Source organism: Natrix helvetica (assembly GCF_964273705.1).
Source record: "Natrix helvetica genome assembly, chromosome: 2".
Classification (NCBI taxonomy): Eukaryota; Metazoa; Chordata; class Lepidosauria; order Squamata; family Natricidae; genus Natrix; species Natrix helvetica.
In genome coordinates this window covers 19,197,808-19,269,896 of record NC_138552.1, presented here as the reverse complement: position 1 = coordinate 19,269,896, position 72,089 = coordinate 19,197,808, and the positions used below count along the sequence as shown (strand labels likewise).

The 72,089-nt window shown below is 43.4% G+C and overlaps 2 protein-coding genes across 3 annotated transcripts in view; both read left to right on the top strand.

Annotated features, from left to right (window-relative positions):
• Nucleotides 1-10,813, top strand: part of AMACR (alpha-methylacyl-CoA racemase) — a 19,749-nt gene extending 8,936 nt beyond the window's left edge. The window contains exons 3-5 of the mRNA XM_081940304.1: nt 3,759-3,919; nt 6,534-6,720; nt 10,151-10,813. Of these exons, the coding sequence (XP_081796430.1) occupies nt 3,759-3,919; nt 6,534-6,720; nt 10,151-10,560 (758 nt within the window). The 3' untranslated portion in view covers nt 10,561-10,813. The remainder of the gene's footprint in view (nt 1-3,758; nt 3,920-6,533; nt 6,721-10,150) is intronic.
• Nucleotides 10,814-20,188: 9,375 nt separating this feature from the next.
• SLC45A2 (solute carrier family 45 member 2) lies at nt 20,189-60,078 on the top strand. Of its 2 annotated transcripts, none has more exons than XM_081945623.1 (7): nt 20,189-20,669; nt 30,919-31,095; nt 38,436-38,749; nt 45,712-45,855; nt 49,804-49,927; nt 55,960-56,165; nt 59,844-60,078. In XM_081945623.1, exons 1-7 carry the CDS (start codon nt 20,288-20,290, stop codon nt 60,072-60,074), a joined length of 1,578 nt encoding a protein of 525 aa, XP_081801749.1. In that variant the 5' UTR covers nt 20,189-20,287; the 3' UTR covers nt 60,075-60,078. The 2 variants fall into 2 exon arrangements, with proteins under 2 accessions (XP_081801749.1, XP_081801750.1); XM_081945624.1 differs by lacking the exon at nt 59,844-60,078 and adding an exon at nt 56,433-56,475.
• The last annotated feature ends 12,011 nt before the right edge of the window (nt 60,079-72,089 follow it).

The following is a 72,089-nucleotide window of genomic DNA, read 5'->3' as shown; positions in this document are numbered from 1 at the left end:
AGAGCTAAATCTAATAGACATCTGGAGAAAAATGGAACCAAATAAAAAACAATTTACCTTTTACTCAAATCCACACCAATCTTGGTCACGGATCGACATGGCATGGATGAATAAGGAAATCGGGGCAGAAGTATATAAAATTGAAATACTACCAAACACCTGGGCAGACCATAACCCCATTAAAATAATCTGGAAATGGGAAAAAAAAACTAGACGAAGATGGACATTAAACCTGCAAATATTAAAAGAAAAAGAATTTATCCAAAAGTGTAAGAGTGAGTTGGGACTATTTCTCAAAGAAAACACAAAAGAACAGACATCAATACAAAACCTATGGGATACCATGAAAGCCTACATACGAGGAATCATTATAGCTTATTCAGCAAAAAGAAATAAAGAAAAATGGGCACAACAGAAAGCATTAGAGAAGGAAATTGAGAACCTAGAAAAAGAACTCCAAAACAAATCACAAAGTGACAAAATTAGAAAAGATTGGATGCTAGCGAAACACAAATTAAACATACTAGTCCAGGAAGAAATAGTAAAACACTTAAAACTAACGAAACAAATTTTTTTTGAACAAGCAAATAAACCAGGAAGGTGGTTATCTTATAGATTGAGAAAAGAAAGAGAAAAAAGACTAATATATCAACTCCAAGAGGAAACGGGTGAATTACAACACACAATGGAAGGGGAAAAAAAGATTGTACATAAATATTTCGAGAAGTTATACAAGGGGGAACAAGTAGATGACAAACAAATACAAGAATATTTGAACAAAGAAGAACCCCCAGTAATACCGGAAGAGATGAAAGAAATGCTAACGAAACAAATAACAAATATTGAACTGAAACAGGCAATTCAAAAACAGAAAAATAATAAAACACCAGGTCCAGATGGATTCCCAGCAGAATGGTACAAAACGATAAACGATCTGAATGAATCAATAGAACCCCTAATGTTGGAGATGTACAACGAAACATTGACGAAAGCAAAAATACCAAACACATGGAGGGAAGCATACATTACGTTAATATATAAAGAAGGTACAGACCACAACCAAATTCAAAATTACAGGCCAATCTCGTTGCTGAATGTGGACTACAAAATATTTGCAACAATAATAGCGGAGAGACTAAAAAGATTACTAAATGATTACATACACCCAGATCAAAATGGATTTCTCCCAACAAGACAAATTAGAAATAATACCAGAATAATTGCTAATATCTTGGAGTACTATGAGGTGCATACAGAGAAACAAGTGGCACTTGTATTCCTGGATGCACAGAAGGCATTCGATAATTTAAATTGGCAATACATGAAACAACAAATTAAAAATATGAATCTAGGAAATAAATTTGAAAAATTAATAGAAACAATATACTCCACCCAAAAGGCAAGCATACTATTGAATGGGGAGAATACAGAGTCTTTTGAAATAACGAAAGGAGTGAGACAAGGCTGCCCACTATCACCTCTGCTTTTTATTCTGACGCTAGAAAGCCTTCTGATACGAATTAGAAAAAACCAGGAAATAAGAGGAACCAAAACTAAAAAGGAAGAATACAAAATACAGGCCTTTGCAGATGACTTAGTATTTATCATAGAAGATCCATTAGAAACAGGGAACAGGTTAATGCAAGAACTAGAAAAATATGGAGATGTGGCAGGACTAAAAATTAATAGAGAAAAGACTAAAATAATAACCAAAAATCTGAAGGAAAAACAGAACAAAGAATTAGAAAAAACAATAGGACTCCAGGTAGTAAAGAAAGTCAAATATTTAGGAATATGGCTAACTGCACAGTGCTCAACCATAAAAGAAAATAATTACACAAAATTAGTGCAACAAATAAAAAAAGACCTAGAATTATGGGGGAAACTACAACTATCACTATTAGGGAAAATAGCAACTATAAAAATGAACATACTACCAAGAGTCCTATATCTATTTCAAACGATCCCCATAAAACTAGAGAAAACTTTTTTTACTGAATTGAATAAAATAATACTAAAATTTATCTGGCAAGGGAAAAAAGCTAGGATAAAACTGAAAGCATTACAGGACGATAGAAGCAGAGGTGGTATGGGACTACCTGACTGGGAACTCTACTACAATGCAGCAGCACTAATTTGGATTAAAGATTGGATAAATCTAAAAAACAAAAGAATATTAGCAATAGAAGGCCACGACCTACAAACAGGATGGCACTTTTTCTTATGGGAAGAGAGTAAAAAGAAGCAAAAATATTTCCATAGACATTACATTAGAGAAGCATTAATTCAAGTCTGGAATAAAATTAAAGCAAAACACTATATGAAAATACCGGCATGGCTTTCCACCATGGAAGCCATGATACACCCCAATACGCTAGATTTATCAAAAATGGTTAGATATAGTGAAATATTAGATAACCAGGGGAATTTGAAAACGAACCAAGAACTAAAAGAGAATAATATCAATATAGATTGGTGGCCATACCTCAAATTACAATCAAGATATAAAAAAGATATAAAAGAATATGGAATATATACAAAATTGCAACAAATAGACAAAATCTTAACTGGCCCAGAAAACAAATTTATAACGAAAATGTATAAATATTTGTTAGAAATAAACTTAGAAGAAGAAATAGTTAAAGGATGTATGATAGCATGGGCCAAAAAATTTGGTTATAACATAGATCTAGCGGATTGGGAAAAAAATTGGAATATAAATTATAAATTAACGAGATCAGCGACACTGAAAGATAATATATATAAAATGTTTTATCGTTGGCACCTACCACCAACAAGATTAGCAAAAATGTACCCAACACTGAAATCGATATGCTGGAAATGTAAAAAAGAAGAAGGGACCTACTACCACATGTGGTGGACATGCCCGGAATCGCAAAAATACTGGAAAAGAATCTGGAAGTGGGCACAAGAAATTACGGGGGAACAAGTAAAGTATAAACCCGAAACCCTTTTATTAGGAATAATTAAAGGGAACTATACAAAAAAAATTAAATATTTACTAACACATATATTAACTATAGCTAGAATTGCCTTCGCCCAATGCTGGAAGCAAAACAATAAACCGCCAGACGAATTAGTGATAAAAAAAACTTTGGAGTGTGCAGAGATGGACAAACTAACTCAAAAATTACAGGACAAAGAAGAATCGGAATACTACGAAATTTGGAATAAGTGGTATGAATGGTTGGATAATAAGAAAAACATTTAAGCCGAAAACAATATACATAAATAAACATAGAACTGTATATAAAAATAGGTAAATATGTTAAATATCATAAAAATGTATAGATAAAATGACATAAGGATTGTAATATATGGTAAAGAGAGGAAAACATACATAGATACGACGATGTAACATTGTATAAACTGTTGATATAAAGAGTGTAATATGTGATAAAAAGACAAAAACAATAAAAATTATTCATAAAAAAAAAGAAATTAAAATTGCTGATATTTATGGTGATTGGTTTGTCTCTGAAAAGGGAAAGAGTGGAATACTGAAAGAGGAATTAAATGTAGGGGAAATCTACCCCAGATGGCAAGATATAGAAGGAGAGAAAACAAAATAATTTATCAGTGTACTGTTCTGTGTGAACATGTCTAAATTTAAAAGACAGTAGGTTGGATTTCAGTGGATTTCATAATTGGAAATATCATTTACATTTCAAAAGGGTAGAGAAAAAGACACTAAACTGCCTGGGCACTTTTAAAAAATGAATATTTCTTGTACATAGGCGTGTTGTCTAAACTTGGCCGAAAAAATGAAAATCCTTATGCTCCACTCAATCTTCTGGCTGATTTTGCTGGTGGAGGAGTCATGTGTGCAACGGGTATCATCATGGCCTTGTATGAACGTACGAAATCTGGAAAAGGGCAGGTCATTGATGCTAGCATGGTAAGTTTTTATTTATTTATTTATACAAGAAGAACAAAGGAAACTGTCTTAGGAAACTGACCTCCTCAGTCCTAAAGACTTTTCCTGGTCCTAATTCCATTTGAGCCTTGTTTTGTGTGAGATTTATTTATTTGTTTATATCCTACCTTTATTATTTTTACAAATCCAGGCGGCCAACATATTCCGCCATCTTGAATTCCTGGTGAGCCCTTTTGTTGTGGCCTGCCAGTGGCCAGCAGAGCTGACGGCAGACAGTGAGGAGGTTGGGGAGGAACGTGGGCCAATCTTGGAGTCTGGGGAAGGCTCTGATGAGGGCTCTGTGTCGGAGGCAGAGAGGGGGCCAGAGCCGTATGCCAGTTATCAGCTGCCTTCAGAGTCAGACATCAGTGAGGCAGACGAAGAGCTGGAGCCTGTTCCCAGTGTGCACATGTGCAGAGTTGCCAGACGAAGGGGACAGCTAAAGAACAGGGGCCGACTTGGGAGGAAGGCCACAGACGGACAATGAATGGCCCCTCCCAGAGAAAATAAAAGAGGGGCGAAAGGGGAGTGGAGTTTGCAGGAGACAATTGGTTTGCTTAATTGCTTTGTGACTCTCCGAAATTCCTTGCCAAGTTTTGCAGATATCGGCCTGGCAGCTCTCCAAGCCAGATAAGGTCTGTGACTGTAAATCCTCCCTTGAAAGACTTTGCTGGATGTGAATGAGCAGAATTCACAGCAAATTAATAAAAGGGTTCTTTGTTGGGACAAGAAGTTTGCTTCCTGCTCTTGGGAAGCCTCGGTCAGAACACCTTGCAAGCTGTAGTTAATGAAAATGGAAGCATGGCTTCCCTTTGCAAAGGGGGAAATTAACCCTAGGTGTCTGCTTTGTATTTAAATAATAGTGAGCTTATTCACTTTTTCTTGAAAAAATGCTGTATTAACATGTATTAATATAGGCACAATATCTGTACAGGTAGTCCTCGGCTTACATCAGTTTGTTTAGTGACCGTTCAAAGTTACAACGGTACTGAAAAAAGTGACATGACTGTCTTTCACACTTACGACCCTTGCAACATTCCCATGGTCATGTGATCAACATTGGCAAATGGTACATATTTATGACAGTTGTGGTGTCTTGGGATCATGTGATCAACTTTTGCGACCTTCTGCCAAGCAAAGTCAATGGGGAAGCCAGATTCACTTGACAATCGGGTTACTAACTTAACAACTGCAGTGATTCACTTAACGACCGTGGCAAGAAAAGTTGTCAAATGGGACAAAATTCACTAAACAACCTAATTTTGGGGCTCAACTGTGGTCAAGGACTGCCTGTACTGAGAATCTACACTTCAGTTACCGAATTTTCTAACTGTTCTAGAAATGTTTTGATGAAACTTTATAGTGTTCCTTTAAGAAAAGAGTTTGTATACAGTCTGTCCTTAGCTTTTGTTAAGCCACAGGCAATTACTTTCAGAAGACAGGCAATAAAAAGAATATCTCAAGGGCCACGGAAGGATACAAAGAGAGCTAAAGAATAGAAAAGGCAGCAATTGGAAAAAGAACCCCCAATGGAGATAAATGTGGAAAAAAAGCAAATGCCAAAGTTATAAACTTTGCTGTTAGGAAAGGATTAGGAAAACAGGATGATTCAAGATGGCAGCTATGACATCGTCTTGAGGTTTTTGAGCTTCTCCATGATGATGAGGGCATTTACTTCATTCTCAAGAAAGAACGTCTGGTGTCAAACTCAATTTCATTGAGGGCGGCATCAGGATTGTGTATGGGAGGCCAGGATATGCATGGCCAGCTCGACGTGATCGTGGGCACCTGTGGTGGCCCAAGCGCTCTGCCAGCAAAAACGGGCTCCCAAACTCCATGTTTGGTTGCGACAGCCTCCTGCAACCCTCTGCCAGCGAAAACGGCCCTCCCAAACACTGTTTTTGCTGGCAGAGGCACCTTGGGCCGGTCCTTCAATGTTTCCAGGCCGGCCCTTCAGGACAGATCTAAGCACCCCACACGTCAGATACAGCACCAGGCCTTGAGATTGACCCTCCTGATCTAGTAGAAGACTACTATATATTCCTACTGTGTTTACCAGAAAATAAGACAGGGTCTTCTTTTGTTTTGACCCGCGAAATAAACTCGTGGCCTTATTTTCGGGGAGGTCTTATTATTTTTGAGATGCAGGAGGCAGTGAGCGTGGTCACTTCATGGCAGCTGCTATGTTGCAACATTTTGGGGGGAGGGCTTATTTTAGCGCATGCGCTCAAAAGCCAGATTGAGCTTATTATCCAGAGAGGTTTTATTTTCAGGGAAACAGGATAGTAGCATTATCTCAGTGCCATAGAGCCGAGGTGGCGCAGTGGTTAGAGTGCAGCACTCCAGACTACTTCAGCTACTGCTAGTTGCAGTTCGGCAGTTCAAATCTCACCAGGCTTAAGATTGATTCAGCCTTCCATCCTTCCGTGGTAGGTAAAATGAGGGCCCAGATTGTTGGGGACAATAGGCTGACTCTGTAAACCTCTTAGAGAGGGCTGTAAAAAGCATTATGAAGCGGTATATAAGTCTAAGTGCTGTTGCTATGGCTATCTTTGTATGGGATGTTACACAATGGCTTCTGTGTTGTCTCTTTAAGGTAGAAGGTGTAGCATATCTAAGTTCCTTTTTGTGGAAATCTCAAAACTTGGGCCTCTGGAACAGAGGACGTGGAGAGAACCTGCTGGATAGTGGAGCCCCTTTTTATGAAATATACAAGACCTCGGATGGGAAATTTATGGCAGTCGGTGCACTGGAACCACAATTTTATGCGCAGTTCATCCAAGGTAAGTTAATCATTTAATCGGTTTAAGAACCACAAAAGACTTTGGACTGATACCATTTGTCTCTAAAATATGTTAATAATGTTTGCACAGTTATTAGCAACTCTGCATAGTAGAGTGTAGAGCAAATGTCTCATTTTATCAATACAGAAACTTTTGGAAATCAGTGAGCTTATTGTTACTATGCACTTGCTTCTGATGGGAATTTTAGAAGTTGTTTTATTTGTTGAACTGAGTTACTGTCAGTTTCTCCAATGACTTTGATATTTTTCTGTGTATCCTTTTAACGAACACACTTTATCTTTCCGACTGCATTGTTAAAAAATAAATTTTGTGCCACCCTTGGCTGTAAAAAAAGAAATCTAGAAAACAGGATAACAGTATTACAAGTAGTGCAGGGATGGGTTCCTGCCAGTTCTAACCTCTTCTATAGAAGAGGTTCCACAAATCTACCGTGCCGTTTAGAACCGGTTCCAGCTCTCTCCCCCCGCCCATCTGACCATCATCAAGATGAAGAGCGAGAGGAGGAATTCTGGGAGTTGAAGTCCACAAATCTTAAAGCTATCAAGTTTGAACACTCCTGGGGTTTTCTTCTAAAGGGTTAGGGGTGCAAGGATCTTGTAACTTGACAGCTTTAAGACTTGCGTGCTTCAAATGCCAGAGTTTCTGAGCCAACATTTTGGTTGCTAAGCAAGAGCATTGTTAAGTGAGTTTCACCACATTTTACAAGTTGGCCACGCCCACCCAGTCACATGGCTGGCAAGCCACTCCCACAAAGCAGGCCACACCTACAGAAGAGGTTCTAAAAAAATTTGAAACCCAACACTGAAGTAGTGCAACATGAAATGCCATAGAAATCATTTACTTGCAAATGGAAATTCTTTTAGAAAAGTGTAAACATACTAAGTATGCTCAGAACCTTATTACATGCACTTGAGTTGCGGGTTTTTGGGGTATGGTAACTTTTATGCCAATTGATCATTCCGTATCTGTATGGAAAGTAGCAAGTTTTAAAAGCATTGCTCCCCTGAGAAATTGCCTTGCTAAGTAAAGAGCAATTTGCAAATGAATGAACATCTATATGCATTTATTTACTTTTCTTTAAGAAGCTAGGCTTCAGAACAACAAAAGCTGACATTTTCTTTTTTGTTTTTCCTTCAAATCCTAACATGCTGAGTCCCTTTTTTTGTTCAAAAAAAGAACAAAGCTATGTAGTGCATATTACTGATTTGTTTTCTGGGAATCCGGAAGAAATTAAGCAAGCTACAGAGAGATATGTACAATGACAAAAATTCCAGGTGCCAGAGGCAGATTAATACAAGAGGAGCTCTCATTTTGTCTCTTCTTTCACTTCTACAGTCAGGGGGTGGGGGTGGTTGTCTATTGTTCAGGAGAGCCCCAGAGAATCCATTCTGGGATCTTGTAGCTTCTGTGAAAGCATTTAAAAAAGGAAGGTATTTGATTTAAATTTGACTAGTGGTGACTTCCTGAGGGACACGGGGGCTCAGTGGCTAAGAAGCTGAGCTTGCCGATCAGAAAGGTTGGCAGTTCAGTGGTTTGAATCCCTAGCACTGCGTGACGGAGTGAGCTTCGGTTACTTGTCCCAGCTTCTGCCAACCTAATCGTTCGAAAGCACGTAAAAAATGCAAATAGAAAAATAGGAACCACTTTTGGTGGGAAAGTAACAGTGTTCCGTGTTCCTTCGGTGTTTAATCATGCCGGCCACATGACCACGGAGACGTCTTCGGACAGTGCTGGCTCTTCAGCTTTGATACGGAGAGGAGCACTGCCCCCTAGAGTCGGGAACGACTAGCACATATGTGCGAGAGGAACCTTTACTTTTTTATTTCCCAGCTATCAGTGGGAAATGTCTTTTATTGTAAAGGTAGTCCTTGACTTAAAACAGTTCATTTAATGACCGTTCAAAGCTACAACAGCACTGGAAAAAGTGACTTACGACCACGTTTCACACTGACGAACCATTGCAACATCTCCATGGTCACCTGATCAGAATTCAGATGCTTGACTAGTGACTCATATTTATAACAGTTGTAGTGTCCCGGGGTCACTTGATTCCCCCTTTGCGACTTCTGACAAGCAAAGTCAATGGGGAAGCCAGATTCACTTAACAACTGTGGCAAGAAAGGTTGTAATATGGGGCAAAACTCACTTAACATCTGTCTCACTTAGCAACAGAAATTTTGGGCCCAATTGTGGTTATAAGTAGCGGACTACCTGTATTGCAATCCCTGCTTTGCAATAAAAAAGAGCTGTGGCCTGCAATTGTATGGTTACAGAAAGGGTATCTCCACATTTTTCCAGAGATGCATAGCAAATTTGTGTTTGACTCAAGTTAATTAACATGTGTGATTGAAATAACCTGGAATTTTGTCTCTGGGGATTCTCAGTCATCCAGGTCAGCGGTGGGATTCACTTACCTTCCCTACTGTTCACAAATGTGAGCTCACGCACCCTGTCTGCATATATGCAGTGCTCGTGCATTACGTCGGGGCAGGTGGGCGGAGCCTCCTGCAGCCGCTGCTGCCAGTTTATCTGAACCGGAGAGATCTGGCTGAATACCATCTCTGACCCAGGTCATGGTTGTCCCAAAGGTGCTTTTTCATGAGACAGCTGGACTTTCTGGTTTTTCTTTGAAGTCATTTTGCTTCTCATCCAAGAGGCTTCTTCAGCTCTGAAGAAGCTTTTCAGAGAGCTGAAGAAGCTTCTTGGATGAGAAGCGCAACATTTTCAAAGAAAAACCAGAAAGTCCAGTTGCCTTTTGAAAAAGCACCTTGGGGACAACCTGGATTTTTTTTTGTTAAACCAACAGTCTTGTATCCGATTAATAACATCTGCACCATGTAGATTTTGCACATTAGCAGGCATCAAACTTCATGGGAAAACATGTATTTCCCCCATATTCCTAAGGTAAAGGTAAGGTAAAGGTTCTCATCGCACATATGTGATAGTCATTCCTGACTCTAGGGGGTAGTGCTCATCTCTGTTTCTAAGCCAAAGAGCCAGCGCTGCCTGAAGATGTCTCTGTGGTCATGTGGCCAGCATGACTAAACGCCGAAGGTGCACGGAACACTGTTACCTTCCCACCAAAAGTGGTTCCTATTTATCTACTTACATTTTTACATGCTTTCAAACTGCTAGTTTGGCAGAAACTGGGACAAGTAACAGGAGCTCACTGTGTTACGTGGTGCTAGGGATTTGAACCGCCGAACTGCTGACCTTTCTGATCGACAAGCTCAGCGCCTTAGCCACTGCGCCACCGCGTCCCCATATTCCTAATCTAACTTTTAAATTGGCTTCCCTTATATATCTTTTTTTGTTGTTGCTCCTAATGTGTATGATTTGTTCAGTACAGCTTGCTGGCAAACACTCATTTCATTAAATTGGACTCTCTGTTTATTTTTAAAATCTCCAGGTCTGGGACTGGATCTTCAGAAACTTCCCAGTCAGATGAGTTTTTCCGACTGGCCTGAAATGAAGAGGATATTTACAGATGTATTCAAACAGAAATCCCAATCTGAGTGGTGTGAGATCTTTGACGGTGTCGATGCCTGTGTGACCCCAGTGTTGACTTTTGACGAAGCTGCCTCTCATCCCCATAACGAAGAGCGGGGATCTTTTCTTAAAAATGATCAGGAGGAGATCAGTCCAAGACCATCTCCCTTTTTATCCAGAACTCCAGCTACACCTTCCTTCAAGAGAGATCCTCTGATAGGAGAACATACCGAGGAAGTTCTCCTGGAGTATGGTTTTTCCAAAAAAGAGATTTCACAGCTCCATTCCCTCCAAGTAATTGAATTAAAGAACCTTAAAGCAAGCTTGTAATATGAAACCCTGCAAATCAAGAGTTTGTCTTGGGCAAATCGCTGTGGTGTTTTGTTTTGTTTTTACTGCAGCAGGATATGTCCAATTTCATCAAAAACTTCGGAATTTGAGTTCCTAGTTTGCTATGCATTATAAACAAGCCTTTTAAAATGAATTTCTACAAACAATTTGGGGTTTTGTTCTGTAATTACTGAAAGTTGGTGCTAATAAAATGCCTGTCGCGGTGGCAAAAACTCAGCATGAGCAATAGAATAGAATTAACAGAGTTGGAAGGGACCTTGGAGGTCTTCTAGTCCAACAACCCCCTGCTTAGGCAGGAAACCCTACACCCCTTCAGACAAATTGTTATCCAACATCTTCTTAAAACCTTCCAGTGTTGGAGCATTCACAACTTCTGGAGGCACGTTGCTCCACTGATTAATTGTTCTCACTGTCAGGAAATTTCTCCTCAGTTCTAAGTTGCTTCTCTCCTTGATTAGTTTCCACCCATTGCTTCTTGTCCTGCCCTCAGGTGCTTTGAGAATAGCCTGACTCCCTCTTCTTTGTGGCAGCCCCTGAGATATTGGAACACTGCTATCATGTCTCCCCTGATCCTTCTTTTCATGAAACTAGACAGTTCCTGCAACCGTTCTTCATGTGTTTTAGTCTTCAGTCCCCTAATCATCTTTGTTGCTCTTCTCTGCACTCTTTCTAGAGTCTCCACATCCTTTTTCCATCGTGGCAACTAAAACTGGATGCAGGATTCCAAGTGCCAATAAGCCAAAGAGATTATGCAGGATCCAACCAACCAGCAAGGATCAGTGGGTTTCTAGCTAGCAAGAGCTAAGAGTGTTGAAAGTTATTGAAACAGATCTTATATTACTATTATATAAGGAAATACTGTCCTTGAGGAAATAGTCCTTGGGAAGTCAGGAAGTTTGTAAAACAAAACCAGCTACAACTCAGGAAGTTTATTTGAAACAGAGATTTGTTCTCAGTTTAATATATTTTAACTCTTCCTGTGGGTTAAACAAGGATAGATTTGGTGCATCTGCAGAACAAACAGGTTTAGTGTCTCATTATGGCTGACCTTATGTCAAATGGAAGAGATAAATCATTCAGGGTCTCAACTTATACAAGTGACTGGAATAAGGCAAATAAATGTGTAAAAACACCACACTTTCGTAGACTAAAGTTTAACATAAACAGTTCAACTTTGCCTCTAGGATCCCCCATTTTTTATTTTGCTCTTAAGAGAAATGCAATGTATACTGTGAGGCAATATTGTGATAATAAGGTAGCCATCCCATTTTTTAATTTGCCCGGAGACAAATGCAAAGTATACTGGGAGGCAATATTGCGATAATATGGTAACTAGAGGTGGTATTCAGCCAGTTCTGACCGGTTCTGGCAAACCCGTAGCGGAAATTTTGAGTAGTTCGGAGAACTGGCAAATACCATCCCTAGCTGGCTCCGCCCCCATCTATTCACTGCCTCCTGAGTCCCAGCTGATTGGCTGGGTCTTCTTCTGTTGCCCTGCACGAGGCTGGAAAGCAGGTTAGTGGGGTGTGGTGGAAATGGGGATTTTGCAATATCCTTCCCTTGCCACGCCCACCCAGACACTCCCAACAAAGCCACACCACGTCCACAGAACTGGTAGTAAAAAAATGTGAATCCCACCACTGATGGTAATCATCTACCTGCTCTGTCCAGGCAAAAGACGTTGGCATTTCATCAGGTGGAGCTTTGCTTAAGACAAACTTATACCAGCCAGCATCAGGGGCAAGAAAGAGTTGAGAATGAAAATTGAGGCTTTCTTGGCCCACCTGTCAATAACCAGTCATTGAATCAGAGAGCTCTTATGCATAAGGGTGGCCTTTGGATGGCTTGTTCAGTGTCGGTTTTGCTCTTACAAGGACTCCGATTTACAAAGACCCTCTCCCACCAAAAAAGCTATTTACGGCACGGTTTCAAAGTTCCTGATAATGTAAATTCCAGTTACCCAATGAAACATTTGTGATTTATAACTTCATACAACATTAAGCTACAGTTGATAACGAACGGACGAACAGCAGCAGACAGAGCATGCTGCTGCAAAAACGTACACTGCACATTACAAAAATGTAAATGTATATTCTTAATTTATTAAGCTATAGTAAAGGTGCACACAAAAATAGAGAAAGTTTTAAAACCATTTGACAGCCTGGCAGGAAAAGGGCAAAGGCACAGTATGTAAAAAAAGGAATAAAAAACCGTATTTATTTAAACGTTTCTTATTTTTATTCAGAGAGAAGGTAGGTTAGCTGAGGTCAAGAAATACATTTACATTACTTTCATTTTTTTTAAAAGCAAACCCACCCCTTTTGGAGTTTTATCCAGCAATCTGATTTCTCAGAAAAGGAATAAAAAAGATTTAAAAAGAAATTGTGAGTAAACAGGAAAGTTATAACACTGCAAAGTGATGCACTTTATTGTTTTATTGTTCTAGTAAAGGGTTGCAGCTGATAAGTCTCCAATACGTTTTAAAGCAGAGACCCAGCTCTAGAGAAGGCTATAAAACTGAAAAAGATGGAAGAGAAGAAAAGGATCATCAGCAGCAAGATGGATGGACTCAGTAACCAATTAACAAGAGTTGGAAGGGACCTTGTAGGTCATCTAGTCCATCTAGCACAGGACTACATCATATCGTTTATTTGTTCATACTAGTTATAGTTGTTTGTTTTTTAAAGCTGGACTGCTTACTAGGTATCTACTGCCTGCCAGATGACAGCCTCCCACTAACCTTGGTTGATCACTACAAGATAAACGGGATTGAGATTATAGATTACGGATTAACAAAGTTGGAAGGGACCTTGTAGGTCATCCAGTCCAACCCCCCACCTCACCCAAGCAGGAGACCCTACACCATTTCTGACAAATGGCAGTCCAGTCTCTTCTTGAAAGCCTCCAGTGATGAAGCTCCCAGAACCTCCGAAGGCAAAACTGTTCCATTGGTTGATTGTTCTCACTGTCAGAAAATTTCTCCTTATTTCTAGGTTGAATCTCTCCTTGGTCAGTTTCCATCCATTATTCCTTCTCTGGCCTTCAGGTGCTTTGGAAAACAGGTTGACCCCCTCCTCTCTGTGGCAGCCCTTCAAATATTGGAACACTGCTATCATGTCTCCCCTGGTCCTTTTCTTCACTAGTCTAGCCATGGCCAGTGGTGATGGACCAAGTTAGAGACAGATTACGATGGAGAAAAACTCTCTGTGTGGTTACTAAAAGTAACTTGATGGCACACAATCAAGTTTTAAAATCTGGAGAGAATGTTTACGTTTTAAAAGTCCTAGTTTGCTGCTGGGGCACTTCTTGAGGCTAAGTGCCATATCCAAAGAAATGGAATTAAAGAAAGCATGTCGGGCGTAGAGATGGCGTGGTGGGTTAAGAAGACAAAGTGGCAGATTGGTTCCAGACAAAGAGGAGAGCGGAAAGAAACATTCAGAGGGTTATCACAGAGTTATGTGAATGAGAGAGCAAGATTGTGCATTCACATAACGTCCAATTTCACATAATGTATCTGAAATTGATTTTCACGCTGTGTTTTCACTCACTGCTTGCCTGAGTCACTTTTTTATTCTTTTTCAAAAACTATTATTCTGCTTCAGTTATGTGCTGGATACAGTTTAGTACTTTGAAAGGGAAAAGAGTAAGCATCAGCATTCCCATCAGATTGGGGCAGTCCATAAATATTGTTAGAAAATAAAGTGCATGACCCAGTGACGTGAGGTGAGGGTTATGGCTGGTGAGGCTGGTGACGTCATCAGGAAGGCAGGGAATGGGACCACGTGTGCAGGAGGCTGAGGCAGCCTCAGCCTCTAGCACACGTGATCCCATTCCCCACCTTCCTGAGTGAACATTAAGGGGACCGCGGAGTGCACTGATCCGCGTAGCGTTGCTTCCTCCACTGGCGCCAGTTCCTTTCCCCCCCCACTCCTTCAAGGTCTCCCACCAACCCAAAGCCCGATCCCCAGAGGCCTCCCTCGGGCCTTCTGCATCCCCCTAACTCCTCCTGCACGGCTTCTTCAGCGTTGTCACCTCAGCGAAGCCCTGCCTTGGCAGCCAAAAGACCCGCCGGCTCCCGGGAATGGCCCCACATCAAATGAGAGACTCACCTACAGGGGGGCCTTTCCCGAGCTGCCGACTCCGAGAAAAAAATCGGGGTGAGGGAGGGAGATGCACAAAATGGGGGCAGGAGCTTCCCAGGGGTGTGGGAGAGGAGGAAGGCTTGCAGCCGCCGGCGCCCACAAACGCGAGCCCGTGGCGGTGGGTTCTTTTGTGTTTGCTTCCTAAAGACCCGAGAGGCGGCGGGCCAGCTGTGTGGTTGTCAAGCGGCTTCACCAATCGCTGCCCAGGAAAAGCGGCTCTGCGGGGCCCGGCGGCAAGGCTTGAGCGGGGTGACAGCGCAGCCGCCTGCATGGGAAAGCAACGAAAGGGGCAGCGAGGTCGGGTGGTGGCTGCAGGCGGCAAGGCTTGAGTGGGGTGAAAGCGCAGCCCCTTTTGTTGCTTTCCCATTCAGGCAGCTGCGCTTTCACCCCACTCAAGCCTTGCCGCCTGCACCCACCGCCCGTCCTCGCTGCCCCTTTCGTTGCTTTCCCATTCAGGCGGCTGCGCTTCCCATTCCCATTTCCCATGCAGGCGGCAAGGCTTGAGCAGGGTGAAAGCGCAGCTGCCTGAATGGGAAAGCAACAGAGGGGGCAGCGAGTGGCTGCAGGCGGCAAGCCTTGAGCAGGGTGAAAGCGCAGCTGCCTGAATGGGAAAGCAATGAAAGGGGCAGTGAGGGCGGGCGATGGCTGCATAGAGGAGCTCCGAGGAGCTGTGTTTCCCAGGCGTTGGTTGGTGGTACCTGGACCGGAGCCCAAGTCAACATGAAGGGGACCTTTTTCCCCCATTTTTTTTTCTTTTTATGATGAGAGCGGTGAGGCTCTGCCTCCCCTGACCGCACGTCACTGGCATGACCCCAGGAGTAGGTATGTTTAATTTAAGGAGTTGCCAGCAGATACAGTACTATATATCAGGGGGGTCAAACTCACGTCACATCATTGTCACATGCTGTATCACAACTTTTTCCCACCTTCGCTAAACCGGGGGTGGGCGTGGCCAGTGTGTGGGGCATCCAGCCCACAGGCCGTGAGTTTGACGCCCCTGCTATATATGTTCTTTGGATCCAAAGCATTGCAGAGTCTTGTGATGTTGCTCTTTTATAATGTGTCTCATAATATGTGTGTGGGTTTACTCAGTGAAAAATTCTTTTGATTGACAATCGGGAAATGAAAAAGCACTTGCCTTCGGACGTTGTGGGAGCTTTATCACTGGAGGCTTTCAAGAAGAGATTGGACTGCCATTTGTCAGAAATGGTGTAGGGTGTCCTGCTTGAGCGGGGGGGGGGGGGCGGTTTGACTAGATGACCTACACAGTCCCTTCCAACTCTGTTAATCTGTATCTGTAAAAAGGAAAAACAAACACTGTTCAATCCTGCACTGGCCACTGCATTTTCATTGCGGCTGCCACACAGATGATCATATGATATCTGAGATATGAAAACCACATAAGGACCCCTCCTTCCTGGGAATTGATGGTAATATAACCGACTAGCCGATAACCCGGTGTTGCCTAGGTATTTATTTACAGGGGGAAATGTCTGGACCAGTGATGAGTTTCAAAAAATTTTCGAACCTCTTCTGTAGGTGTGGTCTGCTTTGTGGGAGTGGCTTGCTGGCCATTTGACCAGGTGGGAATGGCTTGCCAGCCATGTGACAGTGTGTTGTTGTAACTTTGATCATTGAACAAATGGTTGTAGATGTTCTTTTAATTATGACCTCCTTTTTAGTTTTTTTTAAAAATACGGTTCTTTTAGGTTTTTTATACAGTTCTTGGTATAATGATTACTGTATAGCTTTGTATTAGTAGTTCTGAACTGTAGACATTTTCCCATCACTTATACATTAGATTAATTGCATCGCAATGATTATTTCTTTGTGCTGGTCAACTTTGAAAGCATTTCATAACGACATTAATTTAAAAATAGCCTTTTTGGACAGCTGCAATTTAAGTGTCTCAGTGAAGAAAATAAAATTGATGTTAAAATACAGTTAAAAAACCACCCTTTGGCCTCCATCTCAATCGAAACTCTTCCGTCTATCTAGCAGTACCAGAATGGGCATCAAGAAAGTTAAGATGACACTTGCAACAAAGCTTCACTCCTTGTGTATATACAGTACATTGAAGAATGGAATGGAATGGAACAGAACGGAACAGAATAGAATTCTTTATTGTCAAAGTGTGATTGGACCCACAAGGAATTTGTCTGTGGTGCATAAGCTCTCATTGTACATAAAAGCTTTATCACATATCATTTAAAAGCTTAAGTGATAAAATATGATTATAGTCATCATAAACATACATTCATCATAAATCATAAGATACAACACTTAGTGATAGAATCAACATAAATAGGAAACTAAACAAAACAATATAAATCGTAAAGATACAAGCAAATTATAGTCATAAATAAAAAAAGGAAATAGGTAATAGGAAAGATGAGAAGAATAATATTAATACAGTCTTACTAAATAGTTTGACAGTGTTGTGGGAATTAGTTATTTAGCAGAATGATGGCATGGGGGAAAAAACTCCTTGGGTCTAGTTGTTCTGATTGCAGTGCCCTATGGCATCGTTTTGAGGGTAGAAGTTGAAACAACTTATGTCCAGGATATGAGGGCAGGGGTGGGTTTCAAAATGTTTTACTACCTATTCTGTGGGCATGGCTTGGCAGTCATGTGTCCAGGTGGGAGTGGCCAACTTGTAAAATGTGGTGAAACACACTTAACAACGCTCTTGCTTAGAAACCAAAATGTTGGCTCAGGAACTCTGGCATTGAAGTGTGCAAGTTTTAAAGCTGTCAAGTTACAAGACCCTTGCACCCCTAACCCTTTAGGGGGAAAAAACCCCAGGGGTGTTCAAACTTGACAGCTTTAAGACTTGTGGACTTCAACTCCCAGAATTCCTCCTCTCTTTCTTCATCTTGATGATGTGCGGACGGGCGGGTGGAGGGAGCTGGAACCAGTTCTAAACGGCATTGTAGATTTGTGGAACCTCTTCTATAGAAGAGGTTAGAACTGGCAGGAACCCACCCCTGGTCTGGACAAATTGTAATTTCTAATGTTGGATTTTCCCCCTTACCAGAGGGAGCCCCCTTGTGGAGTGTTGTGAAGTACCATGGCAACTCCACTGCGCTGTACAGTTGAAGCCATTTTATGGCCGTACAGTAGAAGCCATTTTAAGGCACAACAGGCTATATCTTAACAGAACACACACACCAAGGGGTTTTAGAAGTATCTTACCCCTACAGTATTTGATTCCAGAGAGTAAAAGTACAGGGAGAAGGATATTGTGGCTGGCCCGGAAAAATGTCTTTTTCATCCTAGGAAAGAAAAGCATATTTAAATATTTCTGTAGGCTGCCAAATGTCCTTTGTTCTATTGTTCTGTGATGAGCTATTAATTTCACCTTGATGCTCACTATTGTTTAATCTTTGAGAAAATGTTTGACCTTTTTCACAAGCCAGAGATATTAAAAATGCGTCTGGTATCTTGTTTTTCTTCTGATGCAGCTTTCCACGTTGAAGAATAATTATCTGCAAAAACTAAAATCTGTGTGGGAAAAAAACCCCACAAAAACCCACAAAGTAGCCAACCATCAGCCGCCGAGACTGCACCTCAATTGTGGGCAATCCTGTCTCTAATTTGAGAAATTCTTGAGGACATTCTCCCAAGTAATTGTGCAGAGAATTCCAGTCCTAAATCAACAAAGCATCTTGCAGACCTTATTGTACTGATACTTTATAGAGTAATTTGACACTCAGTTGAGAAGCTGAGGTGACACTGAGGTTCTAGAATGTAGATTTGGCCCATGTCCGTGGTAAATAATTGATAGATTGTTTAGATCAGGGGTGTCAAGCTCAAGACGCAGATGCCAGATCCGGCCCACAGGATGCTTAGATCTGGCCTGTGGAACTGCCCTGGAAACACCTAAGGACTGGCCAGGGGTGGGTTCCAGCTGCCGCTACTGCCGGTTCGCTCAGGGAGGTGCTGCGTGCACTTTGCACGCACCTGCTTTGGTGTATATGCATGCATGGGCAACAAAAATTGCTCTGCACATGTGCAGAAGGCAAAAACAAGATGGCACCACCGAGAGAACCAGTCTGGGGGTGTGACAGGCCTGGGTCATTGCCAGTTCCAGGGACCCAGGTCACCAAGTTACTACCGGTTCAGCCGAACCGATCCGAACTGGTAGGAACCCATCTCTGAAACTGGCCCATGGCGCTTCTGCCAGCGAAAACGGAGCTCAGGACTCCTTTTTCACTGGCAGAGCACTCGGGCCACCACAGGTGCCCCTGACACAAGTGATGTCAAGCTGGCCATGCCCACTCTGAGATCAAACACAACCCTGATGCAGCCCTCAGTGAAATTGAGTTTGACACCCCTTGTTTAGATTCATGTCCAATGCTAACTCAGCCTTGGATTTTGGTCTTCTTCATATTCTAAATAAAGTTTCTAGCGTGAGTTCCTGTTGTTTCTACGATTTGTACTGCACTTATTTTCAAGTCTTTGTGATGGTTAAACAGAAACAATTCACCTAGATTTGGATTATCATCAGTTCAAATGGACTTAATATAACTGTAAATCAGGAAATCTACTTACCTCTGCTACCGGTTTGCAAATGTGGACGCATGTGCCACCTCTGTGCATGGGTAGGACCTTCCAAGCATGCGCAGGGCGTAAAAAACAGATGCGATGATGTCTGGGCGAGTGGGTGGAGCCGGCTACCGAGCGCGCCTGGAAGGTAAGTAGAACAGTGGGGCGTGGGGGGAACCCACTGTGCCACGCGATTTAGATTAGCTACAAAGCAGGAAATCCTGCTTTTAGCTAATATAAATTGTGCACCACAGCTGATCATCGGAAATACTGGTTTGCATTTTACTACTGGTTTAAATACTGGTTCGCATTTTACTACTGGTTCGGGCAAACCAGTCTGAACCGGTAGCATTTCACCCATGTTGTAAACTGAACAAAGCTTTCTCTTCCTCTCCATCCAGGCCAAGAACCCCAAACATTCATAGACCATGGCAACACAAGGAAGGAAAACCTGAGCATTAAAACATAGGATCCTTTGCCCACTGGAAGATTAGTAGATCTCATGCTATGGTTTTTCTCCAGGAAGGTGGCTTGGCACTTGTGTTTACTATCTGAAAGAAGAGATTTCTTCTTTTTTCAGCTCACAGCATTGACAGATACATTAACACCCTGACTGCTTGCAGTATAAGATGAAACAACTTGTGAAGCTGTTCTATGCCATAAATATACACATGCCTTCAAAAGAACTTTGAAGCCTGCCCTATGGAGACATGTGATCCACTTGGATATAATCCTCCAGTGATAAAGAGCTGGGCACTTTCCAGCCAGCAGTTCTAACTGTGCTAATCTTCTTTTCAGAGACACAGACGTATTTCCCCTTCCACTCCCCCCTTCGCTGTAACTTGTGATTCCCGAGCTATGGGAAATATGTGTGGCCCCTCTGGCTCTTTTCTTTGCTACGCCCAGACCAAGGATTTACGCCTGACGGAACAGCCTCCTAGTTACCAGCTCAATGAGTCTAACCCAGCAGGATCATAGCCAAGCTTCTGCAGTCCTGCGATTTGGGCATTGCCAGAATGGGACCCCTCAGTAGGAAAGAAGAAATTGTGTTTAAACCCTTAACTGGGAAAGATCCTTTTAAGCCAATGAAGCCCTCCAAGAAGAGAACGGGGCAGTTGATTATGCACAGCACGGTCATGTTTGGCCGCGAGTTCTGCTACGCAGTGGAAGCGGCCTTTGTCACCCCCGTGTTGCTCACTGTGGGCCTCCCCAAAAGCCTTTATAGCTTCGTATGGCTTATCAGCCCCATCCTAGGATTTCTGCTGCAGCCGGTGGTGGGTTCGGTCAGCGACAACTGCACTTCTAGGTGGGGCAAGCGAAGACCTTTCATCTTTATCCTTGGCCTCCTGATGCTCCTGGGGATGGCTTTGTACCTGAATGGAGATGCAGTCATCTCAGGTGAGTACACAACCTGTTGCTGAGTCAGGAAAAGCAAACTGAGTGTTAAAAAGAGAGAGACTGGAGATGGTGAACTTTCTTAAAAGCCGTTGCACATGTTGTTGTGTATCTGCAATAAATCAGTTGGCAGGGTTTAACGGCATAGACTTTAACGGCATAAAACAAGAGAGAAATCTAGTTGAATCTCAGGCTGAAAAGGGTAGATTTAAATGTGGAGTTGGCTGGGCAAGAATATTGTTGTCATTCAGAGCGTATTTTTAATATTTGCATCGATAAATACGACTGGCTCTTTGTTTCAAGAACTTGGAGAACAAAGAAAAGGGGTCACATCTAAAGGGTTAGGATTCATCTCAATCCTATTGTTTAATTGAAGCCTCAAATGTGGATTATACAACTATTCTAATCTATATAAATTGGTTTAATGAATAAAAATCGTTACTTAACGGCTTCTAATGCAGAAGCTTGGAATTAGCAGGGGGGGAAAAGATAACACAACAGCTGGATTGTTTCATTATTTAAGGGTACAGAATGTTAAGAAGTTTGTTAACTCAAATAATATGCAATATCCTGGTAAACTGGACCAGTTTAGGAATTACAATAGAGAAGATAGTTACAATAGAAAGCTTATTGGCTATATTGTTGACCATTAGTTCTCAATCTGATCTATGGGAGTACTGGATATTTAAGCTGAGGAGGAAAAATACAAGTATATATATATATATAATGGCTGAAATCTCTCAAGACGGCTCATTCTGGCATTTGGGCCCAGGATTTTGTGAGGTGGCGGTGATTCGCCATTCAAAATCTTTTCATTTTTTCCTATAGATTTTCCTTTCATTTGGCCCCACTGTAGTCAATGTGGGAGACTCACTGTCATGGACTATGATATATATAGTGGTCCCCCAAAAATGAATTTGATGACAGAATATTGGTCTGGATATAGGACAAGTGCGGGAACCAGCATAATTATTTTACATTATCCTGATAAAGAGCCTCCGCTTCAAACTATGTCATTTTCAGTTTTGAAATGATAATGACAATCTTGTGAAGTTAAGCATATTATTATTGTTATTATACTTTATTCATTAAACATGAAACTCAGCCAACTGAACATTCAAAAATGCATTACAAATACCAGTGACTGGTGCTAATGGTTGATACGGGCTGCTGCCAGCATCCTAGGTATCAACCAAGTACCTTCTTAAAATATACGATGTTCCGAGTAGCCCAGTTTTTTGCAGTTCCGCTGGTGTTATTGCAGGAAGCTGCAATTCGTTGATGTATCTTTTAAAATTCTTGGGCACAGTACTATTATTATTATTATTATTATTATTATTATTATTATTATTATTATTGCATCAACAGAATTGTATCACAGCGGCCAGTTGTTTCGCCGGATTTGGCATTAATTACTAGTCGGGCCCCACCCAGGGGCCTAGGACGTCGTAACGTATTTTCGTAATATGTGTGCGGATCCAAGCAGTGCAGCCTTTTGCATTTGACTGATGGTGATTTTGTCAATTTTTAACTGTTTTAAATGTAATTCCAGTGCTTTTGGAATAGCACCCAGTGTGCCGATTACCACTGGAATTACCACTGCTGGTTTGTGCCATAATCGTTGGATTTTGATTTTCAAGTCCTGGTATTTCGCGATTTTTTCATATTCCTTCTCGGCGACCCTGCTATCACCTGGTATTGCGATGTCTATGATTGTAACCTTATTTTTCTCAACCAGTGTGATGTCTGGTTATTATTATTATTATTATTATTATTATTATTATTATTATTATTATTATTATTATTATTATTATTATTATTATTATTATTATTATTATTATTATTATTATTACGTGGTTAATCTTTGGTGAGATTCACAGCCTTTGGGGCTGGTTGGTAGCCTAACAGCTTGAGTCCTAACCAAGGACCTAGGAACTGTTAAGGTAACGTCGGAGGAAATAAGCTGTTCCAAGTAGGGTGGTTTTTTGTAGAGTCAGAATGTTCAAGTCAGGTAAATTTAAAATTTCCAAATAGCGAGGTAGCCCTTTAGGTATTGCTCTAAGGGCTCCAATTACAATTGGGACAACACATGACTTCTTTTCCCACAGTCGCTCAACCTCAATTTGCAAGTCCAGGTATTTTGTGATTTTTTTCTTGCTATTTATCTTCAATTCGTGCATCACCAGGTATTGCAATGTCAATGAACCATACTTTTTTCTTTTCAATTATTGTTATGTCAGGTGTGTTGTAGGCCAAGTGCCTGTCAGTCTGGATTCTGAAGTCCCACAAGATCTTGCCTTTCTCATTCTCTAAAACCTTCTCAACCTGATGGTCCCAGTAGTTTTTGCTGTACTCGAATCCAAACTTTTGGCACAATTTCCAGTTAATAATCTTAGCAACGCGGTCATGGCATTGTAGATAGTCAGTTTGTGAAATTTGGCTGCACCCGCAGCCTCGTTCATCGCCCACTATTTAATACAGGGCACACTCACAAAACGGTAATGGGATAGAAATGCCAATTGCAAAAGGCTACCTTACTTGAATTCACACATATGCAGGTAGTCCTCGATTTACCACAGTTCATTTAGTGACCATTTGACATTACAACGGCACAGAAAAAAAGTGACTTATGACCATTTTTCACCCTTGTGACCTTGAATCATTTCCATGGACATGTGATCAAAGTTCAGACACTTGGCAAATAATTCATAATGATGACAGTTGCCCTGTCCCAGGATCGTGTGATGCCCTTTTGTGATCTTCTGAAAGGAAAGCCAGACTCACTGAACAGCTGTCTTACTAACTTAACATCTGCAGTGATTCACTTAACAAGTGTGGCAAGAAAAGTCATAAAATGGGACAAAACTCACCTAAAATCAATACATTATGATATTCTTGCTGGGACTGGCTACGTCTAGTCTGATGAAAAGAAGGACTAGGGGAGACATGGTAGCAGTCTTCCAATATCTCAGGGGTTGCCACAAAGAAGAGGGAGTCAAACTATTCTCCAAAGCACCTGAGGGCAGGAGAAGAAGCAATGGGTGGAAACTAATCAAGGAGAGAAGCAACCTAGAACTGAGGAGAAATTTCCTGACAGTGAGAACAATTAATCAGTGGAACAACTTGCCTCCAGAAGCTGTGAATGCTCCAACAGTGGAAGTTTTTAAGAAGAGATTGGATAATCATTTGTCTGAAATGGTGTAGGATTTTCTGCCTAAGCAGAGTGTTAGATACTAGCAACTGTTATAATGGTTTCCACCAAGGTCCTCTGTTCCGGTGGGAACAGAGGTTTAATCTCATTGGTCGAAGGGTCTGACAGCTCCCTATAAAAGGGCTGCTGTCAGACTGAACCTTCGCTGGATTGTACATACTTGTGTGTTACAATAAAGAGCTGTTGTTGCCTTTAGCCTAAGTGTGCCTTTCCATCACCCGATCTAACACAGAGGATTGGACTAGAAGACCTCCAAGATCCCTTCCAACTCTGTTATTCTAAAGAGAACGACTGTGGCAATGGCAAGCATGGGTAGTACCAATAGTAATAGGTGCCTTGGGTGCAATCCCAAAACAACTAGCGCACCACTTGAACACCATTGGCATTGACAAATTTGCCATGAGTCAATTGCAGAAGGCGGCTTTACTTGGAACAGTTTCCATCCTGTGATGATATCTGTACCATGTCAAACATCCAGATTTGCCTATCCCAGGTCCTTGGTAAGGACTTGATAAGTAGACAAAAGTGACAAAACCAGACTGAACATCTGGCCGACTGTGCAATGATATAATAACAATAGTAAAAGTAATAGTAGTAGTAGTAGTAGTAGTAGTAGTAGTAGTAGTATAATAATAATAATAATAATAATAATAATAATAATAATAATAATAATAATAATAATAATAATCCTTAACCTTAGCCACAAACTGCATGAAGGCAAAAATGCAACATGTTACCACCAACAACAAATGTCACCTCTGTAATGAGAAAGACGAAACAGTCGACCAAATCTCGCCAAAACCACGATTGAAATTTACTTTGAGAGCCACATTTTTAAAACCGAAAATACATAGGATGGTACACTGTTTTTAGTTTCAATAAGTTTTTATTGAGAATATTCTGCATGCAAGTATCCACATAGGTCGGGAGGATACAAATAACACAACTAATAAAACAAAAACTTTAGAACGATATTATTTATCGATAACGTTAAATTCCGTAAAATTTGCCTTACAATGTAGAGAAAATTACATCCTGACATTGACTGACAAAGTCACAACCACTAATGTGAACATTGGCCTTGCATTTCCTTGGATAGTTTGAATAAGTCAGGTTTGTATGTTGTTGTTTTTAATTTCATCTCTCTCTCCCACTTTCTTTTTTTCTTTTTCTTTCTCTCTCTCTCTCTGGCTCTTTGTCTCTCTCTCCCTCCCTCCCCCATCTCTGTCACTCTGTGTGTGTGTCTGTCTGTCTGTCTCTCACTCACTCTGTGTGTGTGTGTCTGTCTCTCCCTCTCCCTCTGTCTCTCTCCCCTCCCTTCCTCTCTCTCTCTGTCACTCTGTGTATGTGGGTGTGTCTGTCTCTCACTCATTCACTTAATCACTCACTCTGTGTGTGTCTCTCTCTCTGTCTGTCTATCTTTCTCTCCCTCCCTCCCCCTCTCTGTCTCTCTCTGTCTCTCTCTCTCTGTGTGTGTGTGTGTCAGTCTCTCTCTGATTCACTCCCTCACTCCCTCTCTCTGTTCCTCTCTCTGTCTGTCTGTCTCACTCACTCACACACACACACACACTGTGGTCACCTTGTTGAGTGTTCCAATCACATTTGAAACACTCAACAACTGGCCTGCATTTATGGTATTTTGCAGCATTCTGCAGTCATAGGACCAAAATTGGTTGTCACTTGCCCGGGCTTTTGCAGAAGCTTCCCTCCGAAGCCCGAGAGGAAGGAGAGGAGCGGGCACCCGGCACACAGAAGAGCCGCATTAAAGGGTGTAAAGAGCCGCATGTGGCTCGCGAGCCGCGGGTTGCCCACCACTGCTTTAGGCTAAATTCCATTGCTAGAGCTGCGCTAAAAATTCTTGCAGTATTTGTCAGTGACTGGATTTTGATTTTTGATTTTCCATAAAGCTTTAGATCATATAAAGCAAACGTGAGTTATTTTCACGTAGCATTTTTTGCTGTTTGGTAGTCAAGGTTCATTTTCTTGAGAATCACTGAAAGTGGATCATAGCAATGGCAAATAATACGAGGGATAAGGAGCTGTCCTAGAACAGAGATGGCTAACCTTTTTGTCGTCACGTGTCAAAAGCACCCATAATGCAATGCATGCGCAATACCCACTTCTGTGCCCCACCCTCTTGTGCATGTGCATGCCATACCCCCAGCGTTCCTCCAGCACCCCACACATGCACGCAACCCCCTCTGTGCCCCATCTTGGGCCTAGTAGGCCTCCCTGCAGCCTCCTGGGAGCGAAAATGTGCCGCAGGGGGCACATCCCCACGTGCCCCATTTTGGGCCTAGTAGGCCTCCCTGCAGCTTTCTGGGACCAAAAACAAGCTGCAGGGAGGATACCGCACCCCCCAGTGCGCTCCCTCATCCCCTGTGCATGCGTGTGCAACCCCCCACTGCCATGCATGTGTGTGCAACGCCCCATGCATGTGTGTGTGACCCCCCCGCATGCGTGCACAACCCAAAAATCAACTGGCCAGTGGTAAGCGCATGCGTGGTGGAGCTGAGCTCAGGTGACAGCTCGCATGCCCGCAGAGAGGGCTCTCTTTTCCAGTGCTCTTGTAACTTCTAACCATTGCTAAACAAATTATTGTAAGTTGAGGACTACCTGTAGTCTCCCTGATTAAACTATATCCTGGTTTACTGAAGCAGACTTGAGTGAGTTATCATTCAAAAATTAGTGTAGTGGTTAAGCAGGATTCCCCAACCCCTGGTCCATGGACTGGCACTGAGCCGCAGCATAGCCAGAAACAGTCCTAGAAGATGTCTTTCCTAATGTTAACAAGCTCATATTCTTCATTTCTAACCATTATTTCTGTCTTCCCCTGACATTGGTTACTAAAACCAATTATTTCCAAACATTACTACTATGTGGTAATAATGAATCAAACCCTTCTTTTAATAATTGATATCCAGACCATACATAAATTGGTTTTTCACTGTTCGCAATACTCCAAAACTATTTTATCAATCAGAAATTTTTCTTTTGTTGTTCTGCTTTTCCTTTTATTGTACTGGGACGATGTTATTTTCTTCTAAATAATCCTGGGTATTTGTCCACTGTTACATTTCCAAAATTGGATTCTTTCCTTTCTGTTTGGTTTTCACCTCTGGTCTGATTGAAAGAGTGGAGTTTGGTAAACTTGGGTGATTGTACCTCATACCGTTCAATTTTATTTGTTGCTTTTTGATTTCCAAAGCTTCTTGTTTCTGGTGCTAAGTCAATTTTTTTTTTAAAAAAAGTATGCTTGTCTTGAACTTTACGTTCTTCAGTTTTTGCTCTTTCATTTTCTTTAAATTACTCACTTCTGATTTTAATTTCTTTGTCTTGGCTTCAAGCGTGATGTCCCATTTTTGAGATTGAATATGATTTGCGATTCATTTTTCTAATTTGGATGTCCAATTCTTCTGTAACCCCCAGTGCTGTACTGTAAGCAGGCTGATTAGTCCATTTGATAGATGTTATTTTAATCTTTGCAAGCACATTATTCACATCCTTCATTATAAATGCCGAGTCTTTTTGGGGCACTACTTTCAATGTTGGCAGTCTTTGTCTTTCTAACTGGTAATTCTGCATATGCCATAATTTTACTTTTAATTCCTCTTGACAGGGGATCAGTTTATAGGTTGTTTCAGTGCTAGCCTATACTGGTTCTGTGGTTATTACTTCCTCTAAGTCAGCGGTCCCCAACCTTTGTGACTTGGCTACCCGGTTTGAGGGAGCAGAGAGGAACTGGGCCATGTGGGCTGGCACATGTGCACACAGGAAGTCCTTGCATAAGTGGCAGGCTGGTGAGCACTTAGTGCATATGTGCTGGCCTGCCACTCATGCAAGTTGAGCTGAGCATACATGTGCTGGTTCCCCCAGTCCAGTAGTGGCCTGCGGCCCAGGGGTTGGGCCCAGGCGTTGGGGATCCCTGGATCCAATCTGGGTTGGTCATTGGGACCAAAGGTTTAGTCTTCAGAGTTTTGGGGCACATGCTGGAGCCCATCATCAGGGAACTTCTTTCTAGCAGAGTGTGTGCTTTGTGCTATTCTGTGTGTGGTATTTATATGGTGCCTGTTTTGTGTGGCTTTTTAGTTGTTGATTGAGGTGTTGATGGCTGGCTATTAAGTTGTTGGGTGTCCTTTCCTTGTGCTGCCAAGCCCTAAGTACTTGATAAGTTGGTGGTAAATCAGCACTCCTTTTGACTGATGAGGGGCCCATTTCCCAGGCTTCAATCATTTCCCTGGCTGTTTTTGTACCTGCTTGTTCAACAATCTTAGTAGCTGCAAAATTGAATGTATGTCCTTGTTCATTGCAATGTGAGGCTACCAATGAGTTCTGACTGCTTCCTTGTGTTCATGCAGTCTGGTGGTTAGCTTCTTCCCCATCTGTCCTACATGCTATCATTTCTATAGTTCATATCAACTTCTTCCTTTATATTTCTGATTTTTTTAATCTGAGTTTCTTCTACTATTCTACTATTATATTGAGATCTTCCATTTTCACATTTTTCTAAATAATTAGCAGTTTTGCATCCCTGTATATTTTATTTCTGGTAATGAATCTTCTTTGTCTTGTAATTGTTGTTTAATGATATTTGAGTCTTGCTGAAATACCAGCATAAAAAAAACTTAAGAGTTGTGGCCCGCCAGTGGTCTGCGGAGCTGGCAGCAGATTTGGACAATGAGGAGGTTGGGGAGGAACATGGTCCAGTCCTGGAGTCTGGGGAAGGCTCTGAAGAGGGCTCTGTGTTGGAGGCAGAGAGGGGGCCAGAGCTGTATGCCAGTTATCAGCTGCCTTCAGAGTCAGACATCAGTGAGGCAGACGAACAGCTGGAGCCTGTTCCCAGCGTGCACAGAATTGCCAGATGAAGGGAACAACAAAAGAACAGGAGTCGACTTGGGAGTAAGATAGACAATGAATGGTCCTCCCAGAGGAAATAAAAGAGGAGCGAAAGGAGAGTGGAGTTTGCAGGAGACAATTAGTTTGCTTAATTGGTTTGTTACTCTCCAAGATTCCTTGCCAGGTTTTGCAGATATCGGCCTGTCAGCTCTCCAAGCCAGATAAGGTCTGTGACTGTAAATCCTTGAAAGACTTTGCTGGATGTGAATGAGTAGAATTCACAGTAAATTAATAAAATGGTTTTTTGTCGGGACAAGGAGTTTGCTTCATACTCTTGGGAAACCTAGGTCAGAACACTAAGGAATGTGTGAGTGCAGAGTTCAAACTCTGATTTTCTTTCTGATATTCATTATTACAGAGTCATTTCCCTGTAAGTATTTATTTATTAATAATTGCATTAATTATTTATCTTTATTCCTTTTTTCTTTGTCTCCATCTAGTTTTATCATCTCTGCCATCTTTGTTCCTATTTTGTTTCATGTAGTTTTCTTCCAGTAATGCTTTTGAACAATGTATAAAAGCTGCAGAGATCCTGGGAGTTGGGTGGCATACGAATAAATTATGATTATTAATAATCATGTCTCATCTTTTCTCTAGAAACTATAAGCAGTGTTTATGATGATCGCTCCTAATTTTATCCTTGCCATCATTCTGTGAAAAAAGCTGGACTGAGCAAGTGTTCGGCCCAGAGGTTTCTCGTGAGCAATTGGCATAATCACACAATCTTTGATCCAGATTCAATTCTTTAACCCAGCGTCCCCCAACCTGTTGGGCATCAGGGACCAGTTCTGTGGAGAGAGGGGTTTTTTTGTGGACTGGAGTGGGCATAGTTTCACGTGCTGCTTGTATCCCGCAGATGAGGCTTCACTTGTTTGTGCGGCCCGGTTTCTGGCTATGCTGCGGCTCAGTGCCAGTCCATGGACCAGGGGTTGAGGAATCCTGCTTAACCACTACACTATTTTTTGAATGATAACTCACTCAAGTCTGCTTCAGTAAACCAGTATATAGTTTAATCAGGGAGACTACAGGTAGTCCTCAACTTACAATAATTTGTTTAGCAATGGTTAGAAGTTACAAGAGCACTGGAAAAAAGTGACATGACTGGTCACACAACCATTACAACATTGCTATGGTCACATGATTAAAATTTGGGCACTTGACAACTGACATGTATTTATGTCAGTCGCAGGCGGGGGGCCGTGTGGCACGTCTGGTGGGGCAGATCGTGTGCCTCCCCCATCCCACCCGCGTCTCTGCCAGTGCTGCTGCTATGAGGTGAGGCAAGGCGTGGTGCCAGGATGCAGCTCCTGCATTCTCAGTCCCAGCCTGGTCCTCCAGCGCCATGCACACTCAAGGAAAGACAGATGGTGGGATGGATTGCATGCCTCCCCACCACCACTGCGCAGGCTGAAGCTGCTTCCAGACACCGTCTGGCCTCACGCACGCTCTCGCCACCTCCTATGCTGGCCACGCTCACTTCCCCATCTCAGCTGATGATGCTTTGAACTAGGGCTTATTTTGGGGGGTAAGGCTTATATTGCGAGCAGTATGAAAAATCACGGTAGGTCTTATTTGGGGGGTAGGTCGTATTTTTGGGGGAACACAGTTGTTGCAACATCTGGGGTCAAGTGATTGCCATTTGCAATCTTCCCAGCTGGCTTCTGAAAAGCAAAATCAATGAGGGAAGCCAGATTCACTTGACAGTGTGATTCACTTAACAACTGCAGTGACTTGCTTAACAACTATCGCAAAAAAAGGTTGTAAAATTGGGCATGACTCACTTAATAACCACCTTGTTTAGCAACGGAAATTCTGGTCCCAATTGTGGCTGAAAGTCGAATCCTACCTATAAGGCAGTTAGTGTTCAAATAGAAATTCTAGTAACGGTACACATGATTTAATCTAGTAATAGTACAGCTTATTCAACATTAGCTGTGCCAGTTGAGTTACATACATTTAAATGTGTTTCTGCCAATCAGAGGCGTTTCTCCCGACGCCCTCTGCTGGCCGGGCCCGACAGTACACAACAGTTTCCATGATACAAACGTATTTTCCTCACCTGGCCAATTGAACCTCAGCAAATTGGGGAAGGTTGGCATGAAAAAAAAATAACTATCAACAAAGCCAAATGTTTTTCTCTTACAGTTCTGGTTGTTGATCGAGGCACTTGGAAGACGTGGGCTATAATTATTACCATGCTGGGAGTCGTGCTGTTTGATTTTGCTGCTGATTTTATTGATGGTCCCATCAAGGCGTATTTATTTGATGTCTGCACTCACCAGGACAAGCAAAAGGGGCTCCATTATCATGCCCTCCTGACAGGTAAATCCAAGAGAAAAGTTCTACTTTTCTACTCCTCTGGAAATGCGGAAGTCGGTCAGTGGGTTTTCCTTCCCATCCTTGAGGTCTGGGTTGCGTTGGTCGGCTGATTCAAAGCATCATTGCAATCCTTATTTAGAAAAGTAATCTTGTGATTACTGGGGCTGGTTGAAGGGAAGAAAACCTCTTCCAAAATGAACACTAAACATCGATCTCACATCCCTGGATTAATCTAGGGGTAGTGGATTTGGGGGGTCTTTTAAAAATTATCAGGAGGGTCTTTTCTCTCTTGGCTTACTATAAGAGTTAGAAAAGATTCAACACTGAAGGTTTTTAATTTGCTTTTAAATTCAAAGATATAGTCCGAGGGCAGGGGTGTCAAAATCGATTTCATTGAGGACCCCGTCAGGGTTGTGTTTGACCTTGGGGAGCTGGAGTGGGCGTGGCCAGCTCAACATCACTCGTGTCAGGGGCAACTGTGGCGGCCTGAGCACTCTGCCATTGAAAATGGGCTCCTGAGCTCAGTTCGGGTGTGACGGCCTCCTGCAACCCTCTTCCAGTGAAAATGGAGCTTGGGAGGGTCACGTGTGGCCCTCACGAGATCTGTTTTTGGCTGTAACAGCCTCCTGCAACCTTCTGCCAGTGAAAACGGAGCTCGGGAGGGCCCCCTCCTGAGCTCTGTTTTTGCTGTCAGAGGCACCGTGGACCGATCCTTCACTGTTTCCAGGTCGGCTCCGTGGACCAGATCTAAGCATCTGTGGGCTGGATTCGACCTGCGGGCTTTGAGTTTGAGACCCCTGTCCTAGGGCAATCAACTTCACAGAATCCAATTGGAGTCAAGAAGAAGAGGATTATGCATGTACTTAGTCTCACTAAAAGTGAAGACTCCTATAAATCAGGCTGGGGACCCAATAGTTTTTTCTTGAAAAAAAAAACAAATCTACAATCTATAATCTACAAATCTACAAAAGCTACAACTTTTTCTATACATTTCCCTTTCATTTTCTTACGAGATGGAAAAGAGCATGTCTCTATAGGATCTGAAAAGGTTCCAAATTCATCACCCTTGAATTAAAGAACAAATTAGGCCGTACTGTCGCCCCAGCGTCAAGCCAACAATCAAAAATTATTTCCGTATCACATTATGTGAATTTGACCTTTTGACCTTACAAAATGTGTGTGTGTGTGCATTGCTCGCTCCCACAAAAACACAATGATAGCAAATATTATATTTACGACTTTGGATGAAAGAAGCTTGAGTCATATGATGCTAATGATGGTGTTTTCATTCCCTGAATGGCACTTGAATAACTGTAAGCCTAGTGTAGTACTTGTTCCCTAAAGCTTCCTGACTAGGGAGATATAAGAATATATTTCCATTCTTATTTTAGGCAAAGCTATGGAAATGCACTTTTCAGTCCCAGATAAAATGTTATCATACCTACCTTACCACCATTCCAGGTTCCAAACTAACCCATTGCAGCTCAGCTTAGTTTTGATTGATGTTTCATTTGCAGCAGAAGCTGGATTTTGCTCATCAATGTGTTGCAGAGTTTGGTTTCTTGAAACTACCAGCTGCTCTTATCCCTGATGATGCTACTTTTACTTCCTTGGTACAACAGATGACATTAGTCCTAGGTCAAGACCCAACAGTTAAGATTCCTGCCCATTGGCAATTACCAATCATGGCAGGGAGTCAAACCAGGTTGGGGGCTAAGCTTTTGAAATGTAGTGTTTAGAATGCTGGACTAGGACTGCAGAGATACAGGTTCAAAAATCCACCCTTAGCCATAGTTGCTGTCTATTAGTCTGACTTTATATATCATAAAAGCATGAGAGTCCGTACAGTGATTAAGAATGGAGCATCCTAGTCCTGCCTTAGGGACAAAGCCAGTTCCTTGAATCAGTTCCTTCCTCAACCAGATTGTTATCCCCAATTCAAGTCTTAGCCTGGTGCTGAAGCCAATGATGGACGCCAGCAGGGGTGGGTTCCTGCCAGTTCTAACCTCTTCTATAGAAGAGGTTCTACAAATCTATAGTGCTGTTTAGAACCGGTTCCAGCTCCCTCCCTCCACCCATCCACACATCATCAAGATGAAGAGCGAGAGGAGGAATTCTGGGAGTTGAAGTCTACAAGTCTTAAAGCTGTCAAGTTTGAACACCCCTGGGGTTTTTTTTCCTAAAGGGTTAGGAGTGCAAGGGTCTTGTAATTTGACAGCTTTAAGACTTGTGTGCTTCAAATGCCAGAGTTTCTGAGCCAACATTTTTTGGTTGCTAAGCAAGAGCGTTGTTAAGTGAGTTTCACCACATTTTACAAGTTGGCCACGCCCTCACAGTCACATGGCCAGCAAGCCACTCCCACCCGGTCACATGGCTGGCAAGCCACTCTCACAAAGCAGGCCACACCTACAGAAGAGGTTCTAAAGAATTTTGAAACCCACCACTGGACGCCAGACACGAGGTGCAGGTTTTCTGATTGCTTTCTATTGGAGTACTCTAACGAAAAGGGTTCCTGGTCAAAATGCCAAGAAAATCAAGAACAAAGGATTAAGTAAGCTTTATATATTTTCAGCAAAGGAGAAGGTGGGACAAGGTGAGATAACAAGAAATATCATCTAATAAACATTTTTGTAATAATTCTACAATTTGTTTTATTGGTCTCTAGCTGTCCCTATTCCTAAGCCTTGGCTAATGAATGCCCCAGGAGTTATCTAATACACATTTCATTTGCTGCAGGCCATCCCTAACCTTTTAGCTGAGGTCTGCAAGTTGTCTAACTACCTATAATTGCTACAAGCTTTACACATGCATATTTCCTATTGATAAGCATTCTTTGTTCTTGCTAGACAGACCCCAATTACAGTCTTCCTGATTTAATAATAATAATAATAATAATAATAATAATAATAATAATAATAATAATAATAATAATAATAATTTGAATTTATTAGCCGCTCCCTTTCCAGGCAGGACTCGGGGCAGCGTACAATGGAGCATATAGAACATAAAACATGTGTACAAACACATAAACATACATATATACAAAGACACACATGCACGGAGGAGGTAGCAAATTACAACATTTAGACAGTTAAAAATCACCATTAAAATACCCCCAATTGTAAGAAACCCAATGTACAATTAAAATTTAAAATTTAAAAAGACAGTCAGGAGGAGTAAGAAAAATTACGGTTGAGCCAGGCCAGATAATTGAAAGAGGTGGGTCTTCAGCTGTACACGGAAGGAGCGGAGATCGGAAGTAATCCTGATGTCACGGGGGAGGTCATTCCACAGGGCTGGGCCCATCACAGAGAAGGCTCTGCTCCTGGGTGTCGCCCCCCGACACTGTTTGGCGGACGGCACCCGGAGAAGTCCCTCTCTGTGTGAGCGAATTGGTCGTAGGGATGTGTGGGGCAGGATGCGATCCTGCATGTAACTAGGCCCTGTGCCATGAAGCGCTTTAAAGATCATAATCAAAACCTTGAAACGCACTCGGTAGACCACAGGAAGCCAGTGCAGCTCGCGCAGGAGAGGTGTTACAGGGGAGTATCTAGTCCTCCCCATAATCACCCGCGCGGCTGCGTTCTGGACCAACTGTAGTCTCCGAGTGCATCTCAAGGGAAGCCCCATGTAGAGAGCATTGCAGTAGTCCAGGCGAGACGTCACTAGCGCATGGGTGACTGTGCGTAGGGCATCCCGGTCCAATAAGGGGCACAATTGGCGCATCAGGCGGACCTGATGGAACGCCCCCCTTGCCACGGCTGTTACATGGTCATCCATGGACAGCCGGGCATCTAGGAGGACGCCCAAATTGTGTACCTGTTCCATGGGGGCTAGTTGCACGCCCCCGATGGCCAGAGATGGAAGCACCTGGTTGAACCGGGAGGCCGGAAGCCACAGCCACTCCGTCTTGGAAGGGTTGAGTTTTAGTCGGTTGCCATCCATCCAGACCCGTACGGCCTCCAAACACCGGGACATCATTTCGACGGCCTCATTGGGGTGGTTCGGGGTGGAAATGTATAGCTGAGTATCATCAGCATACAGATGATATCCCACCCCAAAACCACGGATGATCTCGCCCAACGGTTTCATGTATGTGTTGAACAGGAGAGGCGAGAGCACCGATCCCTGTGGCACTCCACATGTGAGTGGCCTCCGGGTCGATCTCTGCTCCCCTGCCAACACACGTTGCGTCCGGTCAGAGAGGTAGGAGCCAAACCACCGTAAAACGGTGCCCCTGACTCCCAGCCCCTCTAGCCGGTGCAACAGGATACCATGGTCGATGGTATCGAACGCCGCCGAGAGATCTAATAGGACCAGGATAGAGGAACAACCCCTATCTCTGGCCCTCCAGAGATCATCAACCAATGCGACCAAGGCCGTCTCCGTGCTGTGCCCGGGTCGGAAGCCGGACTGGCGCGGGTCTAGATAATCATTTTCCTCCAGGTGACGTGGGAACTGCTGTGCCACCACACTCTCTACAACCTTCGCTAGAAAAGGAAGGTTGGAGACTGGACGGTAATTGACTAGGTCCGTTGGGTCCAGGGAAGGCTTCTTGAGCAGGGGCCTCACCACCGCCTCTTTCAAGGCGGCCGGTAGAGACCCCTCACCCAACGAGGCGTTCACTAGGCCCAGGAGCCAGTAGCGCGTAACCTCCCAGGATGCCAGTACAAGCCAGGAGGGACACGGGTCCAATAAACATGTGGTGGGTCGCAGACGTCCCCGCAACCTGTCCAAATCCTCGATGGCAACCGAGTCAAACTCCTCCCAAAGCGGTCCCTCAAGACTCGCCACGGGCGTCTCTGCTGAACCACTGAAAGGGGCCCATCCCATCCGGATTTGAGCGACTTTGTCCTGTAGATATTTCCCAAACTCCTCTGCTCTGCCCTGTAAAGGGGCTTCCCGCGGTCTCTCAAACAAGAGGGAGCGAGTCACCCGAAACAGGGCGGCAGGGCGGTTATCTGCGGACGCAATAAGAGCAGCGCAATGTTGACGTTTGGCCGCTCTTAATGCCACGAGGTACGTCCTCAAATAGGCTCGTGCCTGTGCTCGGTCAAATTCGGAACGGGAGGATCTCCAACGACTCTCTAGGCGTCTCTTGTGGCGTTTCATCACCCTTAGCTCCTCGGTAAACCAAGGGGCCAGGGTGGTTCGTCGCCGCAGGAGAGGCCGCAAAGGCGCCACCCGGTCTAGGGCCCCGGTAGTCGCACTATTCCATGCGTCTACCAGGTCCTCCACTCGGGGGCGGGTCAGGTCCACAGGAGGTGGCCCAAGCTCCGTCTGGAACCTATCTGGTTCCATCAGGCGCTTGGGGCGGAACCATCTAATACCTTCCAGTTCCGCCTCCTCCTTTACTTTCAAGTATGTGCCATGACCTTGCTTTAGCAACCAGCCCATCACTAGGAAAGAGGCCATGGCAAACCACTTCTGGAAAGATCTTGCCAAGAAAACTGGGGGGACTTGTCCAGGCAGTCACTGGAAGTCAGTACCAACTCAAAGGCAGAGATACATAAACATACCTTAAACCAGGTTGCGCTCAAACTTTTTGGTTCCGTGGACTGCCAGTGGTGGCTTCAGCAGTTTCAGCGGTGAGGGAGGGAATGGTTTCATGTGTGCAACCTAAATCCTGCGCATGTGCAAATGAAGCCTCACATGCTCGCTTGCTACTTTGACAGCCCGTTCCCAATTGTTTATGGCCAAAGTTCCTGGGGGTTGCATAGAAAAACCTCCAAATGGCCTGAATAACCCTCAGAAAGACTGCTAATGACCGGATGACTGCAAGGAATATAAATCCTTCCATCCCCAACCATTCACTCAAGTTCACTGAAGAATCTTCTTGGATGAGAAGTGAAACAACTGCATCCAGTTTTGGTCACCATGATGTAAAAAAGGTGTTGAGACTCTAGAAAGAGTACAGAGAAGAGCAACAAAGAGGATTAGGGGACTGGAGGCTAGACATTAGAACAATTAATCAGTGGAACAATTTGCCTCCATAAGTTGTAAATGCTCCAACACTGGAAGTTTTAAAGAACAGATTGGATAACCATTTTTCTGAAGTGGAGTAGGGTTTCCTGCCTAAATAGGAGGTTGGACTAGAAGATCTCCAAGGTCCCTTCCAATTCTGTTATTCTATCATTCTAACTTCAAAGAAAACACAAAGTCCAGTTGCCTTTTGAAAAAGCATATTTGGGATATCGACCATGTTATTCTTCTGAATCAACTCCAGGGATTGAGATTGGGTGGCGCTGTTTTGTGCTGGTTTGCCTCCTTTCTCCAGGGTTGATGCCAGTTAGTGGTGATTGTAGGAGGGAGAGAGATCCCAGCCTCAGTCCCTACTATGCAGGGTATCACCAGTTTGGGTGCTTTCTCTGCTCCTATTCAACATCTACATGCATCTGTTGGGTAGGTTCATCTGTTGCCATGGAGTGAGGTATCATTTGTAGACTGATGATACCTAATTAGACATGTCTACCCCTGGTGAGTAAGGGATCAGTGGCTAAGATGTTGAACTTGTCGATCCGAAAGGTCGGCAGTTCAGCAGTTCAAATCCCTAGCACTGCATAACAGAGTGAGTTCCCGTTATTTGTCCCAGCTTCTGAACCTAGCAGTTCAAAACATGTAAAAATGCAAGTAGAAAAATAGGGACCACCTTTGGTGGGAAGGTAACAGTGCTCCGTACGCCTTTGGTGTTTAGTCATACTGGCCACATAACTACAGGAGACATTTTCAGACAGTGCTGGCTCTTTGGCTTTGAAACAGAGATGAGCACTGCCCCCTAGAGTCAGGAACAACTAGCACATATGTGCGAGGGGAACCTTTACCTTACCCCTGGTGAATTAAGCAATTTATGGATGTCTTTTCCCGGTGCTTGGAGGCTGTGAGGATCTGGATTGGAACAACAGGCTTCAAATGATGCCTGGGCCAACTGAGGGGCTGTGGGTTTGAGATCCTATCAGTTCTGAGATTATGCCATCTTTTGTGCTGGATGGGATTGCATTGCCACAAAGAGAACTGCTGCACATCTTGGAAATTGTTCTAAATGACAAGACATTTTAGCTTATCTGCCCTCAAGAACTAAAGAAAAGTTACACAATTTAGTTTTGCTAGATGTGTGTCTTAGTGTATTATTATAGCATATCATTTGTCATAGAGAAAATCTACCGTATTTATACAATTGCTAACTCTAATAAGGTTTGAATGCTGTGATGAAATAGGAAGCTGCACTACACTCCATGCCAAGTTTGCAAAACAGACGTGACTCTGGCAATAATCTGACAATTTAGCATGTTATTTTTACTGCCTATGTGAAAGTGAGCAGCATTTTTCTTTCTTTTTTCTTTTAGGTCTTGGAGGGGCTCTGGGATACCTGACAGGGGCCATTGATTGGGGAGCAACTATTTTGGGAAAATATTTAGGGTCAGAATTCCATGTGATGTTCTTTTTTTGTGCCCTCGTGTTCCTGCTCTGTCTTATGGTGCATTTGTGCAGCATTCCTGAAGCACCTCCTGCCCACACCAGTGACGAGACTGAAGTCCTGGTGAAAAACTCTCAGCCTGATCAATATGGGGCCATAGAAAGTGTCAAGAATAATAGTGAATACAGTGAAATGCAGATTTCACCCAAAGAGGAGAAACTCACCACAAAAGCAGATATTCAGGTAACGGTGCTTTTTAAGTTTACAATTTATTTTAATTAGTGAAATGCTGTCTCCCATCTTGTGAAAAGTTCATTGATTCCCCCCCACAAAAAAAAGACCCTAACCCTGAATCTTTGGAAATGCGTTGAGTAGGGTAGGGTAGGGTAGGGTAGAATAGAATAGAATAGAATGGAATGGAATGGAATGGAATGGAATGGAATAGAATAGAATAGAATAGAATAGAATAGAATAGAATAGAATAGAATAGAATAGAATAGAATTCTTTATTGGCCAAGGAAATTGTCTTTGGTGCATATGCTTTCAGTGTACATAAAAAAACAAGATACATTAGTCAAGAATCATAAGGTACAACACTTAATGATAGTCATAGGGTACAAGCAAGCAATCAAGAAACAATTAATATCAATATAAATCATAAGGATACAAGCAACAAAGTTACAGTCATGCAATCATAGGTGGGAGGAGATGGGTGATAGGAACAATAAGAAGACTATTAGTAATGGTAATGCAGCCTTAGTAAATAGTTTGAGAGTGTTGAGGGAATTATTTGTTTAGCAGAGTGATGGCGTTCGGGAAAAAACCTGTTCTTGTGTCTAGTTGTCTTGGTGTGCAGTGCTCACCATACAAATAAAACCAATAAATAAAATGATCAATTATCACGAATTATTCTTTTTTTGTAGACAATTCAGAAAATGTCATCATGACAGTTAGTCCTCAACTTACAACCTTTAATTTAGTGACCATTCAAAGTTACAATGGCACTGAAAAAAGTGATGTATGACCATTCTTACAACCATTGCAGCATCCCCAGGGTCAAGCGATGAAAATTTAGGCGCTTGGCAACTGACTCATATTTATGACAGTTGTTGTGTACCGAGGTCACGTGATCGCCCTTTCTGGCGAGCCAAATGAATGGGAATGCCAGATTCACTTAACAACCATGTTACTAATTTAATAACTGTGGCAAGAAAGGTTGTAAAAGGGGGCAAAATTCACTTAACAATTGTCTCGCTTAGCAACAAAGATTTTTGGTACAATTGTGGTAATAAATCGAGAACATATACTCCTAGAAAAAAAAATCAAGATGGTGACTGGGCTGACAGGATTGAAGGCCCAGCTTTTATGAACACTGCATCTACAACCCACACATAAAAAGGGGACAAACCTTCAGCTGAACAAGCACAACCATTGTGTTGACTTTTAAAAAAAAACATTTTGGAGATGCCCCTGGAGGGGGGATTGACCTTGACTGGTGCAGTGGGCCTCAACACGGGTAAAGTGAAGTATAATAAAGAAAAAAGGCCATTCTGGATTTTATTTCAGATCTTAGCTCCCTGAAAATCTGTGAAGGATGGGCTCAAAAGTCATCTGCTAAAAATATTTTATTGGTTTTTGCTGTATAGCAGGCGTGAGACGTTGGCATCAATAACATCAGCTGTGTGTCAGCTTGTTTATTCCCGTTTTTAAATCTTTTATGACAATATCTGCTAATCCTACATTAATGAAACTATGAAGATAGAGGCTCTGCTCAATAACATCTTCCGCTTTTAATTTTTGAAGATAAATCTTTGGCATTGATTCCAGAAAAGCAATATTTATGCCTGGCTACATTCACTCGCTTGATTACTTTTGATTTGACTTTACGCCTTGCAGTTGTGGAAAGAATGAGTTTTGCAAAGTTGTGCTAGGTCATTCAGTTCAGCATTCATATGAAAACAGTGAAAAAAATTCAAATTATATATGCCATATTTTTACTGTATTTTAAATATTGGATGTGTATAAAAAAATGCAAACCAACGTGACGACAACGTGACGATGTGAGTTTGACACCCCTGGGTTACATTAACATTACATTAAGTATCTGGTATTCAAACCATGTTTAAATTCTCAAAGCATTTTGAAAAACAAACAAAAAACAAACAAACAAAATGTACTTCAGGAAATAGAGGAGCCCAAAGTAGGTCTATGGTACATTTTGATTTTACATTACAGTAAGTTTTAATCCTAGAAAGCAATGGGTTACATCCCTGGATGTCAAACTTGGAGCCCAAGGCCCGGATGCATCACTCACTGGCCGTGCCCACCCCCGTTTTAGCGAAGGGGGAAAAAGTCGTGATAGGTCATGTGACGACAACGTGACGATGTGAGTTTGACACCCCTGGGTTACATTGTGCAGTAGATGAAGTCTAGGAAAATGAAATGTTAATATGCATTTTATGTCAGGTTCCAAACAACACCCCCAACAAAAGAAGACTCTGAGGCTTGGGTTTCCTCAAAGTTCCATTTCATGAGAGATGTCATATTGGCGCATCTAGGAAAACCCAAATCTAAAAGTTTCCATGTTTCCCCCACCCAAATGAAAGTTCAGGTCCCTGCCCAGCACCCACATGTCCATCACATGGTCCAATCAGGCACCATCCAAAACAGGAGATGCCTCCCAGTCACACCAACGCAGCTGCAGGGCAAGGTGTCCTTGACTCTCCGAGAAAGGAATGTTATTTAGACTATATATCTCCCATACTCCATATAATCCCCCCTCCCATTTTCCCACAGCAGAAAATGTCGCAGGCCTGAAGGCTTCCAATGTAAAAGATGGCTTCCAGGACTGACATTTTCTTTCTGAAAGACAAATGAAGATGTTTTGGGGGTCACCTTTCATCCAAATCTGCATATCCTATCACCTGCATATTTGGCCTAAGTGTTTTCAACTCTTCCTGTGAGAGGTTTCTCTGCATAAATATTTAGGCTAGTAGGCTAGTAGGCTTTACCGTATGTTGTACTAATCAAAGCTAAGCTTTCAAACCAAGGAAGAAGAGTGCATAAACAACGTTCTTCAACCAATAGCAACCTTTGCAGTGGGGAACCAGCATTACAAAACTGAACAGACCAGGGTTGACTTCTGTATTAACTTTGCCAATATGCTTGAAAGAGAAATTTGGTAATTCTGTGACCATTGTCCTTGTTGTATTACACTCTTGCCTGTATATTTATGATCTTCAAGATCCTTGATAGATGAATGACAAAATGGTTTGGAGACAGAAAAATACAAAAAAAAAGGATTACTACAGAAGGAATACTAAATGGCACTTGCTGTATATTGTACAGCTTGCACACCCTGACACATAGCATGTATAATCTAGGATCAATTCTTCCCAACCTAGTATCTGTGGGTTGGGAATTTGCCGTTGTTCTTTCAATATAATACATCCAGAAATTGCAGGTTGAAGACCAGTCTAGGGAAAATAAGGCATGCCTTACAAAGGTCAAGCAAGCAAGTCAAAGAGTTTGTAGAAATCTCACGGTGTGGATTTTGACCCACAACTCACTTCACATCTCAGCAATGTCTCAGCAATGAAGCAGGCTGCAGAAGTCTTGGGCATCTTAAAGTTGCCAAGATTGAGAAAATCTGATCTATATGATCTCCCTTGTTGGACTGGGATAGTTAAGAGAACAAGGAGAAAATATATTGCAAATATATATTTCTCAATCCACCTATCAGTACATAAACGGAAAGATGTAACTACTAACTGGTCTTTTCAGATCATGTATGGGAAGACATATATAACATTATGAGCCATGCTGGTGCAGTGGTTAGAGTGCAGTACTGCAGGCTACTTCTGCTGACTGCTGGCTGCCTGCAATTTGGCAGTTCGAATCTCACCAGGCTCAAGGTTGACTCAGCCTTCCATCCTTCTGAGGTTGGTCAAATGAGGACCCAGATTGTTGGGGGCAATAGCCTGACTCTGTAAACAGCTAGAGTAAAGTGAATTGATGCCATCTCATTTGGAAAATATTCAGGTTAGGGATAGTTTGAAGAGCTACCAAAACATAGTGTTATTTTATAGGTATTAACAATCTGTAGAATTTGTCACATGGTGGAAATATCCTCCTTTTTAAAATCAAGTTCCCCAGATTCTACAAAACAAAGTAGACAATGGAAACCATTCCTAAAATCTGTCTTCCTTTTAAAAATGGCATTTCTTAATTGTTAGGACTATCCTTGGGTTGGGGAACAAGTCATGGCAGAAGGATGCTGCTAGGATGCCATCTTTTTTAATGATGTCATAACAGGACCACCGTTAGGAGGTCCTTCTGGATTGAAGAGCTTCAGGACCACAGCTGATCTATAAGGCTACTTTGTGCAAAGTGTTTTCTGCATTGCAGCAATATTATCACTAGAAGATGTTAGTTGCATTGATAGTTTCAGATTGCACAATGCATACAGTTTCTCTGAAAAGAGAGGCAGCCCTTGTTTCAAAAGAAGGAAAATCTGACACAAGTGAGCAGATGCAGTTGGGTGTTCAGAATGTAAAATTGATTTTAAAATTTAATTAGGCACCCCCTGTGTCAATGTGCCTTTAGGCAATGCTCAGCTTGCACACCTACATGCCCTGACCCTGAAGGCCTTCCATAGTTGATCACCAAAAAGCCTACCAAGGTGTGCAGGTAGCCGATGGACATTAACTGTTAATTTGTCATGGGTTAAGGATCGTTCATTAATTTCCAGTTCAAACCAAGACACAAAAATTGCTTCTTGCTTCTGAAATTGGCTGGATATTCTTCCCTGAGGCAGTTCTGCACCACATCTCATCAACTGCATTTGAAAAAGCAAATAGTGTTCTACTGTTTAGAACATTTATATCCTAATTTTCCTTCAATAGAAACTCAAGAAATCATATATTCCCTGGAACCGAACAGAACAGACTAGAACAGAACAGAATTCTTTATTGGCCATGTGTGATTGGACACACAAGGAATTTGTCTTTGGTGCATATGCTCTTAGTGTACATAAAAAAACAAGATACATTCATCAAGAATCATAAAGTACAGCACTTAGTGATAGTCATAGGGTACAAATAAGCAATCGGGAAACAATCAATATAAATATAAATTGTAAGGATACAAGCAAAAAAGTTACAGTCCTGCAGTCGTAAGTGGGAGGAGATGGGTGATAGGAACGATGAGAAAACTAATAGTAATAGTAATGCAGCCTTAGTGAATGGTTTGACAGTGGCGAGGGACTTATTTGTTTAGCAGAGTGATGGCATTCGGGAAAAAACTGTTCTTGTGTCTAGCTGTCTTGGTGTGCAGTGCCCTATAGCATCATTTTGAGGGTAGGAGTTGAAACAATTTATGTCCAGCATGCGAGGGGTCTGTAAATATTTTCACGGCCCTCTTTTTGACTCATGCAGTGTACAGGTGCTCAATGGAAGGCAGGTTGGTAGTCATTGTTTTTTCTGCAGTTCAAATTCTCCTCTGAAGTCTGTGTCTGTCTTGTTGGGTTGCAGAACCAAACCAGACAGTTATAGAGGTGCAGATGACAGAGTAGGGAACCAACCCCCTGTATAGCCTTAGTGCTTTGTTTTGTTTGTTTGGGTATGTTTGAATCAGTCTTGACTCCTCTCACCTACCTGAACATGTTTTCTTGGCAAGTTTTCTCAGCAAGATTTTGGAAGTGGTTTGCCATTGCCTCTTTCCTAAGGCTGAGAGAAAATGATTAGCTCAGGGTCACCCAGTTGGATTTGTGACTAAGTGGGACTAGAACTCATGATTTCCCCATTTCTAGCCTAACCACTGCACCAAACCGGCTCTCTTGTAGCCTTAGCACTGTGATTAAATTTACAAAGTGGGGTTGAATAACACCTTTGGCTTCCAGGAGCCCCAGAGGACCATACTTGTGATGTTGGGACATCATCTGAGTGAGCGGGATTAACATCTGGGGCTCTTTATAGGAGTTGAGGGCACTTTTTGGAGGTTAGCTATGTGTTACTGTCATTGTTTTGAGAGAGAATGGGTACCTTATATCTTACAGAGGCATAAAGCACCAGTCATGCTCCAGGATACTTCCCTAAATCGGGGAAATGAGCCCATTTGGAAGGGTTTGGGCTTTTTTAAGAGGTGAAATAATTACCCATTTCATTCCTTAGCCCCTTAAAGGACTGACTTTTTCACCCTGTCTATTTGAACTGATTTTACTGGCATCCAAACCTCCTGTCTATTTGACAGGAGGTTTGGATGCCAGTAAAATCACTTCTGAGGACTGGATGTGAGTTTTGACCCATCAGCTATTCAACCCAAATATAATTTATGTAGCTAGAATTTTAATGCACTGTTCTATTATTCATTCATTCAACACTGGAAGTTTTTAAGAAGATGTTGGATAATAATTTGTGTGAAGTGGTGAAGGGTTTCCTGCCTAAGCAGGGGGTTGGACTAGAAGACCTCCTAGGTTCCTTCCAACTCTGTTATTCTATTCTATTCTATTCTATGCTATGCTATGCTATGCTATGCTATGCTATGCTATGCTATTCTTTCATTCATTCATTCACTTAACATATTCATACACTACTTCCTGTGTCAAAGTACCTTATTGTACTGTAAAAGAAGAAATAAAATACTTAAAGCAATATATTAAAATACTAAAAAGCAACATTAATTAAAGGATATTCATTAAAACATCGGAGCAAGAAATGACTGGATGAAAAGATAAGTTTAGGAGCTTTTCAAGTTTCAGGAGACCAAGATCTGCCTCTGGATAGTTCCTCCGTAGACACAACAATGGAGATTGGTGTGGCTCACAAAAGGTTGAGTAGTGGAGGCATTTTATTTTATTTTTTATTTTATTTTATTTAGTTTGTCAAACATGTACAAGGTAACAGGTATAAGTATAAACATGGACATGAACAAGGGAAATGAGTACAAATAAATGGGGACAGTAGGACAGGGACGGAAGGCAAGCTGGTGCCCCTATGCAGGCCCCCTTTACAGACCTCTTAGGAATGGGATGAGGTCCATGATAGACAGTTTAAGGTTGAAGCTGTGGAGGTTAAAGGATTTAACCAGGCATTTATTTTAGATACATCAGCAGACGTAAAATAAGATAACAGATCTTTGACTGGCGGATTTGCTTACTATCTACTATCCAGATGTTTACAAAGCTTGTTATTTTTTTTCCTTTCCAGGTTCAAAGGCAGATAACCATTATGTCTCTCCTAGAAGCTCTTTTAAGCATGCCATCTCACTACCGCAGCTTATGTCTGAGTCACTTGATGGGATGGACAGCTTTCCTTTCCAACATGCTCTTCTTCACTGATTTTATGGGACAGGTAAGGAAATCAAAAGGTCGAGGAGCTAGAAGGCTTTCAATAGGTGACAAATCCAATTAGTCTCAGGGCAAGAATCCAGTTAAAGTATCTACAGTATAACAAATGTCTCCCCAGCTTCTGAATTTCTGGATACATCATCCTAGGAATAGATCATGGCTCTTCATTTACGAAAGATACTTGTATTTTTGTTGACAACATGCAGAATTATTCATTAATTGCTCAAACAGAGATCCCAGGGAAATAGGTGCCTTCAGAATCTCTATATAGATTTGGGCAGGTTGGGTTGATGGGGAATTCATTTGCATTTTATTTGAAAACCTTTGCTTTTTTATCTTCCATATTCTACAAAGCATGAAATGTCAGTGTTTAAAATGATGATTCCCTGGAGCTCCCAAACACACGCAGTTCCACTTAAAAGTTTAGAATAAAAGCTGAGAGATGGACTGAAAATGTACTATTGGCCCTATTCTCTGCTTTTCATCAGTAGAGATAACATCTCCTTTGAATCAAACTCAACTGAAGACTTCATGGATAGATTCATGTGATTTGCTTGGGTAAAATATGGAAGTAGTTTGCAAGTGTCTTCTGGGAAGTTTATTCAACTTTCTAGTGTATCTTACAGTTCTAGAATTTTCTTAGGGATCTTCATTCTAAGAAGGGACTAGTCAATCACACTATAATCACACCACGCTATAAAAATGATGTTGAGACTCTAGAAAAAGTGCAGAGAAGAGCAACAAAGATAATTAGGGGACTGGAGACTAAAACATATGAAGAACGGTTGCAGGAACTGGGTATGTCTAGTTTCATGAAAAGAAGGACTAGCGGAGACATGATAGCAGTGTTCCAGTGTTTGAGGGGCTGCCATAGAGAGGAGGGAGTCAAGCTATTTTCCAAGGCACTCGGAGGCGAGAGAAGGAATAATGGATGGAAATTGATCAAGGAGAGATTCAACCTAGAAATAAGGATAATTTTTCTGACAGTGAGAATAATCAAGCAATGGAACAGCTTGTCTTCAGAAGTTGTGGGAGCTTCATCACTGGAGGCTTTCAAGAAGAGACTGGATTGCCATTTGTCACAAATGGTGTAAGGTCTCTTGCTTGGGCTGGGGGGGTTGGACTAGATTACCTACAAGGTTTCTTCCAACTCTGTTAATCTGTAAACACAATCCTGTTTAGTTTGTTGTGATCAACCAAGGTTGGTTGGAGGCTGTCATCTAGCAGGCAGTAGAAACCCAGTAAGCAGTCCTGCTTTAGAAAAGCAAACAACTAAAACTAGCATGAACAAATAAACAATGATATGATATAGTCCTGGGAATGCTTACTCAGAAGAATATTGTGGTGATTTAAATAGAATTCATTCCAAGTCTGCACAAGACCTCTCTTAGATTTTCTCTTACAATGAGAAACTCTAAGATATATATATATATATACATTTGTGAGATTTTATACACACACACACACACGTGTGTGTGTGTGTGTGTGTTGTATTTGTGCTGATAAATAAACAAAGGGAGACTAGTATAGAACTATTTCAAGCTATTTAGCTCTCATCAGCTAGCCATACCCTTACTGGGATTTGAACCTGGGGGTATGGCTAGCTGATGAGAGCTAAATAGCTTGAAATAGATCTATACTAGTCTCCCTTTATTTATTTATCAGCACAAATACAACACAAATATAAAAAGGCAACATTAAAAATAAAAATATGGTTTTCTGCCTGGATAGTCCTCTGTAATGAGCCGAAGGACAGAAAGGGGGAGTAGTGAGCTCCCTCCCATATTTGGGCATACCAGGGGTTGTAACACACACACACACACACATACATACATACAAACATACATACATACATACATACATACATACATACATACAAACATACATACATATATATGTGTGTGTGTGTGTGTGTGTGTGTTTGTGTTCCCAGGTTCAAATCCCAGTGGGGGTATGGCTGGCTGATGAGAGCTAAATAGCTTGAAATGGATCCATACTAGTCTCCCTTTATTTATTTATCAGCACAAATACAACACACACACACACACAAACACACATACATACATATATATATATATATATATATGTATATATGTGTGTGTGTGTGTTTTCGTAAATTTTCACGGGTGTAGGTATGCACAAGCACGAAGTCCAAAACACCAGCCTGAAGATGGAAAGTGGGACCTCGCTGAAACATTGCCAAGACAATACACACACACACACAATTTTATGCCCATAGCACAAGAGAAGCGAGCACTCCACAAAGCCAGATAGATAGATAGATGATAGATAGATAGATAGATAGATAGATAGATAGATAGATAGACAGAGAGAGAGAGAGAGAGAGAGAGAGGGAGAGAGAGAGAGAGAGAGAGAGAGAAACTTTATGCCCATAGCACAAGAGAAGCGAGCTTTCCGCAAAGCCAGAGCTGCAAATGCTGCAACAATGGTGCCACACATGTCTGCCAGACTTGGAGTTGATGGAGCGTTCAACCCATTTGGATTACCAAAAGACCTTTATGAGGGGAACATGGCAGCACTGCAATGAGTGCCACTGATCAACTCATGCAGGCAGTGATTCCACTTATTCCATACTAATGTGCATTTGCGGTATATACTCCGCACTGAGAAATAAGTTACTTGGGGACTGAGCAAGGTATCCCAAAACTAGAGGAGCCAAGAGAAAACCATTGCATATATATTGTCTTGATATTTCCATTGCTTTGTATTTCCCATTGTCTATTTTCTAGATCAGTACAGGTGGTCCTTGACTTACAACGATTCATTTAACGACTATTTGAAATTACAGTGGCCTCCCCCCGCCCCCCCCCAAAAAAATCAGTTATGATCTAAAGTTGCATTCATGAGTGTTGCAAATTGTTGCACTGTTTCCCATGATCATGTGATTGCAATTTGGGCACTTGGCAACCAGCTCACATTTATGACTGATTGAAGCATCCCACAGTCACATCATTGTGATTTGCGATGTTTTTTGCTGGCTTCTGGCAAAAATAACCACCGGGGAAGCTAGATTCTCTTAACAAGGATGTGATTTGTTTAATGGCTGTGGTGTCTTGACTAATGGCCATGGTTATGGTAATAAAATCGGGTCTGGTGATGTGACTTATGACTGCAACAGCATGTGATGGAAATCCTGGCCCAGGGGTGGGTTCCTGCCAGTTCTAACCTCTTCTACAGAAGAGGTTCCACAAATCTACAGTGCTGTTTAGAACCGGTTCCAGCTCTCTCCCACCGCCCGTCCACACATCATCAAGATGAAGAGCGAGAGGAGGAATTCAGGGAGTTGAAGTCCACAAGTCTTAAAGCTGTCAAGTTTGAACACCCTTGGGTTTTTTTTTTCTAAAGAGTTAAGGGTGCAAGGGTCTTGTAACTTGACAGCTTTAAGACTTGCACACTTCAATGCCAGAGTTCCTGAGCCAACATGACTGGAGGAGGAATTCTGAGAGTTGAAGTCCACAAGTCTTAAAGCTGTCAAGTTTGAACACTCTTGGGGGTTTTTTTTCTAAAGGGTTAGGGGTGCTAGGGTCTTGTAAACTGACAGCTTTAAGACTTGTGTGCTTCAAATGTCAGAGTTTCTGAGCCAACATTTTGGTTGCTAAGCAAGAACATTGTTAAGTGAGTTTCACCACATTTTACAAGTTGGCCATGCCCACCCAGTCACAAGACTGCCAAGCCACTCCCACTCAGTCACATGGCTGGCACCCTGTCACATGGCCGGCAAGCCACTCCCACAAAGCAGGCCACACCTACAGAAGAGGTTCTAAAAAAAATTGAAACCCACCACTGTCCTGGTCCCAACTTTGGTCATAAACTGAAGATTACCTATATATTAAATTCTGATCTTTGAGATTTCTACTTTCTTTAGCAATGAAATATGGATAGGTTCCATATCATAACCTCTTTTCAATCTTGCCTTTTTGATGCTCCTCAGATTGTCTTCGAAGGTGATCCTTATGCCCCGCACAACTCCACTGCTTATCTGACCTATAAAAGGGGTGTAGAGATCGGATGTTGGGGTCTGTGCATCAATGCCATTTCTTCTTCAGTCTATTCCTGTGAGTATCATTTCAACTTGACTGAAATTCCTGAAAGCAACAGTTAAATATATAGGGCTAAACAATTGCCTGTCTGTCTATCACAGGGGTCGGCAACCTTAAACACTCAAAGAGCCACAAAGGTCCTCACAGGAAGGCCCCCCCATTCAATTGTGGAGCCTACCGGAACTCCGGTTTCCCCACCATAGAGTCTCCTCCTAGCGCGGCATCCTTTTTCCTCTACCTGTCCTAACCGAAAGCTAACTTATCAATTGTGGAGCCGACCAGCGACAGGGAGCCACAGCAGATGGATGAAAGAGCCACATGAGGCTCCAGAGCCGCAGGTTGCGGACCCTTGGTCTATCATATAGCTGTCACATTTTATAACCACCCATCTTCCTCATAGCAGGACTCTAGGCGGTGTGCAAATAAAATATTAATATGTAAAAACAGTATATATAATTTAAATCTTTGAAAAGAGGAGGGTGAATGAAAAATTAGTGTTTCAGAGTGCTGGCCAGCCCCACAATTGTGCACTCCAAGCAAGGCCGCAGAGCCAGATTTTCATACTTTTTTGGAAGGCCAGGAGAGTGGGAGCCTACCTCACCTCTGGAGGGAAAATGTGAAGGGACAATGGCAGATAAGGCTCTTTTCCTGACTCCTACCAGTTAGAATTCTTTAGCTGATGGGATCTGTAATATACCTTCTCTGCTTGACCAGGATATAGCTTTGAATATTCAATGCATCTCACACTCATTATCTCAGGGATATTTGGGGGGGGGGGAGAGGAGGAGAAAACTCTCTAGGTAGATCAATATCAGTAGAAGAGCCACGGTGGTGCAGTGGTTAGAGTGCAGCACTGCAGTCTAACCCGTTGTTCACTGACAGCAGTTCGATTCTGACCAGCTCAAGGTTGACTCAGCCTTCCATCCTTCCGAAGTGGGTAAAATGAGGGCCCAGATTGTTGGGGGCAATATGGTGATTCTGTAAATTGCTTAGGGGGGGCTGTAAAAGCACTGTCAAGCGATATATACCGTATTTTTCAGAGTGTAAGATGCATCCTTCCCCACCCAAAAGAGGGTGCATTATAATCTGAGTGCATCTTATACACTGAACACAGCATTTTTGGCCTACTGAAACCCTGCCCCTTGTCAAAAATGAACATGCAGAAGGTTTGGGAGTCTTGCAAAGTGCTCCTAGGGGCTGGGAAGGGCAAAAATGAAAAAGGGCCATTTTTCCTCATTTTTTGTCCGCTCCAGCCCCCAGGAGCACTCTAAAAGCCTCCCAAAGCTCTGCATGCCCCCCCCCCCGCTTTTTTTTTTTTTTTTGCAAAAAATGAGGCGTGCAGAAGGTTTGGGAGGCCTGCAGAGTGCAAAAACTTTTTTAAAAATTTCCCTCTTCAAAATCATGGTGCGTCTTATACTCCGGTGCGTTTATATTCTGAAAAATACGGTAAGTCTAACTGTTATTGCTATTGCTATCTTTTCATTCCAGCTATAAGGATAAAGCTTGGATCTAAATATGCTGGTGTGTTTGCTAAGTACCACAATGAGTGTGCCCCTAAACTCTGCTGACAATCTGCCCCCAGCCAGATTGTGATGCTTTGATGGATTGTGCATGTGATATCCACCTCCCTTTTCATTGGCCAGAGTGGTGCCTATCCCCCACCCTGATTGGCTAAGGAGCCATGTTTCCTGCTAGATCTAATTCTCCTGTTGTTTGTCTATCCACCATGGAGCAATAGCTAGATTCATTAGATATGCTTGGAAAACTACAGCAGAAAACTACAGTTATTACTTTCTGCCCTAGGTAGCATTCGCATCCTCTGTTGCAACCTTCCTAACAATACCTTATTCTGATGACTGCCCACTGTGAGATATTAGTGGCAAGATTACCTGTGCCTGGTTGCCAAAATAATTACAGAGTTCTGAGAACAAAGCTCTCCTTGCCTGCAGCTTAAAACAAAACTTCAAAAACTGGATATGGAAAATACATGTATGCATGGCAACATCTCACAAAGGTAGAAAATTTAATAAGATGTGCCTTACATCATTAAAATATTCTGAAGCTGTTTTGTTAAACAAAAATCCTCCATTTTTGTTTATATTTCCTCATAAATATTTTTGGGACATGTGTAATGTATATGCTACCCAGGGTTATTCCGTCTACAAATGTGATTAATAAATAGCAGTAGCACTTAGACTTATATACCGCTTTACAGTGCTTGACAGCCCTCTCTAAGCAGTTTACAAAGTCAGCCTATTGCCCCCAACAATCTGGGTCCTCATTTTACCCACCTCGGAAGGCTGGAAGGCTGAGTCAACCTTGAGCCTGGTGGGATTCGATCTGCCAAATTGCTGCAGCCAGTGATCAGCAGAAGTAGCCTGCAGTACTGCACTCCCACCACTGCGCCACCATGGCTCATTTAAAATAAATGATAAAATAAAGAATTACATTCTGATGTATGAATAGATGCCTAGTTTTAGAAGTGGATTTTCCTATAGACCTTTGGGGTTTCTTTAGTTCTTATTATTGATATAAATGCCAAAAGAAAGATTGAAGCTGATTTTTACTGGACAAAGAAATGTCCAGTCTAGTCCTCTACATCCATTACAGTAAGGCAGTGCTTCTCAATTATTTTCTGTCATGCCCCCCCTAGGAAGAAGAAAACATTTCGCGCCCCCCCCCCCCCGCGCGACTGTAAATAGTATCATTTGTCTATAAAATTGTTATAAGTACACCTCTGCATAACATAGCACACCGGTCTTTCCTCGTCTCCCACCGTAGTCACATGCTTCCTTTCCTCTTTCCCTCTTACTTGTCTATCCTTCCTTCCACCCTCCCTTCCTCCTTCCCTTCCTTCCTGCCTCCCTTCCAGTTCCCTCCTTCCTCTTTCCCCCTGCCTGCCTGCCTTCTTTCCCTCCTGCTTATCTATGCTTTCTTCCTTCCTTGCACCTCCCTCCCTTCTGCCTGCCTGCCTTCTTTCCTCTTTCCCTATCCTCCTATCCTTCCTTTCTCCCTCCCTCCTTCCCTGCCTCCCTTCCAGTTCCCTCCTTCCTCTTTCCTCCTGCCTGCCTGCCTTCTTTCCCTCCTGCTTATCTATGCTTTCTTCCTTCCTTGCACCTCCCTCCCTTCTGCCTGCCTTCTTTCCTCTTTCCCTATCCTCCTATCCTTCCTTTCTCCCTCCCTCCTTCCCTGCCTCCCTTCCAGTTCCCTCCTTCCTCTTTCCTCCTGCCTGCCTGCCTTCTTTCCCTCCTGCTTATCTATGCTTTCTTCCTTCCTTGCACCTCCCTCCCTTCTGCCTGCCTGCCTTCTTTCCTCTTTCCCTATCCTCCTATCCTTCCTTTCTCCCTCCCTCCTTCCCTGCCTCCCTTCCAGTTCCCTCCTTCCTCTTTCCTCCTGCCTGCCTGCCTTCTTTCCCTCCTGCTTATCTATGCTTTCTTCCTTCCTTGCACCTTCCTCCCTTCTGCCTGCCTGCCTTCTTTCCTCTTTCCCTATCCTCCTATCCTTCCTTTCTCCCTCCCTCCTTCCCTGCCTCCCTTCCAGTTCCCTCCTTCCTCTTTCCTCCTGCCTGCCTGCCTTCTTTCCCTCCTGCTTATCTATGCTTCCTTCCTTCCTTGCACCTCCCTCCCTTCTGCCTGCCTGCCTTCTTTCCTCTTTCCCTATCCTCCTATCCTTCCTTTCTCCCTCCCTCCTTCCCTGCCTCCCTTCCAGTTCCCTCCTTCCTCTTTCCTCCTGCCTGCCTGCCTTCTTTCCCTCCTGCTTATCTATGCTTTCTTCCTTCCTTGCACCTCCCTCCCTTCTGCCTGCCTGCCTTCTTTCCTCTTTCCCTATCCTCCTATCCTTCCTTTCTCCCTCCCTCCTTCCCTGCCTCCCTTCCAGTTCCCTCCTTCCTCTTTCCTCCTGCCTGCCTGCCTTCTTTCCCTCCTGCTTATCTATGCTTCCTTCCTTCCTTGCACCTCCCTCCCTTCTGCCTGCCTGCCTTCTTTCCTCTTTCCCTATCCTCCTATCCTTCCTTTCTCCCTCCCTCCTTCCCTGCCTCCCTTCCAGTTCCCTCCTTCCTCTTTCCTCCTGCCTGCCTGCCTTCTTTCCCTCCTGCTTATCTATGCTTTCTTCCTTCCTTGCACCTCCCTCCCTTCTGCCTGCCTGCCTTCTTTCCTCTTTCCCTATCCTCCTATCCTTCCTTTCTCCCTCCCTCCTTCCCTGCCTCCCTTCCAGTTCCCTCCTTCCTCTTTCCTCCTGCCTGCCTGCCTTCTTTCCCTCCTGCTTATCTATGCTTCCTTCCTTCCTTGCACCTCCCTCCCTTCTGCCTGCCTTCTTTCCTCTTTCCCTATCCTCCTATCCTTCCTTTCTCCCTCCCTCCTTCCCTGCCTCCCTTCCAGTTCCATTCTTCCCTCCTTCCTTCTGCCTCCTTCCTGCCTGCTTGCCTTCTTTCCTCTTTCCCTCCGGCGTGTCTGCTTTTCTTTCCTTCCTTCCACCTCCCTTCTGCCCTTCTTCCCTCCCTCCCTGCCAGCAGCTCCTCCAGCATCCCAGCTGGAAGCAGCAGCACAACAGTTGCCGTTACCAGGGGCGAAGGGGTGGCGGTGGCAAGATCGGGCGACCGCCGCCCCTTTGTCCCTTCCCCAACAGCGGCTGTTGCGCTTCCGCTTCCAGACGGAATGCTGGCGGTGGAGCTGCTGGCGGGGAGGCGAGCTACGCGGTGGCGAAGACGGGCGGTCCCATGCTTCCCTCCCTCCCACCCCCGCCCGAGCAGGCTTCTTGCACAGCTCCAGCCCGCGGCTCCAATGAAAATCCACAGTCCGAAGTGCTGCCACTTCCAGGCGGCATATATTATGCCTCGCCCACGCCTTCGCCGCCGTTGCACCCAGATGGAAAGGGAGCCTTCGCGCCCCCCTTTATGGAGCCTCACGCCCCCCCAAGGGGGCGCGCCCCACTATTTGAGAACCGCTGCAGTAAGGTAAAGGTAAAGGTTCCCCTTGCACATATGTGCTAGTCATTCCCGACTCTAGGGGGCAGTGCTCATCTCCGTTTTGAAGTCGAAGAGCCAGCTCTGTCCAAAGACGTCTCCATGGTCATGAGGCTGGCACGACTAAACTCCGAAGGTGAACAGAACATTATTACCTTCCCACCAAAGGTGGTTCCTATTTTTCTACTTGTATTTTTACATGCTTTTAAACTGCTAGGTTGGCAGAAGCTGGGACAAATAAGAGGAGCTCACTCTGTCACGCAACGCTAGGGATTCAAACCGCTGAACTGCCGAACTTTCTGATCGACAAGCTCAGCATCTTAGCCACTGAGCCACTATTTCATTACAGTAAAAGTCCCCAAATCTCAAAGACCACATGGAAAGAAATGTAGAAAATATAATAATCTAGTTCATTTTTAAAGAGGTCGGCCTCGTTTGCATATCCTGAATAAATAATGAAGTATGCATAGTCCTTGACTTATGACCATAATTAAGCCCTGGGTTGCAGTCTCATGTCAGGCTGGTTGTTAAGGTCACCATGTCCTATTTTACAACTTGTTTTGCAATGGTCTTTAAGCAAATCCATTACCTGTAATGAGCGTTTTCTGCCAGAAGCCAGAAGTAAACTCCTGTTTCTGGTGATTTTTAAAAAAAATCACAGTCATGTGACCATGGGACATTGCAAACAATCATAAGTATCAGCCGTTGCTATGCATCCAGAATGCAGTCATGTGACCACAAGGGAGAACTAGCTCTCGGAAATTTAAATCCGAGTCATAATTAGTTCTGGGGCATCCATTCGAACAGTCACCAAGTGTTCCATCCTAAGTCCAGGACTACTTGTAACCTAAAACAGTGTTTCTCAACCTTGGCCACTGGCTTGAGCATTCTTAAAATTCCCAAGGTTGAGAAACACTGACCTAAAGCCTCTTTCAATAAAATGAAAAGAAAATCTGTTTTCTAAAAAAAAGAAACCGTTATTAACCCCCCCAAAAGGGGGGAACCATAAAGGTTTTCATTAATATTCAACAAAGGTAAAAATGGCCGCCATTTTAATTTCTCTACTCAATCTTTTTTCTTCCACCAGATGTTCAAAGAGCTCTGCTTCCGTTCCTCGGATTAAAAGGACTCTATTTTGTTGGCTACCTCCTCTTTGGACTAGGGACTGGATTTATTGGGCTGTTTCCCAAAGTCTATCCTACGCTGACTCTGTGCTCTCTGTTTGGTGTCATGTCCAGCACACTGTACACAATACCATTCAACCTTGTTGCTAATTACCATAAGGAGGAATTGGTGAGTTGAAATGGAGGGCTGTTGTCTTATCATTGGCTGTGGAATCCTTCATGTAGCTCACCTTCAAGTGGAGGGAAGTGGGCGAGTGACAATGAAGTAAAGGAAGGACTCCAACCAACTTTCTTTACTGCAGGGGTGTCCAAACTTGGGAACTTTAAGACTTGTGGACTTCAACTCCCATGCTGGCTGGGGAATTCTGGGAGTTGAAGTCCACAAGTCTTAAAGTTCCCAAGTTTGGACACCCCTGCTTTACTGCTAATATCTTAGAAACCATCTGACTGCTCTTGAATCCAGCTGTACATACTGCTTAGATTCCCAGGCTAGGGATCTATGTGTTTAGTTCTTGCCTGACTACCACCTGATTAGGAGATACCAGCAGTCCACTCCATTATCTTTGCTTCCCACTTTGCACATGGATAGAGATATTCCTTGTGTTACAACTTTAATGAAACTAATGTCAACTCACAACGCATCCCTGGCCTGCTCTTGAGTGGCCATAGGCAAGGGGGATGGAAAACTGATGGCGCAGCAAGGCAGCCACGAACAGAAGCACATTCCAAGCATATCTTTCTCAAGGCTGTCTCCCAGGTTACCTGCAGCAGCCGGAGGGGCGTGATCTCTACAGCCCATGAAAGTGCTCCATTGGAGAATGTGATTTATGACACCCTGGGGGAAGGGGGGAAACAGGGTCATAATTGGGCCATAAATTATGTGGGGTCAGAGTTGGCTTCAGTGCCAACATGTTGCTCTTAATAAATAACTGGATTTCTTTTGAAGCTTGGCTTGAGACTCATGGTTTAATTAGGGCATCTGTCGGAACCCTGATAGCAAGCCAACTCTGACCCCATGTAATTCACTGGTGAGTGCCAAAATGCACAGCAGGCTCCATTAACTGTGAGGTACCCCGGCCATCAGAGCTTCAGAACCAGGTCGTAAGTACCGTACCTTCAGGAAGGCCTATCATAAATTTGAATGAGAACTACCTTTATTTTGATCAAACCACGCAGTGACACCTCTCATAATGCTACTAAATGCCATTTCAAACAGGGTTGCTTTGAATTTAAAATAATCCACGAAGCAAAATATTACATTGCCTGCAATTTCTTCCCCACATTTATGTAACACCCTGTTTTATAACCTGTTGTCTACTTCCACGTCACTACTGCAAGATAAGACACAGAATGGGATGGAATGTATCATCAGATGGATGCTTTATTTCATCTACATGTCATTAACATTCTTGAATAAAGCAGCCTTGATCTTCAGGTGTTCTGAAAGCAAGTCAAGATAACCATGCTATAGAATGCCACATCTTTTGTAGATTCTTAGGCTGAACATGTTCTCAACCTCTCTGGTGTGAACAGAATAAAGCTGAGGATGCACTGAGAAATAGTGTCTGCTCCAAAGTCATGCAGTGACCTTCCATGGCTCAGCATGAACTTGCCTATTGTGCTAGGTTGAACATATACCAAATTGGACATGATTAGAATCAATAATCAGTGCCTCTGTGTGTGCATGTGTGTGTGTTTTGGAGAAATCGAATGGAGTCTTTCTCTTTCTTTCTTAAATATGCTAAGCCTAAATTTTAAAGGGCCTCGCATCTCAGTGTGAGAGAGAAATTTTTACTCATTTAATCCATTTCAAATAAGAACTGTAACTTGAAAGAATCTTCAATCTAGTGCCACTTATATTAAAACTTTCATCCAGTGAGGAAAATAACAGAGTTCTTTGTGAACTTTGATATCTGCCCATTTGGTTGCTTGATTTTATCCCATGGGGAAAAAAGGGTTTAAATGATCCGTTATGGGGTTTCTGAGAAACGAAAAACAATTCTGTAGATTAACATCAATTACCATCTAATTTTATAAGCTATTAGAAAGAACACTTGAAACAAGATTTTCTCATGAAAATCTTTTGAAAATGCTTGTCAAAAATGGTTAGAAAGGTTTTCAACATGTCCTTTTTTACAGTTTCATGCACAATCCAGCCATATTTAATTACCATGTACTGATATTTTAAAGTAAATTAGTTTTTACAAAAACTATTTTCTCACATACAAATTTTCCATAAGAAAATGCATATTGCCTCATTAACAAATAATGGAACACTATCAAAACCAAGGGAGTCCAACCTTGGCAACTTTAAGACCTGTTGACTTCAATTCCCAGAATTCCCATGGCTGTCTGGGGAATTCTGGGAGTTGAAGTCCACAGGTTTTAATGTCTAAATCAATGGGGACATTTCTCTTGGAATAACATTTCTCCAGATCCTTTAATGTATATATCACTCAGCATATGATATGGAGCCAAATGTTATCCTGTCAACATGTCAACACGTTTCTTCAAGCCTGAACCATCCCTGAGGTAAATCTTTTCATTTTACAAAATTTTCCTATGACCCACTGAATAGTGTGAAAATTCTGAGCAAAATGACAATGAATGGAGCTGTTACAGTTTTATCCATGCTGAATAAAGTTCTTTCAAAACCAACCAGAGATTTCCAGTAAAATCTCAGACTATTCCGAGTCCAGAATCCCAAGACTATAATGAAGAGCTTTTGTAATTTTGAAAACCTTTCTAACAATTTTTAAGAAGCTTTCTTAAAAGAATTACATGAGAAAGTCTGATTTCAACTGTTCTTTTTAAACTATCCCCAAAATAAAAGATTTAAGATTTTAAAATTTTAAATCTTAAATCTTAAAAGATTTAAGAGAAAAGCAGATCTTTTCCTCCAGAAACATTTCCATGTTATCTCTAATATTTATAAACTTCTATGGTGAAAGAATTTGTATATGATATTAAATTAATAAAACTCAGCACTTTTTAACCATGGAGTTATTCGTGTTATTAAAATTATTTGCTTTCTCAGCATTGTAAAACAATTTAATCTAGATTTTTTAGAAAAACAAAACTAAATGCTTAATCTTACATCAAGAAATAATTTCTTCCATTGAGTTCCAATATTAACACCCTCACAAAATTCCTAATTATAGTAGTACATAGGGATTGTTACTTAATGAGAGTGAATTGCTATGGTATTTTCCATAGTCACTGTATTTGTCTTTCTTTTACATTTATACACCATCTTTCTACTACTTATTACTGAAGTGTATGCAATACTTGGTTCCCAGTTGTCTTAATATTGATGTGTTTTGGTTGTGTTTTAATGGCCCCATAATTCCTTGCGGGGTGGAGTCTGGGCAAATAAATGGAGCTAGCATAGTGTTTAATGGCCAGATGCCCTTCCTGTCACCAATACAGAGTTTTGTTCAGCAGATATATTCTCACTGTGCTCAGAGAGAGAAATATCTGCCCCTTTAAGGGGTCGGCAACCTTAAATAATCAAAGAGTCACAAAGGTCCTAACCGGTAGCCCCCCATTCACTTCTGAAGCTGACCAGAAATCTGGTTCCCTCACCATATTGTCTCCTCCTTAGTGCAGCATCCTTTTTCCTCTACCTGTCCTAACCAAAAGCCCTATCAATTGTGGAGCTGACCGGCGATAGGGAGCTGCAGTTGAGGGATGAAAGAGCCACATGTGGCTCCCGAGCCGCAGGTTGCTGATACCTGACCTAGGATCAAACTTTGGCTGTGTGACACCAGTGAATAGACAATGACTAGATGATTTGAACGGTAATTTTGATTCAGTTGGCTTCATATCCTTCTCTGTTTACTTCCAGAATCAGAAACATGATGAAGTTGCAGACTCCAGCCGAGGAAAGGGTATTGACTGTGCTGCTTTGACCTGTATGGTCCAACTGGCCCAAATCATCGTTGGGGTGGGCCTGGGTCTCCTGGTCAGTGCTGCTGGCAGTGTGGTGGTGGTAGTGATCTCTGCTTCTGCGGTTTCCTTGCTGGGTTCCTGCTTTGTAGCCTTGTTTGTTCGGTACATTGACGAAAGCAATAAATAGTTGATCAGTGGCAGTTGTTGCTCTTTTTCTTACACCCGTCCCCCCAAAGGAACACATTGCTGTATTTTGGTCAATAATATTTAAGACAGTCCTCACATTATCTTTTAACTGTATTTTCAGCAAAAAGCCTGCTTGGTCTTCATCAGAGGTGGTATTCAGCAGGTTTGACCAGTTCTGAAGAACCGGTAGCCGAAATTTTGAGTAGTTCGGAGAATGGTAAATACCACCTCTGACTGGCCCCGCCCCCATCTATTCTCTGCCTCCTGAGTCCCAGCTGATCTGGAGAAGTGGGGATTTTGCAGTAACCTTCCCCTGCCACACCCACCAAGCCATGCCCACAAAACCGGTAGTAAAAAAAATTGAATCCCACCACTGGTCTTCATGTATACTGTATATGCCTGTAAAATCTTCTTTAATCTTTCTGCCAAAAGGGCAGCAAAGAGTTTGCAATCCTTATTTAATAGTGAAATTGGTCTAAAATTCTTTGTCTTTGTAACATCTTGACCTTCCTTTGCTAGTAACACAATGTTGGCTTCTTTCCACATCTGGGGTATCTTTCCCCCCTGTAGTATATCATCAACCCTTGGAGGTGGGTTGGGCTGAAAGAGAGGGTGACTGGCCTCAAATCACAGTCTCCCACGTTCTAGCCTGCTGCTTAAACCACTAGAGCAAGCTGGCTCTGAAAATGCACTAGATGGGATACATTGAGGACCTACAGAAATCACCCCTTATCATTGTACCAGCATGACAGCATTATACGTTCTTCGAAGCAGAGGCTTTCTGATCAAGATGAATTCTGGTACAGTGTGAAGACTGATCACACCACAAACCAGAAGCCAGAGCATATTTCATATTTGAAAAGTGCAACTTTCCCATATTTCTTTATTCAACTCCAATGTGCAAACCATTAACTGATGCTGAGAATCATGCACTTGTTTCAGCGTTTTCTCTCTTTCAAAACGCCTTTGGTTAAAAATCTAGCCCAGAACATACCAACTTCTAATATTCTAATATTAAGAATCTGAAATGTAAACATACCGGGTGAAACCAAATCATAATTACTCTGAAAGTAACCACATACAGCAGAGATCCTCTCTTTATATCCAGGTTTTTCTCCAACGGGTTTTGAAAAATCCCCAAAAGCATGAAAATCAAGTTAAAGTGCATTCATTCAACAGAGCTGACACAGAACTGGAGTGTTTATAATGTGGTGGGATTCAAATTTTTTTACTACCGATTCTGTGGGCGTGGCTTTGGGGCATGGTGTGGCTTTGTAGGTGTGGCTTTGTGGGCATGGCAGGGGAAGGATACTGCAAAATCTCTATTCCCACCCCACTCTGGGGCTAGCTAGAGGTGGCATTTGCCAGTTCTCCAAACTATTCAAAATTTCTACTACCGGCTCTCCAAACTACTCAAAATTTCCACTACCGGTTCTCCAGAACCTGTCAGAACCTACTGGATTTCACCCTTGGTATGTTGGCACCCAGAACTTGAGGTAGGATTTGACCAAAGCAGAATAAAATGTATCAAGTAGTGTATTATGGTGATATAAACTAACTACATTTGCCTTGTTTGCAGCCACAGTGCTGCTGACAAAATTCACCTTATAATCAACTACAATTCCAGGATTTTTTTTTTAACAAGTGCTGTTGCCAATCCACATACCCCTCCTTCTACGTGTGCATTTGATTTCTGTCTGTCAAATTTCAAAGAAGATCAGCTGGGAGGCTGGGAGGCAGTGGGGACAGGACCAACCTATTTGCATGTTCTCCGAACTACTCAAACTTTCTGCTACCGGTTCTCCAGAACCTGTCAGAACTGGATGAATACCACCTCTGTATAATGGTATATGAAAATGACCTTGGAGTCAGAAGGAAGAGCCACAGACGAAACAACCATCCTGCAAAAAAAATGTCTTGGTCCACAGAAGAGAGAAGACTTGGGAAACATTTCAGAAGAAACCCTCTCTAGTTTTCTATAGAGTAAAAGGAGGGGAGGAAAATTTTCAGACTTGCAAGGCTCTTTAATGTAACGCTACAATAAAGAAAGAGCTAGTATTCCTTGATGTGCTTCTTGTCAAGGAACTACCTTGAATGGCTAACACCAGGATAATTCACTTACTGCAGGGGTGGGCTTCAAAAATTTCAGCAACGGGTTCTCTGCTTGGTTGCTGAGTGGGTGTGGCCATGGTGGGTGTAGCCTAGTTGGCCTCCTGCACCACGGTGGGGGGGGGCTGTTTTCACCTTCCCCAGACTCTGGAGGCTTTCCTCGAGCCTCTGGGAGGGCAAAAACTGCCTTCCCCGGGCTCCGGAGGCTTACAGGAGTACCATTTTTACTCCTTCCTGAGCCTCCGTGTAGGCCCTGCACTTACCTCCCATCCAAAATGGGCAGTGTGGAGACTCCTGGGAGGGATATGATGGGGAGGGGTGGGGCAGGTCCAGCCAGGGTTGCGATTTGGAGGTTCTCCCAAACTGCCATAATGTTAGCTACGGGTTCTCTCAAACCTGCGTGAACCCATAGTAGCCCACCCCTAGAGGAGTGTCTTCACAGCTTTTCTCTTAACAATATCTACTTTCCCCATACATTTCAGGTTCCTAATGCAGAAGCAGCTGAAGATGCTTTCCAGATAGCTTTGATGGTCCTGCAGTTTGTAGAAAGCCCCTCCGCCCCCGATTAAAATATTCTTTATTCTTAATACTAAAAAGAGGCAGGATGGAATATTTCCCCCAAAGGAGAAATGGAGAAAAAGTCTTAACAAAGGCAGAAAGCAGCCCCAGTCTTCCTGCCATAGGAAACCAGCCTCAAGCAGAAGCTTGAAGAGGCTGATCTTTAGGAATGCAGATTTTGTGTCCATTCAGAAAATCTGGGCCAATCTATTCATAAACAAAATGCCTTCAGCCACAGCTCTCACGGAAGGCTGGAGCTGATGAGATTAAAAAGTAGAAAAACAAAAACTCCTAAAATCTACATTCCCCTACCCAAATTCTAAGGACAGGACAGGACCTTTAGAACATAATAGGATTTAGCTACCACCATTAGAATAGCAAAAGACACAAGGCTCACTACATTGTATGGCCTCCTGGAGCATCTCAATCACAAAACCCCAGAACCTTACAAAAATCCATTCATTCACTCAGCCAATTGGTCAGCCACCCCAGAAACATGCTGCTGTCACTAAAGTTTCTGGCATCTAAATAAACAGAGACCTTCTTTCCATGCAGCCTGCCTCCATTTTATTTTTAGCATCTTTCTCCCGGCTTACAACCAGACCGGAAGGAGGGGTAATAGGTAAGACAAGGATTGGGATAAGTGAAATGGGGCAACAACAGGAAATAGAATTGCAGGAAGTGGGCAAGATGAGGACAGATACCAAAATATCTGATCCCGAGAAGAGTCAAAAGAGCAAAATAGTTGCATTCTAATTGTCGCTACTGGATTTTTTTGCTTTTAAGGTGGCCTCAGGAAAAATTACAGGGAGGAATCCTATTATTTATCTTTAATTAACTAAATACAATTGAAGGTTTTTTTTCTTGTTCCAGCCTCTCTTTGCTTTTGGAGTGAGAGCTAGACTACTTAAGAGCCAGTGACGCGCAGTCAGGGGAGGCAGGGGAGGCAGAGCCTCACCACTCTCGTCATGAAAATAAAAAAGAATTACTCCAGGAAGCCGTGAAAGTGGCTGGGAGAGGCGCGCGGCTTGGTTTAGCCTCCCTGGACATCTCAGCAGCAGCCCCAAGTGTGCCGATCTCGCCATTTTTTACATCGGGCGAGCCCAGGATCCTTGCAAGGGGAATGGGACCACGTGTGCAGGAGGCTCCTCAGCTCCAGCCTCAATCAGCGCAGCCGCGGTCCCCTTCATCTTGCCTCAGGAAGGAGGGGAATGGGACCACGTGTGCAGGGGAAGGGGATCGCGGCTCTGCTAATCTGAGGCTGTGTGCTGAGGAGCCTCCTGCACACGTGGTCCCATTTCCCTTGCAAGGATCACAGGCTCGCCCAATGCAAAAAATGCCTAGGTACCATGTTTCCCCGAAAATACAACCTGTCCTGCGCTCACTGACCTAGCGTTATCCCGAAAGCACCAAGTTACAGGAGCCGGGGGTGGGGGGAGCGCTCACGTTGCTTGCCGCCTTCAATATACCGCTAGGTTGGGGAGTGGCGTTCTGTCTGGCCAGAGGGGAGAGTTGCCGGGCGGCTGCTCTCTTGTGAACTGGCTCCCGAAGAGCCGGGCACAGCCTCAGAGGCGAAGTAGCCATGAGGTAACTATGCTCACGAGCAGCCGCCCAGAAAATCCCCTCTCTAGCCGGGAAAAGCGCCATTCACTGACCTGAGCAGCCGCCCAGAAAATCCCCTCTCCAGCCGGGAAAAGCGCCATTCACCAAGCCCTTGCGCAGCTCTCCCAGGCGACCGCCGCTGGCTGCTGCTGCCCGCCGCCGCCCGCCACCCCGCCGCTCCGCTCCGTGCATAACTTCCAAACTCCAAAACTTCCAGCATCGCCCGCTCTAGGAGTGCTCTCTATGGTGGGCCGGCTGCTGGAAGACTGTCCGGAAAACTCTCTGTCCAGCAGCCGGCCCACCATAGAGAGCACTCCTAGAGTGGCCGATGCTGGAAGTTTTGGAGTTTGGAAGTTATGCACGGAGCGGAGCGGGGCGGCGGCGGGCAGCAGCAGCCAGCAGCGGTCGCCTGGGACAGCTGCGCAAGGGCTTGGTGAATGGCGCTTTTCCCGGCTGGAGAGGGGATTTGCGGGGCGGCTGCTGAGGTCAGTGAATGGCGCTTTTCCCGGCTGGAGAGGGGATTTGCGGGGCGGCTGCTGAGGTCAGTGAATGGCGCTTTTCCCAGCTGGAGAGGGGATTTGCGGGGCGGCTGCTGAGGTCAGTGAATGGCGCTTTTCCCGGCTGGAGAGGGGATTTGCGGGGCGGCTGCTGAGGTCAGTGAATGGCGCTTTTCCCGGCTGGAGAGGGGATTTGCGGGGCGGCTGCTGAGGTCAGTGAATGGCGCTTTTCCCGGCTGGAGAGGGGATTTGCGGGGCGGCTGCTGAGGTCAGTGAATGGCGCTTTTCCCGGCTGGAGAGGGGATTTGCGGGGCGGCTGCTGAGGTCAGTGAATGGCGCTTTTCCCGGCTGGGGAGTTTCCCGGCAACTCTCCCCTCTGGCCGGACAGAACGCCACTCCCCAACCTAGCGGTATACCGAAGGCGGCAAGCAACGTGAGCGCTCCCCCCACCCTCGGCTCCTGTAACTTGGCGCTTTCGGGATAACGCTAGGTCAGTGAGTGCAGGACAGGTTGTATTTTCGGGGAAACACGGTACCCAGGCATTTTTTGCATTGGGCGAGCCCGGGATCCTTGCAAGGGGAATGGGACCACGTGTGCAGGCGGCTCCTCAGCGCACAGCCTCAGATTAGCAGAGCCGCAATCCCCTTCCCCTGCACACGTGGTCCCATTTCCCTCCTTCCTGAGGCAAGATGAAGGGGACCGCGGCTGCGCTGATTGAGGCTGGAGCTGAAGAAATTTCTCCGTTTGGGCTGCGCCCCTGCGATCGGAGCAACCACGTGGTTTGATGACGTCACCAGCCTCACCAGTCATAAACGTCACCGCACGTCACTGTTAAGAGCCAATGTAGCCTGCAGCCCCACAATTTTGTCCACCTGTCCTTGATAGCAGCAAAGCACTGGATAGGATGTTGCAGTAGAGGCGGGTGATCTTTCTGGCCATCTAATTAATGCATTTTGGGAAGGGGTGAGCAAGCTATGGCCCTTTTATGACCTGTGGACTTCAACTCCCAGAATTCCTGAGCCAGTACTGGGAGTTAAAGTTCACAGGTCGTAAAAGGGCCATAATTATCCACTCCTGCTTTTGGACACAATCAGGTTAAATGTACGAATATACTATTTGGTTGCTGTATCTTTAGCATTTGTGTTAATTGCCACAGCATTTCTACTAAGGGTTGGGCCAAACACTGAGCTAAGTTACAGTGGGATTCAGGCTGAGTATTTTTCCTCTGTTCTTCTTCCTTCTCACTTATATCTGATACCCAGTTGCTGGGCACATGCATCTTGCTCTCTTATTATTCACTTTACTGAACTATTTTTAAATATGAGCTTTCCCCTTTTGTTGTTTAAAAAAAGGATTTGGTGCATTTCTTCAAATCTCTGAGTTTGCTCAGACTTGGTCAGCTTTGTGAGGTGGCCCAGACCAGGGGTGGGTTGCAGCTGGCATTACTGCCAGTTCGGTGCATGCGCATTTGATCATAAATGCAATAAAAATTGCTCTGTGCATGCGCAGAAGTAAAAAACCAAGATGGCGCCATCGCAGGCTCAGAGGCGCTGTAGGTTCGGGGGCATGGCAGGCCTGGGTCGCTGCTGGTTTCAGAGACCCAGGCTGCCAAACTAGTTCTAGTTCCAGAGACCAAGGCCGAACCAGTCCGAACTAATAGGAACCCACCACTGATCCAAACAAGATGCACCCTTCAGATGAATTCTACTTTATTATAAATGTTCATTAACAGAATGTTACAAAATTGTTCCCTCTTGTCTTCACAGTCCAAGCCACAAAGGAGGGTTCATTCTGGGAGATTCCCATGCTCTATTCTTTCTGAGGGCTCAGCTTCCCCTTATCCAACCATTGTCTATGGCAATGGCTCTTCCCCCTAAGGACATTCCCACCTGCCATTACAGACATGCTGGTACAGGTAGTCCTCGACTTACGACAACAATTGAGCCCCAAATTTCTGTTTCTACGTGAGACATTTGTTAATTGAGTTTTGTCCCATTTTATGATGTTTCTTGCCACAGTTGTTAAGTGACTCACTGCAGTTGTTAAGTTAATAACACGGTTATTAAATGAGCCTGCCTTCCCCATTGACTTTGCTTGTCAGAAGGCTGCAAAATGTGATGACATGATCCCAGGACACTGCAACCGTCATAAATATGAGTCATTTGCCAAGCACCTGAATTTTGATAACGTGACCATACGGATGCTGCAATGAATGTGTGAAAAACGGTCATAAATCAGTTTTAGAAGTGACATTGAAACTTTAAATGGTCACTAAATGAACTGTTGTAAGTTGAGGGGCTACCTCAGTGGTGGGTTGCAGGCGGTATGCCCCAGTTTGCACGTACCGGTGCCTGCGGGAAGCAGCAGCCACTGTACCGGAACGGTGCTTTGGAGGACCCGCCCACCCATCTGCCCTTGTTCCTTTCCTGTATTTGAAGGAAGAGCCCATCTGTGCACGTGAGTGCAGCATACAGCGCCTGCGCGATGCTCCACCGAGCAGCTGGAGCATCACAGGCGATGGGTTTGCATGCGTGTGCAGCGCGCATGCCCATGGTGCATGCCCGGCTCCCGTTGCGGCGTGCTGGTTGCAACGGGAGGCGAAACCCATCACCAGGCTACCTGTACTTTGCCTTCTTCCTTTTCAGTGTCTCTGTTTCAGTTTCAATCCTACCAATGTTCGCCATTTTGATGCGTGCAAAGCTTCTTCAAGTAAACCCAACTGCAGGCAGCTTTGTGGACACCTCCATGTAATTTTCTTGGCAGTGATACAGAACTGATTTAACTCCTGGGACAGGTACATGGCCTTGGCATTTCCCCATGGCCTCCCCTCCGAGTGCTAATGAGGCTTGACACAGTTTAGAGTTCCAAGGTCAGCTTACGCTGGCCTGTGGCTGGCAGCTACTTGCTCTCAAAGCAATCCTCTGAAATGCCATCAGCTAATGTTCAACTCTAGACTTAATTATCTTAAGACCTGTAATTCCATATTGCTTTAAAAGGTGCTAAGCAGGCCTGCTGCAAGTTTTGCTTTTGTCACATTCCAGCATTCAGCGTCTAGAAATGCAGATAACACAGTTCAGTGTGGAACAGAATCAGGGCATCTTTGGAAAACCTGACACTTTTTATCTTGCGTGAAACCCGGCATGGAGTGACTAACAAGGATATGAAGAAAACGAAGTCAGTGCTACTGTGGTTTAACCCTCCACCTTTAAATCCTTATGGCCACCCCACCCTAGCAATCCTACCCCTTGGTCCCCGCACAATATGTTCCCCATCCGCCATGTGCTGCCCATTCATTTGCCGTGTTTCTGTAGCATTACAGCTGCTCGCAAGGTGCCCATCAGACTCCCCACGCCTGTGTGTGCTTCGCCATCCTGACACCGCTGCTCTGTTGTTTTACCATATATCAGCTGTGGGAGATGCCCGCAGCTCAGCTGGTTATCTGAGGTGGTCCCATAGTGACAGCGGGGGCTTCTGGGAGGTTCCCTGCAGCTTCCCTATGGTATGCACGCCATCGCTGTGGTTCCTCCCTGCCCAAATGGCAGCCCTAGGATGGCCGTCCAACCTGGGCTTGACAATTTCTTGCATCCTGCCCCAAAGTCCTGCCTATGGACAACAGAGATGTCTGGAAAACAAGGCATCCAGAAAATATTCAGAAAAGGGCAAAAAGAGCCAATATAAGGGCCGCTGAGAGAGATTCTATACCAAGGCAACCTTGTATACAGCTTAAGACAAGCTGAAGCTTCTGCATATTTTTTTTCTGGATAAAATAGACAGGGCTGCAACCTCATTTGTGAAACAACTGAGATTTTCTCTCTCTCCTTAGAATGGTGTTTAGGTCTTACAACTTTGCTTAAAACCCCAACAAAGGGAAATCCTCTTCAGAATGTAATGGAAAGGCTAAAGCTAAGGAAGCATTTCTCTATTTTATAAATTTCAAAATGTATGGACTTCAATTTCCAGAATTTCCTAGCCAGCATGCAATTCTGGGAGTTGATGTCCACACATGTGAAAGCTCGCAAGGTTGAGATACACTGTGTTAAAGTGTCTATGGTTCTCATCCTGGGAAAAATGCTTGCCTGAACTTCTCAATCATCCTTCCAGGTCAAAATAAATCCTTGTGGGAGGTTGCATGATGGAAACATTGTGCAACTGCACACCCCTCTCCCCCTTTCTCTGAATAGCAGGGTAGGAGTAGAAACGTAGTCCTTGCAGGGAGCTTTGAAATGAGACACTAGCAGAGGTGATATTCAGCCAGTTCTGACAGGTTCTGAAGAACCGGTAGCAGAAATTTTGAGTAGTTCGGAGAACTGGCAAATAGGCTGGCCCCGCCCCTGCTGCTTCCCAGCCTCCCAGCTGATCTTCTTTTGTCACCCTGAACAGGAGAACAGAGCTGGAAAGCAGGTTAATCGGGTGGGGAGGGAATGGGGATTTTGCAGTAACCTTCCCCCAGGAGTGGGGAGGGAATGGGGATTTTGCAGTATCCTTCCCCTGCCATGTCCACAAAACCATGCCGCACCACTAGGTGCAGATTGTCCCCTCTGAAGGCAAATGATATAGGTTGAGCACCTGCTCAACCACTCCATAAGATAAACTGGGTTAGGGTTAGGTTAGGGTTGGAACAAATTCACCCAGTAAGCTTCTTAGGTTGAGAGTGGACTTGAATATGGATCTCTATGGTCCTAGCCCAACATCTTAACCAGCACATCATTCTAGGTCTCTTGATGTTGTAATTTTCTATTGTTCATGTTATGAATTCATCATGTAATCATCCGTCTGAATTTTATGGAGGCATATGTCTACAGTGTCTTCTTGATGTTTTCCCATCATTTCCATCAACCCTCCAGAAATTGGGGATGACCTTCACAGGAAAGAAGCACAATGCCTATGGATTGGGGACCCAGAAATGGCCCTTTCAGTAAAACCCCAGGGCTTCTTATATTTCTATCTAAATGGATTTAATTAGTCCATGACCAAAGACTGTTTGCTGATAGGACATCAATGTGCCTTAACTTTGACATGTGTGATGCCATTTGCAGATGGCCGAGAAACTTCTCCAGATTACATTTTTAGTGTAAAATTAGAGCAATTCAGAGTCAGTGGACACAGGGAAATTGCCCTTTATTCTGATTATGATTGTGTGTTGCAAAATGCATGAAATATTACAAGTTAGTACTCACATTGTCTGCATTTTGCTTCGTTTCTTGTATACTCCAAGAAGGAAGAAAAAGGCTTGTGTGCTTGCATTCTAACTTTTTCCTGCCTAGCTCAGCTTGCCATCCCTGTTCATAATCATGACAAAAATTCTTGAAATTACCAGCTATATACAAAACAAACAAACGGTTTTACTTCTTTCCAGCAAGTTGCACAACTGCATCTTTCAGCCATCAACCTTTTCCAGCCACAGAATCGCCTTGTTTTGTAAAGACGTGACAAGGCTTGATATGGATACAGAGATTTAATAGTTCACATGTAATGAGACAGCCTTGATACAGAAAATATGCTGTGTGTAAAGCCTCCTTCTTTCTTCAGTCAATTGTGTCCCATCCTTAATCATCAGGCCAGTCCTTCCATTTATTTGCTCAAAAGGTACAAATATTGCCAGCTGCAGGCTCGGGGGCAATTGATGCCACCCTGATTGTTGCTAAATGGGGAATGGGGCTTTAAAGATCATTATATGGAATTGGAGTATGGAGGAGCATCTTTCTGGATAGATAAATTGTGGTGAAGGGCATATTTTGAATTTCTTTAAGTCACACCCAGATGGGTCTGCCAACATTCAGAATCATAGCAACTATAGAGCACTTCCATATTTCTAACCAGGTGCCATCTACCTAGGCAGAATAGACATCTGCCTGAACTACCAAGAGGGTCCTTGAGAGCCTTAAATCCATGCTTGCCAGGTACTGTTTGTTAATGCCCATTTTTGGGATTTTTCTTCAAAAGCTCTTTTGCAATCTGCCTTTGACTTTTATCAGTCTTTTGAAATCCAGTCTGCTTCCCCCGCAGTTTTACAAATGAAATTATTTCAGAGTAAATGATGGGCAGGCAGTCCAGTGGCAGAGCAAAAGAAACCTGAAGTTACAAGGACAATTTCTCCTGTTTTCAATCTTAGATTCAAGAGTGGAACAATTTAGCAGAGTTGCTTTCTCTCTCTTTTGTTCTCTCGCTCCTCCAGCCCTCCCTCTCTTCTTCTATGCTAAAAAGAGCTTAGTCCTAATACATGATAGCCGAATATAGGTAACGGTAAAGGTTCCCCTCGTATAGATCTTCTAGTTATTCCTGACTCTAGGGGGCGGTGCTCATCTCCGTTTCAAAGCCAAAGAGCCAGTGTTGTCCGAAGACGTCTCCGTGGTTATGTGACTGGCATAACTAAACGCCAAAGGCACACAGAACACTGTTACCTTCCCACCAAAGGTAGTTCCTATATTTTCTACTTGCATTTTTACATGCTTTCGAACTGTTAGGTTGGCAGAAGCTGGAACAAGTAACAGGAGCTCATTCCATTGTGTGGCACTAGGGATTCGAACTGCTGAACTGCCAATCTTTCTGATCAACAAGATCATCGTCTTAGCCACTGAGCTACCACGTCTGAATATAGTTCATCTTAAAATCATGTGTTCCATTGTATGAAGATTGAATTGTTTTAATGAGGATCAACAATAAACATATTTTCCCCCTTTCTAATTATCCCTTCTAACCAGGATGAATGAATTTCCAGACCATTCAATTTAGCCTCTCACTTTTCTTACCAGGAAGGGAAACAGACTCAGGTGGAGAGGTTTTTCCTAATTCCAATGGCCAGGATAACTGGAGATGCAAATATTATTTTATCTGGATCAATTAAAAAAAAGTATTTAAAACACTTAATTTCACACCCTACTACTGTACTCATAAATCCATAAAAACAGCCTGCCTGCTGGATTGGATCAAAAGCTCATCTAATCCGAATCAATTGAATGTTGATTCAGTTACTCTTCAGTTACTCAACTGGCAAGCCAGATGTCTTTTGAAAACTCATAAGCAGGATATGACAGCAAGGGCTTTCCTCACTGTTGTTTCCTTGCACCTTGTGGTATTCAGAAACAAGTCCATAAGTACTATGGACTCATCATGCCTAGCTTTACCCTCCAGGAATAAAATTGTTGAAGGTCATGGCCATCACAGTATCAATGTCACCATCTAGATCAGTGTTTCTCAAACTTGGCGACTTTAAGTCCTGTGGACTTCAACTCCCAGAATCCCCCAGCCAG

Excerpts from the sequence above, each read along its gene's own strand:
- SLC45A2 (XM_081945623.1), top strand. The coding sequence starts at position 20,288 with ATGGGACCCCTCAGTAGGAAAGAAGAAATTGTGTTTAAACCCTTAACT. Across the intron at positions 20,670-30,918 it reads TGGAGATGCAGTCATCTCAG|TTCTGGTTGTTGATCGAGGC; the intron begins GTGAGTACACAA and ends TTTCTCTTACAG. Across the intron at positions 49,928-55,959 it reads TTCTTCTTCAGTCTATTCCT|ATGTTCAAAGAGCTCTGCTT; the intron begins GTGAGTATCATT and ends TTCTTCCACCAG.